Below are 72089 nucleotides of genomic sequence, written 5' to 3' on the forward strand. Positions count from 1 at the left end.
CTTGGTCTTTTTACAGAAGATTACGAGATCAATGTTCACAAACTCATTTCGCTCTGGGTTGCGGAAGGTTTTGTGCAATCAAGGAGAGATGAAAAGATCCAAGATGTCGCAGAGGACTACTTGGAGGACTACATTCAGAGAAGTATGCTCCAGCTAGCTTTAAAGTTGTTTGGATGTTATTTCTAGTTTGTATTAGTGAATCTTGTGTGATTCTATGAGCGTGTGTTTCTCATTTGTTAATGATGAATTACTGCTACTTTAATTATTATGGAGCATTTAGATGTACAATTATTGTAATCTGTTGTTGTTGGCTCATAGTGCTTTTACTTAAAAGTTAAGTGTGTGCAAAGATTTTTGTGATTTGTCCGAGTCATTTTAGTTGCCTTAAAAAATTCAGAAACTTGATTTTCAACTAGGAATCCTAAGAAGAAAAGGTAACGCTTTTGACTCCAACTTAATTGAGTTTATACATTTATACAATTATCCAACAAACAGGGACTTAAAAAAAAAAAAGGACTTAGTTGCGGTTGCACGATCAACAAAGAAAACAAAATCAAAATTTAAACCAACTTTTAATTTAATATGCAAACTCAGATTAGTGTAATTTGTAAGGTAAGTTGAGGTTACACTAAAATAAAAACCCCAAGAAAAATGAAACAAGGAAAACATACCGCATGAAGGAAAAGAACTTAGAAACAAGAATGTACTTCAATTCCCTTACAATGTTTCCACACTTCAACCAACTATCTTCATTTATGTTACATACATCACAAGCACATTCAATATCCAAGTCATCCAGGAATCGGTAGCGGAAGGTTTACTTTCTTGGAGAGAAATACAGGTTTCAAAAGCACCCACCAAGGCCTTGACTTTGCTCTTTGGTCTCAAATTCTCTTCAATAACATTATTGAGCAAGCCTTGGGCATCTTTCTTTCCATTCACATCTTGGTGCCTAAGAACAACTTTTTCAGATTCAAAAGATCGCTTTTTTATCAACTTCTCTCTTTAAAGTTTTTCCTTTTATTATCACCCTCAAGTTTTCTCTCCCAATACTCTTCCCCTTTCATATCTGAAACTACCTTGGGGCTTTTCTCGGACTTTAGTCCTCCCAATTTTGTCAAATAAAACCCTAAAAAAATCGGTGCTTGAAATGAAAACTTTCCTTTACTTACCTTGTTGAGATGAGAAAGAAGGAGAAAGAGCAAAACAAAAAAAAAAAAAAAAAAATGGTTAGAAGGAGAAAGTTGGCTTATTTGGAACTGTCTAGTTTTTTTTTTTCTAAGTGTGTTTAGTGTTGGGATTATTTTAGGCGGAAGTGTTTGTAGGAAGCATATGAACGATGGGCTTTTTTGTGTATCTAAGTAGTTATTTTTAGTAGAGTTGTGGCGTGGACCGAAAACTAAATGAGGTCATTTAAGATGGTGACAGGGTGCAGGAGTATATAACTATTTTGGGAGAATAGTCACAAATAATCTTCAATACACAAATTTTTTAAGAAAAAGGATTTGTGGATTATCACAAAAAGCATTTCAAAACAGTCCACAAAAGCCATTTTCTGCCATTTGTGACCGTTTCGAACAGAACAGTCACAAATAACATTTTAAAACAGTCACAAAAGCCCTTTTTTCTACTAGTGACATGAGTATTATTAACTCCCCACAAAGGGAAGGTTAACTCATGATCCTTGGGATAAAGGATGACAAGTGTAGAATGTAAAAAGAGAGAGAGAGAACAAAAAGAATAAACTATCTATATAAACTCACTTGCATTTAGATTTGTTTTTAACTAGAAGAACACAAGGTTTCCTCCATTAAAACTATTACAAGTTTTTTTTCCAAAAACTAAAACTCAAATAAAATCTAAGACTAAGGAACTAAAATAATAAATGGTAAAGGAAAAGAAGTCAAGGGAGTAAATGGAATGTCCCCTCCTTGTTTTGTTTTCTTCTCCATTTGAGAGAAATCTCATTTCCTCCCACGTGAAACACCAAACTACATTTACTTTCTTCTTAACCACACAATCCATAACAAAGTGACACCTATCTTTTTTCATTATTAACACCTAATCTCATCTAACTTTATTAACTACATGCAAGGTGTCACTTTTGCACCAATTATTTGCAACTTTGTCTTAACTTGTATGATGACTCATCAAATCTTGCGGGCCCACATAGTGGTCCACGTTTATCCAGATGGCGGTTCGGTCTTTTTTTTGCAATTTTACAACTTCTTGTCTATCGTAGAGTTCATAATTTTGATTATCTCGAGCAGCTTCATTTTCGCGTTCGAGTCCCAGGTTCAAGAGGTGGGAGCTTGAAGTTTGATATACAATTTGTTGGGCTTCACATGGGTGATTTGGAAGAATTCATATATACATAGTTCCCCGTGCTTTAACGCAAATTTAACCAATATTTTCATGTTTACTGCGAAGACCTACAAAAGTACGAAAACATACTTATTTCATGATTATTAAACACATAATTAACCAAATTTATATGTCTCAATGGGGTTTAATATTACAGTTTTGGGTGCTTATCAACGTACAAGGGAGTTGAAGTCAATCAAACACATCTACCACTTATTATCATACTAACCTATTCCTAATTGAGCTAGAGGTCTTTATTAGGTATTTCGGGGATTAGGTGATGGTTTTAAGAATGAAGGAAATGGATATTCAAAAGGATAAGTCTGAGATAATAGAGTCTTCAAATTATGTAACTAGAGAAAACCTTGTTCTTACTTTCCTTCTATACTTTGTTTCCATCCTTAGCCATTTTTTTCTTTTTCTTTTGGCTTTTGACTCCTTTGATTATGATTTTTAGAGTTATACCTTTTTATTTATTTATTTTTTCTGTTCTTTGGATGGAAACTTTCTTTTCTTTTCTTATTTGAAGCAACTAACAAATTCTTGGTTTTCTACAGGTCTTTCTCTTTTCTTTTCTTCATTTCATCTCTATTTTCAGACTCATTCAAAAATGGGTAAGCTGATTTTTATTTTTATTTGTTTTTGTAAAAGGGTAAAGAAATTGCAGTTTATGAAAAGGCTAAAGAAAGGCTCAGAGGGGCGACTATCGGAAAATAATTTCATATAGATTTGAATTTCTTGCTATATCGATCCAAAAAGGGCCTAAATTCTCATTTAGGATATGGTATAATGATCAAGCAAGTGGACGTGTGATTTCTCTATTCGGAATTTACTTCTCCCTGCTTGTGTCATTACTCAGATATTTCACTCATATAAGGTTTTAAGGCTATGTTCTCACAGGATTTGTAGAATAAGTACTCTAGCCTAGATTTTAGAAACTTACTGCTTATACAAACATAGATGCTTGTGCAATATATTTATGAAAAGATACAATGACTATTACCTACTTATTAACCTAAATTTCTAAAAACTATTCTAATTTAAGAGCTAACGTGAAACTTCTATATTAATATCATCATGGAGAAAGAAACAATACCAATATTCCTAAATGCATAGTATAAATACTTATTATTTATTTATTTACTAGAAAACAAGTGCATATATATATATATATATATATATATATATATATATATATATATATATATAGGTGCCTTAAATTACGCGTGTTTCTATGCCATCCCCAAACAAAAACATGTTTTGTCCTCAAAATATAGAAATAAAAAGGATAGAAAATACCATGGAAACGCTTGAAAATTTAAGAACACCTGCAAAACAAATTCAGAACATACTAATATAGATAAATAAAAATAGACACAACTCTATATGAGTTTCACCCATTATGGGTATAACAAAAATTAAATTGTTTGGGACATAAGCAGACACTAACAAAAAGTAAAACTTACCTCATATCCCTCATTTAAGCATTGTCCTCCTCTTATATGAAGAAGTGAGGTTCCTTTGCATCCTGCCACGCCATGACAATTTTCCAGGACTTATGCCATTTATCATCTACCTTTGCTAACCTGTTAAGCATCACTTGGTCGGATGGGGTGTAAGGGGCAACCCAATTAGGCTGTAGTCTCCACCCAAGCCAAGTCATTGCACGGAATAAGCGTATAATGCAATTGGTGGGTCTCACAATGTCAACCCCAACCCAGTCCGTGAAACGGGTACAAAACTCAAGAAAGAAACATAGCATTATGCGGCAAACCAAAACAGGCATAAGAAGGTACTTATGCTTCATACTATGGGCTCATGCTAAACTGGACACTAAGGTCTGGGGAAGGTCATAGAGCATACGTCCCTCAACTAGAGCAAGGAAGACGTCACAAGTGGCGTTATTCGCAGAAGAAAAACGACATTCCCCTAAGATATTCAGCATGATAAAGAACATAATAGTGCCCACGTTAAGGGACAAGCTACCAAGGGCAACGTTATATTGCTCTTGGTCCTCTACACGAAAAATCCCTGCCCCATAGGTCTCATGCAAAAACTCATAGTTGTAGATATACATATTATCAACCAAATAGCCCCATTAGTTTTGGATTTCAGCAGGCATAGAAAGTCCAATAGTAAAGGCCAACAAGAACTTGGTTAAGTCCATTGTTTCATCATCAATGGTGACAGAGAACAATTGTTCCCCATCCGATCGATAAAAGAACTTACAATGATCATATAAATAAGCTGTAAGTGCAGAAGAATATAGTTCATCAGAGCTTACCATTAGAGGTTGCCATCCCGCTTGTATAATCAAGTCGCGGGACCAAGACCCATAGGTGTCACTCTCGAACAAATCTTCGAAAGACTGCTCGGTATGATTTGAGGAGATTTCATAGCAAACAACACACTCTTGAACTCTCGGAAGTAACCTCGAAAAACCCTAGAAAAAATAAAAAAAATTGGAGGTCTTGTTAAGGTTAGGGCGCGGGCACGCTCAACTCTGACTCTACGTTCCAGGTCCTTGGGTGCGGGCGCACTCTGTGTATAGACAAAAGAGAGGGTGTGCGCACTCCGAGTACTGTTTGTATAGTAGGTATGAAGTGAATTTGAGAGGTGATGTGTGAAGTTTAGAGCATCCCATGTATTTATAGAGCTCTAGTTTCTTGAACAAAGGTCCTCAAGGTTCCCTAATGGATACGGAAAGCGATGGAATAAGAAAAGGCTTCTAAAACTAAAATAGAAACAGGCTCCAAAATCAAACCTATAGTCTTTAGGCTGGAATTAAAAATAGCAATCATCCAAATTCTAATCATTGAGGTTGCACAACCCAAGAGTAGCTAATTCTAGCTACACCATATTAGCAACATGCTCACACAAACCATATTCTCAAAACCTTATACTATTAAATTCCAAATATAGGTGGATAGGGTAAAATACAATGCTAAACAAATAATACTACCCCTTAACAAGTCGGGAAGGTGGGATTCATGAAAAATAGATAGCATGCTCAGACAAAATTTAAACTAACTTGAAATTCAAATAATAACCAAATACATAATCCAAAATTAACTACTTAACTCAACAACTAGAAGTAAAAAGTTATTCTACTAAAAACAAGAAAATTTCCTAAAACAACAATAATACAATAGAACTAGCCACGACATGAGGAAGGGCCAGAATAGGAAGTTGAGTGATCAAGAATGGAAAGACCAAACACCCCACCCCCAAACAAAATTTTGAAAACAGGGTTTAGAAAATTTGTTTTAAAATGCGAGTCTTTTAAAGTCAGATTCCCGAGACTTACTAGACTAATATTTATAAGGTTTTAATTTTTTTTTTTTTTATGAATAAGGTTTTATATAAAGGAAAACAATAAAGTAATAAAGACATAATTCACTCCATAGATAAACATGACTCAAAAACTGAGAAAATATGCAAGAGTGGAAAGTGTGAATTACGTTAAACGTGGACTTAGGATCTGGTACTTTACAAAACACACACTCTAAGGGAGGGCCCATGTATGCATATATTTTTTAAATAATGATTTTTTTATTTATTTATTAATTAATTTAATTATTTATTTTCAAAATTATCGGGATTGGATTCGGGATCGTGGGCTGGTTTTGGGCCCGAAGTTCTGTTGGGCTTGGGTTTGGGACCCAAGTATATAAACACATTTTTCTAGAAAATAGGGTTTAGAGAATAATAAAATAATGAAAAGGGGAGGCAGAGATAGAAGCTGGATTTCTAGAATAGGAGCCGCCGACGGTTCGACGGACGAGGGATTTGGCGAAATAATTTGTTATATCCGCGACCCGAATTTCGGCCATCAACTTAAAAAACATTATTTGTCCCCTCACTCTTCGATTTCGAGGTGTGGCCGCTCTCCACTCCCAAAACCCATAAACAGTTTTTTAAATATGCGGATAATTAAAACCAATAAAAATTTTAACTTAAACAAATCATCTTCATTACCAAAAGCAATTTACAAATGAAAATGCAAATAACCTTATCTCAACCGAAAATCTATATCACCTCAAGGAAAAACAAAACGCGTATCCGAGATGTAACGCTTAACGCAAACCACAAGCAAAGAACCAATCTTCTTCATCACTAAACCATGTCAAAACTTATCAACTATGTTCATTGAATGAACACACCCGATAAGCAAACATGCAAATCGGGTCGATTATAAAAATGCTGTGTGAGTAGCCCTAAAATACAACATATAATTATACATATACATACACAATCCATACGGTAGTTAGTTCCTCCATCGAGGCGCCTTAACTTTCAACGACTAATACAACATTCTCAAGTACAATAATCTAGGCGGTAGTTCCTCCAAGTTTATTTTAACTTCCCACTAACCACACAACAAACTATACTCATAATAAATAAGGCATGTAGTTCCTCCATCGAGCTTTAGGTTCTAACTAAACTATAACCAGCCAAGCATATACAATCATCTATATAAAGATCGTCATTAACCAACATATTACCATAATTAGATTATTTCAACTTTCTTTGCGTGTCCCTAAAATCACGTCAGATCTATGTCTTACCTAGTTTCCACGGCTACCACAATCGCAACCCAACGCCGAACATGTACATCCATCCACCTCCCTTACATAATGAGCCACTCCGGCGTAATAACCACCAGGCGGGATGCCGCGACACCGTAAATCCTCACACGGAAGCCAAATCTATGTAAGCACCGCCACTATTCGGCATAAAATATTATGCGATCATCGCTCTATTTTTTGAACGGAATATATCAAGCCACTATTAAACTACGATTGCCCAACACATGGGTCAATCACATCTTATATATACACCCAACACATGGGTCAATCATATCACATAAGCCCACACAAGGCAAATCTGAGGTTGTGGTAGTCGTTCTAGGATTTTCGTTCACGTAATTTATTCAGTGTCATCATCGTTTATGACTCATAAGCATTTCTACTATACCGTCGCGGCAGTCAATTACCTTATTGCACTAAGCCACAATACATAGAAATATCTCGTTACCTCATAACCATTTTCATTCTTTCACGTGCCCAATATATTATTGCACTACACCACACCCCGCCTAAATATTCACCAATACTATATTAGCATCTCACATATAAAATAATGGAGTGTATATACATTTCTCCAAGATATTGCATTAATATATATATATATATCCCAACATATTATATCATGTCACAATGCTTCAACGATCACATACATTTTGATAGCATATTAGAATATAATGTCTCCTAACATCTCAATATCGTCGCGTGTCAAAATACACAACATCGAGGTCAAATCTTTCTTAGATAATGACCACCAAATTATATAAGCTTCCACAAAGATTTTATTACTATATGTGTCCATATAATATACACATAAAACGTAGCACAAATAAACAGTCCACAATCTACAATCAAAGCCCAATATATATATGCTTTACACACTACTCACGTCAAATCTAAATTAGATAATGACAAACCCAAATTATATGATATCCGACAACGTTTTATTATTACATTTATCCATATAGTCAAATATGTGAAAAACTGGAAAAGTCAACGGTCAAGGTCAAAGGTCAACACATCATGGTCAAGGTCAAACTCAACATGTCATGGTCAAAGTCAAAGTCAAACTGTCATCGTCAAAGTCAAACTATCGTTTCCATGTTCGACAGGTTCAGGGTCATAGCCATGGTTCATGGCTAAGGTCAAAGGTCAAAGTCAAAGTCAACATGTCATGGTCAAAAGTCAAAGTCAACAGGTCCTGGCCAAAGTCAAACTATCCTGGTCAAAGTCAAAGTCAACAGGTCCTGGCCAAAGTCAAACTATCCTGGTCAAAGTCAAAGTCAACAGGTCCTGGCCAAAGTCAAACTGTCGTTTCCGTGTTCGACAGGTTCATGGTCATAGCCATGGTTCATGGCTAAGGTCAAGGGTGCATGACTCATGGGCTCATGACTAAGAAAATGGTTCGGACCCAACTGGCCGAGCCCAAACCTTAGAACCCGAAAGTCTAAACGTTGGAAGACCCATTTAGATATATTTTAAGTCCAATGGACTGGTCCATGCAATATTAGAAACGGACCCAAAAACTGTTAAGTGATTCGGTCCAAAAATGTTAAATTGAACTGGTCCACAAAACAATCTAAATTCTGGCCCAAAGGCTTAAAAGAACAAAAAGACCAAACCAACTAAAATAGAATCCGGCCCATACAAACAAAAATAGAATCGGGACAACAACAAAACAAAGTCGCCCAAGGAAACCGCCACCCCCGCCCAATCTGTGCCGGTCGTTCTTCTCCAAATTTCTCCTCCACCAGCCACCAAAATCCGGCCACCACCCCTCACTTCCTCATCACATCCGTTCCATTCCTCATCGAAAATCAACAACCTTTAATGAACACACCACACACTTTTATGTACTGCCGAGATCACTCCCCAAAAATCAGATCTCGACCGCCATTAATACACGTTCAAAGCTTCACACAACCCAAATCTCGAGTCCACCATCACCCCACTACCACCATTCATCAAACTCCCAACCCACCATACCAAAACAAACAACCAAACAATCAAAAACATAAAAAAGCGATTTTCTTGTCGGCGCCATTGGTCATTGTTCAAAGCTTTAACGACTCATTCCATCGTCAAAACCGAAACCCCACACTTCCCAATCACCCATCCCGAAACTGTATAACAGTTCATATTTCACGCCTTCATTACCGATGGTATGCGTCGACGCTTTTTGTACTTCAACAATACCCACATATCAAACCCGACGCCCTCACACACTCAAACATAAACAACAACAAAAACAGTTCAACAAGTGGTACTGCCGATATCTTGTCAGAGCCTTGGCCGCCATGGATGCTCTGTCGAAGCTTCGACAGTTCAACATCAAATAGCCCCATAAAGCAAATTTCCAAAGATAACCAAAACAATAACCTACTAACTAACCAGGTTTAATAATTAACGCGATGGCGAAGAATGATGAGCGATGAAACTATTATCTTGTATACGGTGAAGTAGAAACTAACTACTCAATTGTCAAAATGAACCGGCGAATCCTCCTAGCCCGATTCGTCTCAACGCCTCGACAATCCAACTTCTCTCTGCCTCCATTTTTAATATATTATTATTTTTATGAACCCTATTTTCTAGAAAAGTGTTTATATACTTGGGTCGAAACCCAAGCCCAACACCGACTTCGGACCCAAAACCAGGCCCGTATCCCTTAAACCAATCAATTTAATTTTGAAAATAAATAATTTAATTAATTAATAAATATAAAAATACGTATTTAAAAATACGGGCGTTACATGTTACGTCAGGTGAGTAGCTATTTTGCTATTTCACCAAACTTATGGTTTTATGTGTATTGATACTGTTCATTATACTGTTGTATGGGACTTCGTGTCATTTGTATTAGTAAACTTTGTTAAATTCGGATTTGTATTAAACTGTCCAAACTTTGTGAGTTGGGTAAACTGTCGAAACTTCGACAGAGCATCAATGGCAGCCCCTGTCCGTATGCGTGTTACTGGGATACTGTGGGGGGCTAAGTGATTGCTATGGGTTGTTTGAAATCGGTGATTGACTGTTGGGATGGATGGATGGGCGCTGACCGTCGGTTTCTTGGGTTCTTTGAAGCTCAGAAAACTTCGTTAATGGCGGTGGCGAACCGTGGTTATTTGTTTTGTTGGTTGGATTGGTTGTGGGGTTATGTGGTGATGTGGTGAGGTTGGTTAGTGGTGTTTGAGTGGGTGAGGCGGTTGAATAAGAGCCGTCGAAGCTCATTAATGGCGACGCTTCCACATCCTTCCTCGATAATAATTCAACCGTTTGGATGGATTGTGTTGGTGTTTTAGGATTGATGGTTGGGGTATTGGTGGATGATGAGGGCTGTCGAGCCGAGCTCGGAGAAGCCATTAATGGTGGCGAAATTGTAGATCTAGGTTGAGAAGAGTTTTGATTGACTAAGATTTGTGATTTTCGGTTTCATTAAAGTTGTATGGGTTGTTATGGGAGTAAAACCGCGGGGTTATTTTTGGGTGACGATTTGGAATTTGTGGTGGTCGATTTGGGGGTGGTGGTATATAATTGGTAGCTAGAAGATGACACTCGTTCATCTTAGTTGGGCTTGGGCTGAATCTATTTGGTTTGGGCGGTTTCAGTTTTGAGTTTTGGTTGTTTTTGTTTATAATAAACCCCTTATTGTTAGCTTGGGCGAAATCTTTTAGTTTTGTTTGGGCCGATTTTAATTAAGTTGTTGGACCGGTTCTAATATTAGTCTATGGGCCCGCTTCATTTGTTTTGTGGGCGGTTTTCTTTTATTTTGTGGACTGTTTAGTTTAAGGTTTTCAACGAACTTCGGTTCGTTTTTGGCCCGTTTAATATTGTTTGGGGCAATCCATAGGACTTAAAATAGATCTATTTGGGTTTTCCAATGTTTAGACTTCCTCCTCTAAGGTTTGGGCTCGGCTAGTTGGGTCCTAACCATTATCTTGGTCATGAGCTCATGAGCCATGCGACATTGACCTTAGCCATGAACCATGGCTATGACCCTAGACCTGTCAAACACGGAAACAACAGTTTGACTTTGACGATGACAGTTTGACTTTAACCAGGACATGTTGACTTTGACTTTGACCATGACATGTTGAGTTGACTTTGACCATGACATGTTGAGTTTGACCTTGACCATGATGTGTTGACCTTTGACTTTGACTTTGACCATTGACTTTGACTGTGGAATGTTGACTTTTCCAGTTTTTCACATATTTGATTTATATGGACAAATATAGTAATAAAATATTGTCGATATTGTATAACTTGGTTTGTCATTATCTAATTTAGATTTGACGTGAGTAGTGTGTAAAGCATATAAATATTGGGCTTTGATTGTGAACTGTGGACTGTGGATTGTTTAATTGTGCTACGTTTTATGTTGTATATTATATGGGATATATAGTAATAAAATGTTGGAAAAGCTAGTATAAATTTGGTTGTCATTATCTAAGAAAGATTTGACATTGATGTTGTGTATTTTTGACACGTGACGCTATTGAGATGTTAGGAGACATTATATTCCTAATCTGCTTATAAAAAATGTATGTGATACGTTGAAGCATTGTGACATGATATAATATCTTTGGGATATTAATATTAATGCAATATCTTGGAGAAATTTATATAAACGCTCCATTATTATATATGTGAGATGCTACTTATGAGGTAGCATAGTATTGGTGAATATTTGCCCAAAATGGTGAAGTGCAATAATATATTGGCACGAAAGTCGGAAAGTGGTTATGTGAAATAACCGAGATATTTCTATATATTATGGCTTAGTGCAATAAGGTAATTGACCAAGACGTGATATAGTGGAATTTATTATGAGTCATTAATATATGACACCAATAAATTACGAATCGAAAATCCTAGAACCCGACTACCACAACTCATGTGATTGGCCCCTTTCGGCGTTTCAAATCCCAATGGCCTTCGGCGTTCTTCTAGCATTTCAAAATAAGCTGAATGGCCCTCCGGCGTAAATGTAATAGTGGCTTGAATATTCCGTTCGCAAAATAGAACGATGATGCGCGATATTTTATGCCGATAGTGGCATTACTTACATAATTGCTTCCGTGTGAGGATTTACCTCGTGTCGCGACATCCCGCCAAATGGTTACGCATCGAGTGGTTCATTATGTAAGGGAGGCATGTGGATGTACATGTTCGTTGGGTAGCGATTGTGGTAGCTAGGGAAACTAGGTAAGACATAGATAATGACGCGATTTTAGGGACACGCAAAGAAAACCTTAATTAATATAATTATGGTAATATGTTTGTTAATGATGTATATGTAAATAGATGATTATATATGGTTTTGCGTAGGGTGGGTCAAACTAATTACTTGGGCGAGACGCAATCACTCTGTGATTGAGCATGAAATGAGGCACGATATAATATGTTTGTTTGGTTATTTGTTTAGTTGAACCTAAAACAAACAATGGAGGAACTACATGCCTTATTTATTATGTGTATAGTTTGTTGTGTGGTTAGTGGGAAGTTAAAATTATTGGAGGAGGAACTACCGCCTTAATTATTATTCTTAAGGATGTTGTATTTTATTGTCGTTGAAAGTTAAAACCGGTGGAGGAACTAACTGCCTTGTGGATTGTGTTTATATTTGTATAAGTATATGTTGTTTTTTAGGGCTACTCACACCAAAGATTGTTTATAATGCCAACCCGATTTGCATGTTTGCTTATCGGTGTGTTCATTAAATGAACATAGTTGATAAGTCTTGACAGTTTAGTGATGAAGAAGATTGGTTGCTTGCTTGTGGTTTTTGTTAAGCATTGCATCTCGGGATAAGTTTTGTTTTCCTTGAGGTGATATAGATTTTCAGTTGAGATAAGGTTATTTGCATTTTCATTTGTAAATTGTTTTTGGTAATGAAGATGACTGCTGTTTAAGTTAAAATTTTTATTGGTTTTAATTATCCGCATATTTTAAAACTGTTTATGGGTTTTTGGGAGTGGAGAGTGCGTCACACCTCGAAAATCGAAGAGTCGGGGACAAATAATGTTTTTCCCAGTGCACACGAAATTCGGGTGATGTTCTTACATTCTTTAATGGTGCACTCACATAATATAAGATTGGAATAGAGTACACCGAAGAATAAAATGAGTCTTTTATAATCAGATAGTCGTATCGGGTAACTGTTGCATAATTGTGAAAATATTTACCTCAACAGAAAGGTAGCTAAAGGACATGGACATAGAACCATCACGGCAGTTTATGAGCGCGTTGGTAGTTGCTAAGAAAGGACGCCCTAAGATGATAGGAATAGGGTCGTTAGCGACTTCTGTGTCGAGGATAACGAAGTCTGCTGGCTAGTAAAAATATAGAACTTTAACCAGCACGTTTTTAACCACACCCTTAAGGTACTTAATAGAATGATTAGCTAGTTGCAAAGTCATTTTAGTTGGTTGCATCTCTTGTAGACCTATTTGTTTATATAGATAATAAGGGAGTAAGTTAACACTCGCCCCCAGGTCTAATAGCGCAGTCATCGTGTGGATATTCCCTAAGGTACATTGTACAGTAGGACGACCAGGGTCCTTGTACTTAACGATTCCATTATGTTCAGATAGTGTGAGAAACTATTTAGTTAAAAAAGCGTCTCTTGGAATGTTCGTTTTCCACCTAGTAGTGCACAACTCTTTTAGAAACTTAACATGTTGTGGTAGTTTCTTAATAGCATCAAGAAAAGGTAGGTTTATCGTTAGATTTTTAAAAACTTCCCTAATCTCGTCAAAATTTGTATCTTTGTTTAACATGGCTAGTCTCTGGGGAAATGGTGGTTTTTCTCTATATTTAGCATATGGATCAATAGGAGATTTAATCTTGGCCGCTTTCCTCTTGGGTTGTGGTTTAACTGGTACCTCTACAGGAGTAGGATCTTCAATTTCTATATCGGTATCTAGTAATTTTTCATTTTCAACGACCACTGGTGGTGTATTAATGGGCATAGTTACGGCGTTATCAACCACTCTGCCAGAACGGAAAGTGGTTTGGCATTTTAGGATTAGGTATAGATTGACCTGGAAACACACCTTTTGGTTGGGCTTTTGCTTAGGTTAATTGTTGTATGGAATGATTAATGGATTATAAAATATGTTGGTTAGCTTGCATGTAGGCTTCGAAACGATCCGGTTGTGAAGGTGTAGTGGCCACAGGTGGTGTGACTGGAACTATCTCACATTGATTATTAACGGGTGGGTTGTGATAGTTATTATTAACCGGTACGATACCTCAATAGTTATAATATCCTTGTCCTTGTCCTTGTCTTGGTGGAGTTTGGTTGTAATTGTTTGCTGGCCTAATATTTTGATTATTAAACCCTAGAAGTGTAACTTGTCGATTATTTCGCCAACCATAGTTGGGGTTTTGTCTCCAAGGTGCGTTAGGTTCGCTATTTATGGAGCAAACATTACCCAGCTGTGATGGTGGTTGTGAACTTGTGATAGTTGTTCATAGACAAGAGGATAATAGGAGTCGGTATGCTCAAGGCTATAACAGAAATTACATAGAAGAGAGTTGATGTTCATGACAGGAGTAGGCTTATGTTGAATAGAAATGGCTTCTACCTTTTTTGTGAGAGATTTGATTAGAGTTCTAAGCTCGGGATCAGATTTAACCTCAAACATACTAACAGCCTTAACTGTGGAAGAAGAATTAGCGGAGCGGGGAGTTGTTTTGACGCTTAGATTGATCTTCTAAAAACCTATAAGCCTTTGAGGCACCTTTACTAAGGAAAAAAACCCCAGTCATTATATCAAGAACCTCTTTATGGTGATGTAAAAGCCTTTTGAAAAAGGCACTAACAAGCGTGTCTTTCGCAAGGTTATAATGTAGACACTCGATGAGAAGATCAGTGAAACGATTCCAGACCTCTGAAAAAGATTCATGAGGATTCTGGCAGAAGAAATGAATCTTTTGAAGCATTTCATCTGTCTTTAGTGGTGCATAAAACTGTTCCATGAACAATTGAACAAATTTGGCCCATGAGTCCACAGAATTAGGCGTTTGAGCAATTAACCAAGATGTCGCCTTATCGGCTAGGGTGAAAGGAAACACCCTTAGTTTAATTTATTCCGAACCTACAGTAGGATGATGAAATATGGTAAGAACTTGTTCTATCCTACGCATATGCTGATAAGGCTTCTCGTGGTCTAACTCATGAAAAACCGGTAACAAATTAAATATATTTGGAGGAATTCAAAAATTGACCTTGCCTCTTTTTGTGTGTAGATGGTATATGGATGTGGATAGATGATAGTCGTTGAACAAATAGAAGCGTATCAAAACCTAATTATCCCTCAATAAGTAAAGGATGAGTAAGGTATCGTTCCACTTTTAAGTATATATTTATATGAAGGACATGACTGGAAAGGGGGTTTGAGGGATTAAAAACTATTATTGTAGAGGTTTTAGATTCTAATGCTAAACTAAACTAAACTAAACTATTGAGAATTTATAAGAGAGGGAATTTAAGACATTAGAATCCACTAATACTTTTGATTCAATGACCTTTTGCTTTATGGTTGTTCTCATAAGTAGACTACAATTAGGCAATTGAGCGAGTGTCGATGCCCTCTTAGACGAAACATCGTTAACGAATAACTCTACTTAAGGTTGTTACTATGTTCATGTTACTAGAATCTTCTTTCCTTTTATGTGAGCTTAGACAGCTATTCAATGAATCACCGTCTAAGACAAACATAAGGAATACTTCTCTTACTCTAAAACAATACACAACTAGAAGAAAAGCAGAGAATAATAGTATAATATTCAATTACAATAAATAAAAACCCTATTCTAGCATTATATTTAATTGCAATAAATAAAAGCATGTCATTAGCAAATATTCAATTGCAATAAATAAAACCCTAAACTAGCATGATATTCGATTGCAATAAATAAAAACCTTAATCTATACTTCCATCCCCCAGTGCAAATGGGAACTAATAACTAAAAACATAAAGAACTAACCTGATTGGAGAATACCATGAACCATAAGAATCAACAAACCCTAAGCACCGACTTCATCTTCTCCCTTGAAGGAGAAGATTAGCCTTCCATAAAGAAGGAAGAACACGAAGAACGAGAAGAAGAAGAGTTGAAGAACATAAGACTAGAAAGACTAATTTATTAAGACTCAACTAGTTAAAACCAATCTTTTATTATTAATCTCTCTCTGCCTCAAGTTCTGGAGACAAGAGTATAAGTGAATTGGCAAATTACATGAGGCACTTAGGTCCTCTATTTATAGAGGTTACAATGAGCTCTAGAAGCATTCTAAACCGTCATTTGTTTCCTAATATAAATAGACTTCTTTCAGAGTCCAACTTCGTCTCCAAAACTGAGAAGAAATTGGCTACAGTGTCGATCCATGCGTCTGGACTCATGATCCATGCGTCTCAGACTCGAGCAATGCGTCTGGACTCACGATCCATTCGTCCCAGACGCGATCACTGAGTCTGGACTCACGATCCATGAGTCTCAGACGCAGAAGTTTATTTTGTCCCTTCTGCTCTATCCTTCTATCCTCTTTTGCGGGCTTTGGTCCAAGCAATGAATCATTTGGCCTTGAGCTTCCAAATAGGCTTTAAAATAGGTCCAAGTCGCATATTTAATAGCTTCAATTCCTTGGCCTTCTCCATGATTGTCCACGAGCTTCCCATGTGATATTTAATGTTTGAATTGCTCCGTTTTACAGCTTTTTCTCTAATATTCCACAAAACTCACTTTTTCTCCTGTAGAATCATAAAACATAACTTACAAATACTATTAGTCCACTAAGATGGCTAAACAAGAGGCATAATCGAGGGTTAAATTGCACTTTTTGAGCACTTATCACAAATCCCCCACTGGGTTTGCAAGAACGATGCATGATTTAGGGCTATCATTTAGGGCTTTGTAAAAATCAGAGAGAGGAGTCTCTGTTTCGTCAACCATTAATGCAGGTGTAGTGTGTGGTATTCTAGATAGGCGTGTGTGTTGACGTTTACGATAAATAACAAAAGATGGTTTACTCTTACCAGACCTTAATCTCATGCAAGGCTAAGGCCAATATGAAACAAACCACTAATAGCAGTCAAACAACCCTAATATGCTAGAATAAAAAATCCTCTAACAGAAAAGACGATGAGTGAAGGAAAGAGTACATGAATGCCTCCTTGCTTCACGTATGAATATCGTCTTGTATACGCAATCCCAGTGTATTTAAAAAGTTGAAAACATTGAATAGTAAAAATAATTTGAACAAAACGAGAGCCGGTGACTAACCTGCGAAAATAGGGCGATTCTTCAGAGGGGCGCGAGCGCGCTCTATTATGGAGTAAACAAGGGCGCGGGCGCGCTCAAGGTACTATTCGCAAAAAAAATTCCAGTAACAAGAGGACCGGTGCGCTCAAATTTAGAGTACACGAGAGCGCGGGCGCGCTCCGAGTACTATGTCGAGAAAAAAATTTCTGAAGAAAAGAAAAAAAACAAACACAGTTAGAACCAAACAATCAGGTGGGTGGGTGAAATGAGATATTGGTAGAACTTTAAACACAACGGGAAACTAGTCTAACAAAACTAAGATGGCAGCGGCGCCATTTGATAAAACTAAAAACTAATGTTTTACTTATTCTTAACTAATTATGCTAAGAATAAGCAAATGCTTATGGATTTACTATAGATCAAAGTTTCTACTCTTGATTATCTTGCAATATGGTGGAGTAAAGAATTCGTCCACTCCTAGTTTCTTAGACGTAACAGTTTCACTAATTTAAACAATTCTATAATATCAACAAGAGCAATAATTGAATTAAACTAATATGGTGAAAATAGCTAATTACGATATGCTAATTTATACTATGACAAATTCATTATAAGATGTGAATGAGAAGAGAGGTATTAGGGGGATTTGATTCCACCTTGATTAAACCTTAATAAGTTAGCATAGATTTTGTTGTAATCTTAATCTTTATGTTTTCACATGAAGGTTGGGTCTTTTTAATCCCTAATTATTCATGGCAATCTTTACCAACTAATAATTAGCATGTGAGGCAATTTAAACCCATTCTCATGGTGAATTAACTATCTTCTAGAGTGGAATAGATTACTACAACTTATTCTACACTACACATCAAGTCTTCATCAAAGTTTCATCAAACCGCTCTAATGGAGGTTTAGCTGAGATTCATTAGACTATCATCAATAGAAGAATGAGAATAAGAATAAGACATAATTGAAACAATGTAAATAACTTGGCTTTATTAATGGTGATTAGGCTAATAAAATAATAACTAGGGTTTTAACTTAAGAAGAAAACTAATTATTATCTAATTTATTAACTAAGAAGGAATCTATGAATTAAAAACTAAGTTTAACTAATGGAAGGGTTAAATCATAGAGTTTAGCCTTAGACTTCTTTATATAGGAGAGAGCTAGGTTTACAATTTCGTACATGGGCTTCGGAGCTATGTTTTGGGCCATTAAATCAAGCCTAAAACCTAATTACTTAAGTCCAAAAAGGGTTTATCTGTTGGAAATTACTGAAATAGTATTTTTGTCCACATTTACTCCTCTGATTGGATCAAGTTTTGGACCGTTAGAAAGCTCTTTCCAAGCCGGTCGTTTTGACATATAATATGCCCAATTACGAGGTCTGAGTCCAAAGATACGGCCTGCAGAAGTTTTATTGACTTTTATGCTCTATTTCTGCCTGCGTTGACTTTGACTTTTCAACTTTGACTGGGCTTTAAAAATGTTTTTTCTCTTTGAATCTTGGCCTTTAATCATAGAACTTCTTGGCAACCAACCTTTGCTCTTTTCTCTTGCAAAAGTAACATATTTCTTCACATATTTGACTCCAATACCTGAAATACACAAAAACACGTAAATAATACTAATTCTTATTTATTATACACATAATTGGTCTAAATGTAATATTATTAAGGAGTTAAAACTACAGTTTTGGGCTCTTATCAATAGCCCAAAAAAATATGAAACATTCAAATCGCCATTGTCATATCTTCTCTATTGTGAAACATCAAACATCTGAGCACCATACAACATATTAATATAGAAGCACATCCAATTCAAAAAGCGACTAATCAATTCAATTGATTAAAGCATTATTAATTGGTTATTCACAAAAAAAAAAAAAAAAAAAAAAAAAAATAAAATAGCAACATATTTCAAATTTACATCAAAATTTCACGAGAATTTTTTTTTTTGAAGTGGACAAACCAAAAATTATAAAAAATATCAGTAGTGTACTATTATTCTGGTCCTTAAACCAATGTTTCTTGATTAGAAGTGGGGGTATATTATGGCCCTTAGATAGGAGCTCGTCGATGATCTTGTTGTAGTATTGGATCCCCCATCTGTTGACTCCACCACTTAGCTTTCCATCTAAAAAATAGTTGATATCAGTAAAACATAAAATTGTAAAATAAATGAAGGTGTGACACTGACCAACTATTCCAACAACAATTATTGGTTAAGAATAAACACAGATTAGAAACCTTAAACATTTAAGGAAAAAAAATCAGAAAACTAAGAAAACTATGAATCAATTACAACTAACAAATAATTAAAGAAACAATTTTACTTGATCTAACAAACTGAAATAGTTAATTGAAAAAAAAAAATAGTTGTGAGGTTAGCTTGCAGAACAATGAAGGCTAGATGGCAGTAAGCGTACTATAAAAAATGAAGTACATACCATTTAAAGACAAAGCATAGGAACATACCTGAGAATCATAGATATGAGAATCAAAGTTTTTTCGTTCAACACTCATTAAAACGTATGACCATGTTCAAAATCTGAAATCAATATAACTAATAGAAATAATAGTTGCATAAGAGACTTGATAGACCATACCAAGAAGAACTGATAGACTTATACTAATAACCGAAATGAAAAAGAAAGTGGCTGAAGCTTAAAGGTTCAGTCTATCCTAGTATAAATGGTGTGTGTGCTGATTCAGTCATATTTCAAGAGATTAAAAGCAAACCATGAAAACATAAATTAAAACACGTATATTTTACATGACCCTATAAGTAAGAACTAAGTTGTACCACTTAATGACTTAATCTAATACCAAATAATGAAATATAGAAAAAATAATAATAATAATATATATATATATAATAAAATACAAACGAAATTATAATATAGTGTGAGCCCAAGTGCTGAAATTAATTCAACACCATTGTTGTTCTGTCGTGTCTTTTGAGTATGTGTTAGTCAATGTATTTAACACAACGTATCTTAGCACAATCGTTCATCTTAGAACGGTAAGAATTGTATCGAACTACATCCTTATTATCAACTTCATACTCTCTATAAGATTGTATGAATTAGGGCAGGGAATCGGGTCAGGTTGGACCAAAACGGACCCGAATAGTTGTGTTGATTTTCATATCCGTTTTTTAATTCGGGTTGGGAATTGGGATACAAATTTGGGGTTTTTTTAAAAAAAAGTCGTGTTATCATATCCGATTGGGTCTATTGGGTTGAATATTTTGTTTTGGTTCAGGTTCAGATATGGTAAAACTATTCGGGTTCGGGTTTGGCCATATCCAACTTGAACCCAACTTGTTCCCTGCCCTAGTATGAATACGTAATACCGCAATCTGTTTTGATCAGTGGCAGGCAATACATCAGCAACGAATTCCTGAAACAAAACGTACCGAGAAACCATGGGATACCACACACCTACAATATTAATGACAAAAGTAAGCTACCCACTTGAAGATTCATCAGATACATAGGCATAAAAGGTGGAAGAATATGAACATATTGCAAATAAATTACCCACTTGAGACAGACACATCCTGATTGAAAAGTGTATATGCTCCAAAGTAGAAACTTACTAACATAATCGTGGGCTAATCATCTGAAATTAGTATAAATAAGAAATGAAAAATAACTTTTCAGATAAAAACATAAACATGTTTAAAAAAATAAAATAATCGACAAATGTGAAAATACACCAATGAAAATCAAACTTTAGTAAGTAAGGTATTTGAGCATAACCATCTTAGTTTGGTCAATAATCATAGCTGCACCTATCAAATGAATACAAAGTTTGATGAACTCCAAAGTAAAAAGTGGGGTATTCATTTCCCATTAAAAAATGAGCAAAGAGAAGATTGGTAAAAATTTACTTAAGAGAAAGATTTGAGAGAATATTTACTTGATTGATTTCTAGGTCTCATACAATGGTTTATATATAGATTACAAGTTCCTAAGATTGAGGTCAATCCTTACTATATACGTGAACATGAAAATATAAACAAATAACAAAGATCTGTACAAACGGTGCGAGTACAGCTTAGAGATGTCTACTGGAATGCTCTGATTGTACTAGAACAGAGCGCGTGCGTGCTCTGCACTCTGACATGCATGAATCTATTTCTAATACTCCCCCTCAAGTTAGAGAGTGAATGTCAAGAACACCCAACTTGTGAATTAACCTGAGAAAGGTGTCCTTGCCGAGAGGTTTAGTGAAGGTGTCAGCAACTTGAGCTAAGGAAGGAACGAACTTAGGAGAGAGTAACTTGGCTTGTATCTTGTCTCATAAGAAATGACAGTCCAATTTGATGTGCTTCGTTCATTCATGGAAAACTGGATTCTGAGAGATATGGAGGGCAGTTTGATTGTCGCAAAGCATGGTCATCGGAGAGGGGCATGCAAAAGATACTTCAACCATTGAAGTTCACATGCAAGAGTAGCCATGGATCAATATTCGGCTTCAGCAGAAGAACGGGATACAGTGCTCTATTTCTTTGTTTTCCAAGAGATAGGGCTAGAACCAAGAAAAGTGCAATAACCACTAGTAGAACATCGAGTGATAAGGCAGCCAGCCCAATCAGATTCACATAAGCCAGAGATGTGTAAAGAACTAGTAGCGGATAAGAGAATCCCTTTGTTGATTGAACTTTTAAGTTAGCGGAGTATGCGATGAGCAGCATCTAGATATGGAGTTCATGGGGACTGCATTAAACGGCTGAGATAATTAACAAAATAAGTGATATCTGGTCGTGTAACTGTAAGATATAGGAGACGCCCAATCAAGCGATGATAGACAGTAGGATCCTGAAGTAACATGCAATCATCGGTATTGAGATTGATGTTTTGTTCCATAGGGAACTCAGAAATACAACCGCCAGTGGTACCACAATTAGACAGAATGTCCAAAAGACATTTACTGTGTAAGAAATAATCCTTCTTTGGATCGAGCTACCTTAATACCCAAGAAATATTTAAGATGTCCTAAGTCCTTGATATAGAACGTTGCTTCTAAAAATTGCTTCAAGTTCTGAATGAGAGATGGATTGTTGTCTGTGATTAGAATGTCGTCCACATAAACAAGAACAAATGTAGAATTAGAACCACGAATATTAGTGAACAGAGAATAATCAGACTTAGACTGAGTGAAGCTGGCATTGACAAGAGTGGTAGATAGTTTGACAAACTATTGCCGAGAAGCCTGCTTGAGTCCATATAAGGACTTATTGAGGCGACAAATCCTATGTTCCCCCTGTTGGCAAAGCCAGAAGGTAAGGTCATTTAGATAGTTTCATCCAAATTGCCTTGGAGAAAGGCATTGTGGACATCCAGCTGATGAAGGGACCAATGTCTAATAGCAGCAATGGAGAGAAGTAATTGAACAGTCACTAATTTAGCAACTGGTGCAAAAGTGTCATGATAGTCTTGTCCTTTAATCCGATTGTAACCCTTGGCAACAAGATGAGCTTTGTAATGCTCAATAGAGCCATCTACATGATACTTACTCTTGAAAACCCTTTTACAACCATTAGGCTTAAGATGAGGGGATAACGGAACAAGAGTCCATGTGTTATTCTGTTCCAAAGCTGCAATTTCAACAGCCATAACAGCTCTCCATTCTGGAATTTTGACAGCTTGAGAAAAAGATGTAGGAACAACTGAAGAAGACACTTTAGACAAAAAAGTTTTATGACAAGTAGAAAAATTAGTGTTAGAAACATAGAAAGCCATAGGATATGGAGTGAAAAACCGTGTTACCTTAGAGTCCGATTGGATGAGATTGGTCGAACGAGAGACTGTAGGTACCTTGGTGAGAGTAGGGTAGTGATAATCTTTGATGAGAAGTGGTAGGGGGTGGTTTTGCACTCTAGTAGATCGAGGTGAGGTAAGAGGGTTTAGTTGTGGTGGCTGAGGGGGTTCCAAAAGTGTAGGTGACGGAGCTGACTGAGGTGGAAGATTGTCAGGAGGGAGGGTGTGTGCACGCTCGATTTGCACTGGATCAGAGCGCGCACGCGCTTTGACTATTGGAGCTACAAGAGAGGATTGAAAGTCAAAAATTTCATTGTCTGGGATGGGTAAGGGATAAACAGGCAGATGTAATGATGGGGAAGATAAATGTTGATAGGAGAATACATTCTCATGGAAAAATCACATCACGGGAAATAAAAAAAAAATTTAGAAGATAAATCATAAATGCGATAGCCTTTCTGAACATAAGGATAACCAATGAAGATGTCAGGTTTACCTCAGTAATCAAACTTGTTTTTAATGGAAGTGTTGTGAGCAAAAAATAAACAACCAAAAACACGAAGATGGGCAAGAGTGGGAGGTGTTGTAAACAAAAGCTCATAAGGTAATTTGTCATTTAACAAGGGACTAAGAATTTGGTTAATGAGATAGTCTGCGGTGAGAATGTATTCACCCTAGAAGGATAATGGGAGATGAGCTTGAAAACGTAATGCTCGTGCAATGTTGAGTAAGTGATGATGTTTTCTTTCAACAACAACGTTTTGTTGGGGAGTAGCAACGCAACTAGGTTGGTGGATAACCCCATGTTTGGAAAAAAATTGTTGCATGTTATGGGATATAAATTCAGATCCATTGTCGGATCGAAGGACTTGGATTTCATAAAAATGGTCATTAATGTTGTTATGGCCATATATGAGCGAATGTATTGTAGAATTAAATTGAGTATGAACCATGGCAAAAAAAGATTGTAAATGCATGGAAGTTTCAGATTTGACAATCATAAGATAAATCCATGTAGCACGACTAAAATCATCGACAATAGTTAAGAAAAAACGAGCATTGGAATAGGATGGTAAATGAAAAGGACCCCAAATATCACAATAAATCATTTGAAAAGGTCTAATAGTTTTTATTGAACTATGAGAAAAGGATAAACGTGTTTGCTTAGCTTGCGGTTATATATTGCAAGTAGCATTATTGGAATTAGAAATAAAAGGAAACTACTTAACTAAAATCTGCAAAAGAGTGGAAGAGAGATATCCTAAGCGATAATTCCATAAATTATTGGTGGTGGAGTTGTGGGATGAGCAAATGGAAGCTAGTTGGAGATGGTAGAGTCCCCCATTAAGTCATCCCAATCCAATCTTCTTCTTCGATAACTCATCCTGAAAAAGGTAAGAATCATTAGTGAACATGACAGAGATAGGGTAGGACTTGACTAGTTCACTAATGGAAAGTAAGTTAAAATGAAAAGTGGGAACAAACAGACTGTTGTCAAGACGGAATAGAGGAAAGAGAATAACACTACCAACATGACTAATTCAATGGTATGTTCCATCCGAAAGTTTAAGAGTAGAATGTGTTAAACAAGTATGATAATGAGAAAACAGATGTAATGATGAACATACATGATTGGTAGCACCAGAGTCGATGATCCATATGGATTTAGAAAAACATGAGAGAGAAATACATGTCAGGTTTGCTTGTGAAGTGGTGCTACCTAAATCAAGCAAACTGAGAAGTTAGTTGTATTGTTCTGTGGAGAAAACAGGAGAAGTGGAGTCCGTAGCAACTGAATTGGCTTGAGCAGCAAATAACCGTGCAGTTTAAAATATGTACCAATATGATGTCCAACTCTATTACAGTAATTGCAAAACGAACATGAGGAGGAGGCGTGTGCACTCTTTGTTTGCACTGGGTCGGAGGGCGCGCTCGCTCTAGGCTGTTGCGAACCATTGTTGCTCTGCTGAGGTGTGAACGGGTCTGATTTCGAAGAAGAAGCCCAATTGGGCTTTTTAAAGTGGGTACTCAGGGCAGCAGCGTCTGGAGCAGAAGGAAGAGATAGTGCATGAATCTCTTGTTGGCTCTCTTCCTGTCAGATTAAAGAATAAATCTTGGACATACGAGGAAAAGGGTCCATTAAGAGAATTTGACTGCGAATGGATTGAAAGCAAGCATCTAGGCCTTGCATGAATTTCATAGAATGATCATCTTCAATCTCTTTGGCAAAAATAGATACATGACCACAAGTATAAGCAGGCATAGTAGATAAAGAACTTAATTCATCCCATAAAGATTTAAGCAAAGTAAAGTAAACAGATACCGGACAGTTGTCTTGTTTAATTTGAGAAAAGTGACGGAATCCTTCAGTTGAAAAACCTTGGGTGTGTTAGTTTGTGAAAAACGGTCACCTAGATCTTTTCAGATTTCGGATGCAGAGTCGGCATAGAGGATGCTTCCACGGATATCTGGAGTAACAAAATTAAGAATCCATGAAGCAACGAGATCATTACAACGCAACCACTTGGCTTTCTCTTTGGGAGTAGTGGGAGGTGTGACGGAGCCATCAACAAAACCAAATTTATTCTTTGTTCGAAGTCCTCTAGAGACAGACCGCAGCCATGTTAGATAATTGTCACCGGATCATAGAGGAGAGACGAGAACAGCCGTAGGGCAATCGAAATGGTGCATAAAGAAAGGATCATCGGATCCCAGAGGAGAGTCATTGTTGATGGTGTTAGGTTCGGCCATCAATAATGGAGAGAAAGCGGAAGCTTTGAGCGGCTAGAGTTAGGATCGAAGTTAGGCTGATACCATGATAAATTAGAGAGAGAGAGATTTGAGAGAATATTTACTTGATTGATTTCTAGGTCTCATACAATGGTTTATGGTTTATATAGAGATTACAAGTTCCTAAGATTGAGGTCAATCCTTACTATATACGTGAACATAAAAATAGAAACAAATAACAAAGATCTGTACAATCGGTGTGAGTACAGCTTAGAGCTGTCTACTAGAATGCGATCCGTGGGTGCGCTCTGATTGTACTAGAACAGAGCACGTGCGCGCTCTGCACTCTGACATGCACGAATCTATTTCTAATATTAACAAAAAGAACAAATATTTGATCTAAGAAAACAGATAAATAATCCACAGAACTATAGAAACTGAAGCCAACTTTGAAATCAATAAATTGTATGGCTACATAGAATAAGCTGTAAGTCCAGCTATCTGCACAAAACAATCGAAATCTAACAAAACAACTCAAATATAAATCCAACAAAACAAAACTCAACAAACCTCAAATCATAAAATAGGTGAACTGAACCTGTAGCAACACCACTAGAAATATGAATTGAACCTATCCACACTGACGCTATATATATACTTAAGTTATATATTTTATAGTGGAACTTGGTAAAGAAGAGGAGAGGAGAGAGTGGGAGGGAGTGTGGGTGTGGGAGGCAACATATCTAGATTAGAGAAGAAGAATATCTTAGTTTTACCCTAGATTAGAGAAGAATGATATTGTGGAATAGGTCCAACTTAGAGAATGCAACACACCACTTAGATTTGCCATGTCACAACAACTTGTGAAATGCTTTGTGAGCCACCAAATACAGCCCTTCGTGCCTCACACCGTTATGTTTTATTAGATAGAGATGCAACTGAAGAAATATAGACTCTGGGATGCCTAAAGTATATGTACTTAATATTATGTCAATTTGCTACTACTAGCCTCATGCCACATGCCTAGGCATGTGGAATAATTCCAACGTGGGTGAGCCCTGCCACTCTTTTGTGTTTTTATTTTAAAAGTTTACAATTGAAGTGAAATTACTATTTTATCTTCATAAGCAACCATTTTTCCAACATAGGACCCTACCACTCCGTCGTGTTTGACAGAAACCAAATTTTAAAATAACAAAATTATAATTTTACCCCTAAAAAAAAAAAAAAAAAAAAAACTGCAAAATTACAATTTTATCCATGTGACGTACACGAATTCACTGTTCATCAACCCCACATTTTTCTATATATATATATATGGTAAGATAGTAATTAAGATGTTATTTTCAATAAAGAAATAAAGATGTTATCCAAAACACTAATATGCTCAGAGCCTGACATTTTTGCACTGTTTTGGATGCATCACTATGGAACCCATATTAGATTATATGTACAGTCAAAAGTAGGGAAGAAAAAAATATTTAAATAGGTTAACGAGTATTACCCCCACTAGGTGAGTCAATTAGGGCCCCCATGGGAAATTAGGGTCTCCCTCCCAAATACACGCAAACTTTTTTTGTATATATTTGGGAGAAAAACCCTAATTTCTTATCTAGTGGAGGAGGAATCCCAATTGACTCCGTCGTGTTTGATAGAAACCAAATTTTAAAATAACAAAATTACAATTTTACCCCTAAAAACAAAACAAAAATAAAATAAAAAACTGCAAAATTACAATTTTACCCATGTGGCGTACATGAATTCACTGTTCATCAACCCCATATTTTTCTATATATATATGGTAAGATAGTAATTAAGATGTTATTTTCAATAAAGAAATAAAGATGTTATCCAAAACACTAATATGCTCAGAGCCTGACATTTTTGCACTGTTTTGGATGCATTGCTATGGAACCCATATTAGATTATATGTATAGTCAAAAGTAGAGAAGAAAAAAATATTTAAATAGGTTAACGAGTATTATCCCCACTAGGTGAGTCAATTAGGGCCCCCCATGGAAATTAGGGTTTCTCTCCCAAATACACACAAACTTTTCTTGTATGTATTTAGGAGAGAGACCCTAATTTCTCATCTAGTGGAGGTGGAATCCCAATTGACTCATCTAGTGAGGAGATAATACTCGATAATCCTATTTAAATTTGTCCACATTTAACTTAAAAATTTGAGGTTGCAAGTACACAAGTTGAGAAACTAGGGCTATGTTTGATTGGAGCTGTGGCAAAGGCAAATTTTGTCACCATTTGCCACTAGCAAATTTGTAATGTGACAATTACAAATAACTTGTGGCAAATTTAAATTACCACTGTTTGATGATATTGTGGTAAATATCATTTGTCCTGATTTGCAACTATTTACAGCTGTTTGATTGTCCAAATTTGCCGCGGCAAATATTTCATTTTTTTCGTGTTTTTAAAATATTTAAGATTTAAAAATGATAGCTTCTCTTATTTGTAAATTTATTTTATTTGTATATGGTTTTATTTGCATGGTTTTTTCCCACGGCAAGTAGTATTTCAACTTTTAGTTTTTTTTTTTTTTTTCAAACTCAATGAAATATAAGAAAAAGAAAAAAAAAAAATAATATATATATATATATATATATATATATATATATATATATATATATATATATAAACAAGATCACTCTCGGCAAACTTCTCAACAATCTACCAACGATAACATACACAATACTAAATAATTTTTATGTACTATTGTGCAAAATAGTACTAAAAACATATTCAACCATATAATTTTATCCATTAACAACATTGTTACATAATAAAAGACCAATGAATGAAGGATCTTGGTGGATTTGAACCACCACCACCTTGGGATACATGAAGATGCAATCTCCCAAGTGCTCTACCATTTGAGCTAAAGATCCGTTAGGTAGTAATCTACTAGTTGCAACTACTGCAAAGACACCCGACACAACACGCAGCAGCGGACTCCAAAGACTCCAAAGACACAACACGCAAAGAAAGACCCAAAGACACACTCTGCCCTAAACAAACAACAACAACAACAACAAAGAAAAAAGAGCGACAACACCAAAGAAGAACAAGAGTGGCAGAAGACACCCAGGAAAAAAACAATACCCAAAGACACACTCCACCCAAAGAATAAAGAACGCGCAACAAAGCAACAACAAAGAAATTGCGGTAGCACCGACACACTCCACCCAAAGAAGAATAGCACCACGGACACACTTACACACACTCACTATCCACAACCATCGGTTTATTTTTCGATTCAAATGGATAGCCCAAATAAATTCCCAGTTGCAACATCTCATCACAAGTTTAATTGTAAAAAGATCAACACAACATCTCAAAACAATGACTAGTTAAGAAAGTTATAGAAACAAATTCAGAAATGCATCGCCTTGCTAATCGTTACAAGTCCATTATTCAAGGTGCACCAAAATCATCACTCTAAATCCTAGTATAAAACAAGAAATATCTTTACCAATACATGCAATTATCCGAAAATTTTGAGAAAAGCTTGCGAGTGATGGGAAGTTTCCAAAGAAAGTAGGAAAAGAAAATTCATATTACTATAAATTTCATGATTCTACTTCTCTTAACAAATGCAATGTATCCAATTAGTATCATTTTTTTTTCATGATTCTACTTCTCTTAACCAATACACTACCTAGTACCCATCGCACCACCAAATAAGACTGAAGCAAAGAAGCCCGGCCCGAGGCAAGCAACGCGACCGCGAAGCAAACAAACACACATACACAAAGTGAGGCTATAGTGAGGCTATAGCCTAAAGGCAGGTGCTTCAATAACAAGTGTAAGCCTCAAAAAGTAAGCCAAAGCGCAAAAGGCTTATCGCCTTGGGAAAACCTGTGGGGCCCCTCGATACTATTGTCAAAGGGTAAGCCTCAAGTGTTTTTTCTTACCCATTGAGTTTCTAGAATATGCTACTGAAAGGCGTAGTCAAGAGTAGCCTATATATCAAGAATTAGATAATTTAATGGAAAAAAGGAGCGTCAGCAGCTTTGAATATATGGTGAGTTCATACAAAATATCGGCTTCGGATAAAGAAGCTTGGTATTTCTCCACAATTCTAAAGAGAATCTAAACAAACCACATCGTACTTAGCTTTTCAAGCAACTTGCCATTAGCCATGGAGTCCGAAGGTCCTAAACACAAAAAGAGATTTAATAAAGAGTGTTTCTTTTGTTTGTCGTTGTGTAATGTGTTCTTTACAGCCGAAAAGCATAGGAGAAGCTCTTCTAGAAATCTTATGCTTATTTCGCTCGATATTTCAGTTGTGCTCTTCCCTCAAACGCAAGAGATTAAAAATCTAGGCTTTCTATTGTTCGACATGTATTCTTTACAACTCAATCATTAAACATGCTCTTATAGTAACATGACTTGAACAATAATAAATCACTACCAAATGAAATACATTCCCTCTAGGGCATTTTTTTTTTTCGAATAAACTAGGGTTGGGCACTTCACTCACCCTTAAAACCTTATACTCGTTGTACAATTTTCCAAAGAAGATCTTCCTCCACTATAATACTCAAATGAGAATCTAGTGGGGACTTAAAACATACAAAAGTTACAATTCTTTTGACATAAACCCGCAAGATAATCCATTTTGCCTATTACACTCCCTAAAAATATGATGAAAAGCCACATCTTCAAAAAGCGGACATATGTTTTTCAGTATAGCTTTGACAACATCTTCACAATACCGGGTGGCTTCTCCGGCTTGTTGATAATTTGTATTGCTCTCTTGGAATCGATTCAACTTGGACTTGTTTGAGCTGCAATCTAGCGCGTTGAGCCAGCCCCACTTCAATTGCCTTGATCTCCCGATGTATTCGATTCTCGGTCCACCGCTCCCAATATAAGCGAAAACCACATTACCATACGATCTCGAATGATGCCTCCATGTCCACACCCCTTTTGCAGCCACTGATCCATCCGCATTTAGTTTAAACTTTCCTTCTTCTCGGACACTTCCATGAATAAGATTTTTGACTGGCTCTGTAATTTGTACCTCAGATGCCAATACTTGCGATAATCCTCCTTAAGTCAGGAGAACCAATCAGATCTCGAAGGGTGACCTGCAAATAGCTTTTCAAATCTCTGCATAGCTTTCCGAAGACCACTGTCACTGATCTTTTGGAGTTTTGAAAGCGTCTCGCATTCCTCTCCTTCCAAATCGCATCAACCCCAGCACAGATGTATACCTTGTATACTTCAGCCACAGGTCCCGATCTTTGACATATTCTGATAATCGATGACCATTCACGATTTGAATTCCTATCATCAGTTGTGACACCGATCAGCCTTTTGATTCTGCGGAACAGTTCCTTGGAATACTCACATTCAAAAAAGAGGTGCTTCGAGAATTCCCTACTTCGATTGCATAAGCAGCATGATGATTGGGTGAGGATTTTCTTTTGTATCAGCCGATCTTGTGTGGACAAGCTATTCGAAAGGAGTTGCCAGCAAGTGAATGAGTGCTTGGGAATCACCCATTTTCCCCAAACAACTTTGCTCCATTTCACCTTAGGAGAAACTGATCTTAGGGCCATGTACGCGCTATTAGAAGTAAACCGACCTGGCTGGTGTGGCGTCCAAATGACCCTATCCTGATCAAGATTCCTGTTTATGCAGACCCCAAGGATTAGTTCTTTCGGTTATGCATTTCAATGTTGTGCAATTTGCATCCATGAACCTCCATTCTCAATGATATGGCTGACTTTGGTATCAAGTGGAAAGCGCCATTCAAAGAATGCTAAAGGGATTTTCCAAATAGGAGGGAGTTCCCACACCATAAGTCGTGCCACAGCAATGTATTCTCACCATTTGCGATACTGTATGTGATCAATTTTCTGGCATCAGTCCTCGCTTGAAGCACATGTCGCCATGTCCAGGAGCAGTCTTTTGGAACTTTCATAGTCCAAAAGTAATTGTCCTTGATGTGTTGTTGCCAATTCCACTGAACCCACACACTATTATCCCTCGAAGCTATCTTATGTACCAGCCCACAATAAGCTCCTCGATTCCAACATTGTAGGTTCATAATACCTAGTCCTCCTTCATCCTTGAGTTTGCTGATTGTATTGAAGCTAGCTTGATGAATAGTCCTTTTCATAGCCGCACCCCTCCAAAGAAACTGAGCACAAATTCTTTCAACACTCTCTAAACATGTTTTGGGGAGTATGAAAGTTCTTGACCAGTATGTGTGAAAGGCCATCGGCACCGAGTGAATAAGTTGAAGTCTCCCATGTGATGTGACGTAAATCTTGACTTCCAATTAGTGATTCCGGGCCACACCTTTTCTATGAGCGGTTGGCATTCTCTAATACCAGTCTTGCGAAAATGAGAGGTAACCCCAAGTACCTCACCGGGGTTTTGATTAAATTTTACCCCCTGCATTTGAGCTAAAGCTATTCCATCTTGTTGAGTCATTGCTCCGGTTAGCAACGAGGTTTTATTCGAGTTGATCTATAAACCCGATGGCCATACCAAACTCATTCAACCCATCTCTTAAAGCTGCGATGGAATCCATGTCACCCCCAAGAGAAAATCAATACATCATCGGCAAATGCAAGATGTGACAATTGGCTTTTTTCGCATCCGGAGTGATATTTGATCATCTTTGACTCCAATCTCTCCTTCTTGAGAATGCATGTCGATTTCCATCACCATAACAAAGATGTAATGGAGATAGAGGATCTCCTTGTCTCGGACCTCTGTTGCTTTGGAAAAACCTTCGGAGCACCATTAATTAACACAGAGAAAGTTGGAGTAGAAATGCACATCTCTATCCATTTCTCGCATAGAAGGCGGAATGTGGAATGTGTTAAGCATGGCTCTAATCGCATCCCAAATCCACTAATGTCATACGGCTTTTTGATATCAAGCTTTATGGAACATCTCGAGTGCCATATTTCCCCGTCGAACCTCGGAGCAATTCATGAGATAGCAGGATATTATCTTGGATCATTCTACCAGGGATAAAGGCAGATTGGTTAGAAAAGACCAGATAATCTATCACCTTCATGAGCCTGTTTGTAATCACTTTGGATACACATTTATAGATCGTGTTACAGAGGGCAATGGGTCTGAAGTCCTCTACCTTAGAGGGATTCCAAGTCTTGGGGATTAGACAGAGAAAGGTGGAGTTTATTCCTCTAGGCATGTTGCCTGTATGGAAAGCATTTCGAATAGCTTTAATAAAATCCTTACCTACTGTCTCCCAACAACTTTTGAAAAAGAATGAATTAAATCCATCTGGTCCTGGGGCAGAATTATCCTTCATTTCAAACAGGGCAGCTTTGATCTCTTCTTCAGAAATGGTCGCTTCTAGTTCCTCCTTCTGTTCATTATGAATCACTCCTTTAACTTTCAATGAGTTATAGAAGTTACTATCACTGATTGGTCCAGAACAATCTCCAAGAAGAGTCTTGTAATACTGCACTATGATCTCAGAAACCTCATTTTGCCCGGCCTCTTTGCGACACCTTGCTCATTCTCAGATACTCCAAATCCCCCTCCGGCTTTTTCCTTTCTTTGATGGCATTGAAGAAATATCTTTGTACATTTGTCACCCCCCAGCATCCACTCCTCATTGCTTTGTTGCTTTATATCTGCTTCTTCATCTTTGACAAGGTCAGAGTACTTAGCAAGCGCTATATCAACAAATCTGCTTCTTCATCCACTCCAAATCCTCTAGGGCATTTTTAATCCTCTCTAATATGCATTAACTACTAATTAATCAACAAATCTTTAAATATATCACAGTTAATTGTGGTTTCACAATACTTCATTATCATTCCATTTGAAGAAGCACAAAAATCTCAACACTGCCCATAACTAAAAAAAAATTAACTTTTCATGGGAAAAAAAGTAAGGCAAAAGAAAATATACCAGATAGCAACAAAGGTGAAACCGAAACCCCAATTTTGTAAGCGAGAAAGTTTACAACAATTCCCATTACTTCACAAGATAGTTTACTTAACGACAACGCCAATGAGATCGAACGATTACACCTACGACACCAACGCTCGATATCAATTAAAGAGAGATTATTTTTTTTTTATATAGATAAAGAGATTATTGAGAGAGAGATCAAGAACCGGAAGGGGAGAGAGAGAAATATTATCGAGGCTTTTCCCTTTTTCATTTTTGATTGGTGGCAAATCATGACAAATTTGTGTACAAAATTGTCGTGGCAAAATTACTCGGCTCCCCAGATAAATTTTGCCACCAAAATCATGGCAAATGACAATTTGTGGCAAATCCAAAAAAAATTTGCCATGACTCAAAAAACACATTAAACAGTGCCAAACAAGTGAATAGTGCCATTTATTTGCATTTGCCATGACAAATGGGGCTATCAAACACAGCCTACTAGAACAAATGCTAAGCTATATTGCAATCTCGAGCTTAGTCACGTGTTTGGATCATCTTTTGCGCCAGAGAATATATAATTAGAAGCTTTTTCCATGCCGACCATGCTGCAAAGTAAAATCTTTTCACTAGCAGAAATTGGTAATCCAAAAAGGCCCTTGCATCTAGGGGTGTCAAAATGGCCCTCAAACCCTTAGCCCGCCTCCCGACCGCCCGCCCATGGGCCCAAAAGCCCTCAAAATGAGGCCCCTCACATTATTCGGTGGGTTTTGGCCGGCCGACCCTCAAGCCTTTGAGGGAGGTAAAGGGCCTGAACTTTGAAACTTAAGCCCTCCCTTAAGCCCTAGCCCCTCATTAGGCCCTCAACATTTATTACATATATTTTAATAAAAATTTACAATATATTTCATTTTAACATTAATATCTTTAAAAATCACTTAAAAAAACGTTTATCTATTAAGTTTGCCAACCTTATAATTTCATTATAATATTTTATGAAATGAATTTAATTGATCTTAATTGACTAATACAACTTTAACAAGTTTTTTTAGTAGTTTGAAGGTTTAATTGTGAAGTGCATTCGATTTTATCATTTTTAACTAATGTTTCTAAATTTATTTTGTAAATCAAATGTATAACATAAGTATCCCGCCCCTCACGTTTGGCCCTCAAGCCCGGCCCTTCAAGCCCTCTCGAGAGGGTTGAGGGGCGGGTAAAGGCTTCGAGATTTAAGCATTGGCCCGACCCGACCCGGCCCTCGAAGTAAATGAGGGTAGGGCTGGCCCGGCCCTCAAAGCATGAGGGCTTCATTGTTTGAGGATCGGGCCAGCCCGGCCCAGCCCATTTGACACCACTACTTGCATCATATGCCAATACAATCTCACATTTATATCATATGCCATTACAATCTCACATTTATACAATCTCACATTTATATTACGTGCCAATTATATCATTTACACAAATTTAGATCTATTTTGTACAACATTCATCGAAGGTCACATAAGCGAGGCCTGGAGCAGAATTGTCTCCCATTAGCTTTCACTACTGCCATTGCACCAGCTGTTAAACCAGCCCATATTATGGCAGACACAAAATGCTGTGCGTTGCGTCCCACTGTAATATAAACGCAGGGTTGAACATAAGCTATACCAAATGACTTCATCTACGGACATATCGGAAGCAGAGAAAAGAACAAATCACAAGAGACAATTTAAAGAGTATGACCTTGGTTAAAAGTAATAGATGTCAGAGTGATGCCACCAACCACGAAAGCCGATGCCACTGGGAGATACTGATATTTCACAGGGAAGGTTGACAAGAAACCAAAAGTAATCAACAATTGTAGCAAAGACATTATGTATATAAATAGGGTCAAATGGTCCAATGGACCTCACATGCGTCAGAAAAGAATTGCCACTCGGATTATCTTGAATTCCTAACCATCATATGACACGGTCTATTGTCATAAGTAAAGAAAAGGTCTCCCACATTTTCTGTCCGTAACATTTGAAACAATCTACAAGGTCATCGCTTTAGTGGGATCCCCTACTATAATGAACCATGAGAAGTACTCTGATTTCCAACAATTAGATACAGTGTGAAGTACCATACCACTCAAAAATTAAACCATGAACATACTTACCGAGAATGACTCGAATCCATTGAGCTGGAATGGGGAAGGACTATTTCTGTTTACAGTGTAGCGACCACTAATGAGGTCCATTGCATCCTGCAGTGATGGAAATTTAAGAAAAATTAAGGCATGGTCTTAGCTACCCAAGCAACAGTAACAAAGATTGCTACACTTGGCTCGCTCTGACAAACTATTTTATGAAAGAGTGGAAATCGTGCCTGCCGAATCCCATCATGGAAGTTATTGAGATAATATCTTGATAGAGCACTAACTCCATCCTTAATCAGTCCTGGCACAGTCTGTCTCCCGAATCTATGATAATTGGGACAAATCTGATTAGCAGGATATTCTACTATGCTTGCTAGGAATAATCATGAACTATTATCTATAAACGGCTAGAGCGGAGAAATCCAAAATATTGATCTTAAAAAGGGAGCATTCAAATATAAAAACCAGAGGGATAAAAGAGATATCAGAAGCTGATTTCTCTTTATAAGCATTGAAAAATGAAATTACATATAATTTATATGAAAGTATGAAACAATAGTCATTTTTTAAGTAAATCTCTGCAACCTATAACAAAAGAGTACTTATACGGCTATTACCAAGATCCGAGAGTTATTTTCTGACATCATGAAGTTTTAGTATTCCCTATGTACATATTATTTTTTATCTAGGAGAGTTCAAGAATGAAAATAGATAAAACTTCAGAGAAGCTACAAAAGAATTTCCATGAAACTATTATCAACCAAAAGTTGTATACTTAAGTTTGAGACTCATTGCTATTGGAATTTTAAAAAGTATTCGAGATTTCCACAAGTGGGCAAGGTAGTAAGACCATTTGAAGAATACCTGACAAGGTCCCCTTTTAGTGCACTAGTCCCTGCATACTCCAGGCTTATCTCATCCCCTTGCTCAGCCCATACTAATACAGTGAGACAATTAAGCCGTTTTGTTTTAAGTATATTCAAACTAAGCAAGGGTAACACAAACACTGGAATCATCAAAGTTTGCTTACTTGTTCTGAACTTTTCGTAAATATCACTGAACAAGGATATGCATTCCGTGGAAGAAAGTGCTCCTATCCTCTGTAGTTGTGAATTTAATGATTTCTGGGCTAGGTAACTCTGGGAGAACATGGAAGCAAAACAGACTTTGTAATAGCTAACACATGTCAGAAAATGCACTTGGAACAAAATTTTCTAGTTAACAGGATCTAAAGAGATACCTGACCAAGTACCAACTAAGGATCTATACAAACAATGAAGTATAGATCCAGCACATCTAAGAAAAGGTTTTCTACTTTTGTGGTGATAATACCAAACATGAATATAGTTATGTTTAATGGTCAAGAGATGAATGAAAAAAATTCAACTCCTACCTACTTTAAGGAATTATTGGAGCAAATCCAATGCACCAGCTAAAACAGGTGCTAAAGTCATTTTAAAACTTTGGCCCAATCGCACTTCAATGCAGCTGCTATCCCCCATGCCTCTTTAGCATGTAGTATATACATAAGTAGATATGACCATATCAATCATGCTAAAACTAACGAACAGCAGAAACTGTTCCTCCTGTACGTTTGCATGTAACGGACGTCGGACGGCACACATCCATTTGTTTTCTCTTAACAAATATTACACCTGTGACTTATTTGGTAGACCATTATAACATGTTGCATTGCATTGAAACTTGCTTGATAATAGGGCTTGAACCAACAAGCATGCAAAAAAAGACCGATTTGGAATGTTATTTTAGCATGTTGCATTTGACCTACACTTGCTCTTAGGTAGAAACCATGACAGAAATGACTTAATCCAAGCACCGCATGTGTTTCCATGTCACATTATTCCATAATGTAGGTGATTTTCATAAACCACAAGACTCCTTTTCATTCAATGACTTAATCAATTTAGACTGTAAGTACTAAGTACAGAGTCACAACCTTAAATTGTCAGAAAAGACTAAATAATTACAGCAATGTCCCATTAGCTTTAAAACATAAATACGTAAATAAATAAACAAATAAACCGCGTCTGAAAAGAGGATCCCAATTTCTGGCTGTGTTTAGAGAGCGTTCAAGTTCGAGAGTAAATAGGTCTTAAATAGTTTACACAGTCAAACAGAATTGTTTTGTCGACGGTTAATATCATGGATGCCAATCACCTCAATATAGATGCTACTTCTCCACATACATGTAACGTACCACAGAAATACTAGCATTAGTAACCCTCAATATAGATGATGTTCAGCAAGGAGCATTTTTCACAAGCAGCACAAAGGACTGAATCCTAATCAGTTGCTAAGATTTCACAAGTGAATAGGAAAGATCTAGACCATAAAGATTATCAGGATGATATTTATTGCAGCAAACCTGAGTGACATTTGTCCGATCAAGGCAATCAATGCAGTTAGCTCGAACGACACCTTTCTGCTCCATAAGTATTTGTCCACCTGAATCTATGAGGAAGTATCTGCTCAGCTGGAACAGTAACAAATTAAAAAGGTATTACTGGCGACCAGTAAAGCTGGAAGAAAAGGGTGATTTTAAACTTTTTCTGAGACTACCGATTAATTACCCTTGCTTTTCGAAGTCCCCAGAAATTTGATCGAAGAGAGGTTGAAGATGATCAAAATTTGATTTGCTACTAAAGTGGTGGAAGTCGAAAGACACATATCTGTGAAGCAGTTACAACCGATATTCAGGTTGGAAGCATATCAAACAAACGCTGCACTGCTTATGTGCAAAAACAAGACATAGGGCAACACCAAAGGTTGTTTTCCCACACAGGGAACACTCGAAGATAAATTCATAGACAAAGATCAATCGATAACACATTTTCTGAAAAAAGTTAACTCAATAACATGTTAACATATAAAAAGGTCAAAATACCAACAATTTTTGAAAATATAACATCCATGGTCTCTGTAGCCATTTACGCATCATTCTCACTGACCGATACGAGCTTGTCAATCCCTCTTTTAACTAAAAGATCTGTATCACAAAATCAAAAGGAAGGCCTAGTCTACTTTTATAATGTATAGAAAGGTCGAACCATGGAGGACATCACATTAACCAAATCAAAGTAACCCTGTTAGGCTTCACGCATATTGACATACATCTTTGAAATTTTTTCATCATATAAATGTGGAATTCGAAAAAGCTTATTGATGGTGTAATAAGCTACCCGGTGGACAGGATCTCCATTTCCCTTCTATAAATTTGTAACTACAATATCCGTATCGATAAAGCAGAATGAGGGTCAAGTTTAGCGTTACAATGTGTAGAACGGTCAGGTCATGGAGGACATCACATAGACTGAAAGAAAGTAAAATGAAGTACTTAAGATTCACATGCATTTTGTTGATTTCATTTTTCATTGTAAACTGTGAATAATTACAAAGGATAAAAAAGAATCTAATAGATATCCACATTCACCAAGATAGACTTGCTACTCAAATCTGTCCATCTTAAACTAAATTTATGTATTGTGTGTCACATGATAGACTTGCTTCGACTTGTTTAAGGTCAGGTTTCTTCGGTCTGCTTGACTGGCTGATAAGAGCACTTTATTCTTACATACAAACACTTGAAAAAGGAAAAAAGGATATTCGTTCATAGTTCAAAATGGGTATTATTTGAGAGCTTAGTACTGTGACAGCACAAGGACTTAACCTTGAGGAGTTGAGGGTCTAGCTCAAAGGTTCCGCTCGTTGTTTAGTTCCATACTATTTTGTAACCATTTAAGACCGGGCATCATAAATTATTGAGCGATCTCTATGCTAAGAAACTTCACACCACTCATGGGGTGGTGGTTAAGTGGGGACAGAATTGGCAGTAGGGTTGGTTGGGTCATCACAAAGTGGTATCAGACCCAAGGATGGCTTGTACTAAGGTGGGCAGACTGTGATACCCCAAAGTTTTGTCCTCGAGGGTATGCTGAAAAGATGCCTAGACCGAGAAGAGTGAAGGTGGCACCGTTCTAATAGGTGCTTTGTTCCACATCATTTAGGAACTGTCACAAGTGATTGACCAGACTCTTATTCGCACAAGGCCTTTTCAGGAACAACACCTCTAGCCGGAAAGTGATTAAGTGAAGACAGTGCCAACACTAGGGTGTGTTGGGTCATCAATAGTGCACGTACGTGGTTGTAAATAGCAAAATCATTTTAAATATCCTCCTGTCTTACGTAAGTCTTCTTGGCTTCCTATAATTTGCATCTTTTGTTTGATTCTCATTAATTACTAATACTCGTAAAGTAAAAGGAAAAGATGATTTCTAGTATACAGCAACATACTAGATCAGCTTGTAAACAAGAAAATCACCTAATCTGGGGAACCTTTTGCATTTCAGTCGCAAATGCCATGCTTAGTTGACCTTCATCACCATGCTAAAACAAGACATAACAATTACTATAAGTTAAAAACTGAGGAATATACGGAAATAAACCAATCACTTGATGACTACAGGATGAGATGACCTTTTTAAAACACCTGCAGGCTCTATACTGGATACAATAAGTTAATAACAGTGCATACAATGATTTTCAAGTAGGATTGAATTTGAAAGTTGAACAGTTGTCTGTAACATGTCAAAAGTGCAGACACTGTAATCAATGTAGCACAACTCACGTAGGAAGCTTTCGAACTTTCAAGAGCTCAAAACACTTTGTACAAAATTTCAAACCAAATTGCTGCTGCTGATATGAAAAACGTCTCACCACCCCCCTCATCCTTCAAAGGAACCATTTCACATCCAAAAGTGAACAATTCTAAATTTCCAACAGAACCACCGATATCCGACACAGCTATGAACAATGTTCAAAGCCTTCACCATTTAACTATCCCCAAATGATCCCAATATCACCATTCAACGGTGGTCACCTTAAAAGGAATATAACTTCTACCCATTCAATTCTTTCCAGAATTGTATCCTCTACAAAATCATTCCCCATAATTTCTATTTTAGTGTTCCCTCTCTTATCCTAACCAATCAACTAAAAAAACCATTGGAAAGGTAAAATAAAAGTCTGCGAGTGGGTATTTCAGAAAAGGGACAATAGTAGCAGGCAAAATAATCAATTGTTAGACATTGTATCCAGTTCAATTATGATGTTCACTGAAGGCTGATAAAACTTCACCTTCAATCATTTAAATTGATAAAGTTTGAAAGAAGAGGCAAATGACACAATAAAAAAAGAAAATACATGAACACAAAACCTTACTTTCTCAGTCAAATCAACAGCCATGGCCTCTCCGTATCTTTGAATGAGATCATTAAAATGGCGTTGAACGATTTTAGGCTAGAAAGAAAAGATTATTGCATATCATTATAGAAGCACTGAGTTGGAAATACTACAACATAAAAATCATAAAACAAAAAAAATAAATAGTCACATACTGTTTCTTCATGATTGACGATTTTGATCCGTGGCTTGTAGCTCAAATCCACAATTTGCTCCCAAAGAAGTGGAATTGATCCTCGAACCTGGAACACAGATTCTCAGCATCCGTTATGAAGAGAGGAACTTATCTATCCAGGAAAAAACACAATGGAAATCTAGTATATCTTCTGTTGCAAATGACCCGCATATGTAAAGAAAGTTTGGAGCAATTTCTCATGTGTGAGGTATGGACAGCTTTATCCCAAAAACTTTCTGAAGTCACCAACGCTTAAGGTGGAACTGTTAGATACAGTATACATGTAGTTACCGGGAACCATTTCCCAGTCAACTAGCGGCTTCCGGTTTCCCAGAAGATCTCATATTGCAAATCGTTAGGAAACGTATTTCCCTAACCTAGGGAGCTAACAGAAAGTTTTTTCTTCATTAAAATATAAAGATTGCAAGATTTTACACTGTGTGCAAATAACACTAGAGTTTGCGAGAGGTACGAAAAAAGTACCTGCAAAAATGAGTACCTAAAACCTTCAATCTCCAACAATTGCTCTGTCTCAATAAAGTTAGCAGTGTCCCCTTCAAGGTTAGCTCCTCGTCTCCACATTCTTGTTCCTAAAATTCCGCCAACCATGTCAAGATTAACTAAGTTTAGGAGTGTTTCTATATAGCCATAAGACTTTAATGTATATCAACAGGTTTCACTCCTTGTACCTAAACGCCTTGTGCACCTCCTCGAGATTAAAGTAATTTTAGCAGGAGTGTCTTTAAGATTTATCTGTACAGTCTGAAAACCTAAGACTCGGTTAAGTGAAACAACTCTTTCTCGTGTGGCGATAGCTCCACTGGTTTTGACTGCAATCTTAAAGACCAACATTTATAGCAACTACAGAAGTAGAAAAGTGGAAAACAAAATACTTGGAATCATAACCAGTAATACTCTTTAGGATACTTCCTTGTACCAGAGGAATGATGAATGCATCAAGCTGCAAAACAAAACAGAAAAGTACTTTTTTAGTCCTATATAAGAATAAGTGCATTCTTAGCTCACCCATAAGAGAATAATTTATAACTTTATACTAGAGATATGTCTAACCTTACACTCAATTAGCTCTTCCAACAAACTCCTGTTCCAAACAAATCGAGGATCAGCCTGGTATGCATACCAAACGTTAGCTCCTCAAGCAAATCAATAAATGGTGAATTTATCATGTGTCAGAAGTGAGCATGGATTGTCGGGTTGAATGAAAGAAATTGTGACCGACTATGAGACTGTTGCAATAGACTATACCAACAGACCTGTTTCCAAAGTGGTTTCCTTGCCCTTCCTTCTGCTAACTTCCCTGTTCGCTGCAAGCTGGTAGACATCAGAAGCCGCACACCATCAGACTGCAGTTTGACACAATATACAGCACAGAATCTGAACCTAATAAGTGAAAATATTCTCATACTAGTTGCAGTCTACTTTAAAATACTGCTTAAAGGACTCACTTTAATGTAAGGTCTGTTTCATACGAATAATACAACCCGGTGTTGATTCCACTGTCCTTAACAGGCTCATAAAGTAAGCCTCATCTCTTTTCTGCAGAAAAGCAGTGCTCGCTTCTTATTCAAATAATTGTCCAATCAAACTACAGGAACGATTGAATTTAAGTGCACACAGAATACAGATATAAACCTAGACTTTTGTCTCCCCCTCTTCTGAAAGGGAATTAAACCATGAAGTATGAAGTGGAAGTAAGGAGGCCTTTTTCCACAAATACAAAAGTTCTTACTTCTTGACAAGATGAAAGCCTCAAAATCCCGTTGCAGGCCATAAACTTCATAGACATTACTCGGAAAATGGGGAAACCAAGATAAGTGCCAACCTCCTTGCGAGAAGTTATTACAAGTAAATATGTTCCTGTACCAAAAATATGGTTACCAATATGACCAGGCAATCATTAATCTTACTAGCATAATAGCTTAATGAAGAATCTAAAGTAACAATATAGCAGAGAGATTGCATTAATGTAAGACGATAAGAACTATAATAGGCCACTAGTGAGCTACAAGATTAAAAAATGAACTAATAATATAAGGAGTCCATCCAAACTTACCAGCCAGTAGTCTAATTGTTCCAACCACACCATAAATTATAAAAACTTTAGTAGGAGTCCCAGACGAAAAATCACCTGCATGGACTAGTCAGATCATTTGTATTATTATAAGTTTAAACAGAAAAAACAAAATTGTCAAAAGTTTCTCACCTATTAGGCTTTGGATATTTCCATCAGAACGGTCAATTGAGAAAGCAGTAGAAATTTCAGGAGGAGAGTTGTTATTATTGAGAGATTTGATCACCAACTTGTCGGTATATTCTTGTAATTCCATCTGATCAAATAGTTTGAATCCTTGTTTTGAAACTTGTCCTACTTCTTCCATTTAATTTTTTTGTTATTCAGTTTGAGAGTTTGTTTGAAGCTGGTGAGAAATGAAGACGTGCCTTGATTGATCATTATGTTCCTTTTAAGCAAGAGAAGATTATCTGTATTTTTAAAATGACAATACTGCCCCTATTGAATTATGATTTTCTCATAAAGTCTGACAGAGGATGAGTTGAGATACTAACTAACTAATCATGTTTTCAATCATTGCTGATTCTGTCATTCTGTCTTGTTTTACTAAAAGCCTGCCACTATTTTCTTTCAATTTTTTTTCTCAAACACTTGACAAGAACATGTTACACTCAAAATTGGTTTAAACACGCAGATGACATTCTATGATGTTTCTCAGAGCAGAATAATGCATAAAACAAATAGGAATCTAACAGCAGAACATTGATGGCATATTCACACTTGAAGAGCCCTTGAACACCAAACCAAATGCATACACGACAAATCCCACTTCCATCAGCACATTTATGTAAGCAGCCAACTAGTATTCTAGTAATCGATCTGAACTAATACATCCTAACATGCCTCTAACCTTCACTTCTCAAGCACCGCAGCCTTGTTTTAGAGAACAAATTAATAATATATACAAAGATGCAATAGTACGTGCTACCTAATCATATCCTATTTTACTCTTCTACGTTGAAAATATCGTTCTCTGGCTGCAGCCAAATCATATTCATCTTTTCTTTTATGAAGATCCTGTTTCTTTCTATCTGATGATGGTTGTTCAACCATAGTGTATGCTTGCATGAAAGTATGAACTTCTGGTTTGACATCCACCGCTACAATGTTGCTCTCAGAATGCGAGGATGTTTTAGCTATTACTTCTGGTTTCACATCTACCGCTGCATTATTGCTCTCAGAATGCAAGGATGATTCAGCTTTATCTCTCACTTTCGTCTTGCCAGAATTTGAAGTTGAGTTAATCCTTGGAAGGATTTCTTTCCCTAAGGTATCACTCTTAACTCTTCCTTCCACTTTAGCACCCAACACAACATTGATCTTTCCAAGGTTGGAATGAAATTCTCTCATGGCTTTTAAGTAACCAACAATGTCATTCTTCGTAACATCATATTTCTCCTCACGCAAGCGATCTTCTTCCAACCATTTTTCATCCTCCGCGAGTTTCTTCTTATAAGCACTTGTAACAAACTTGGGTTTATCACCGTAAAGATGTTCATCTTTGCTTCTCTCTTTAGCTAGTTTTCTCTCCTTTACTATTCCATATTCACGTTTTCTGGCTTCTGCTATCTTCAATAATCTCTCTACATATTTCGATTTTCTCTCTTTGCGATCTTGCACTATGGGACAAATTACATCCGCTTTCATTTTATCATAAACGCCATCATAATCAAAAACTAATGGATCCTCTTCCAAGGCCTTCTTGTGAATCAAGCCGTATTTCTTCATGTATATATGCAGAAAGCTCTTCTAGCTGTTATTTCTTTTTCGCCCAATGAAAATCCTCTAAATCTTCACAACTGGTTCTAAAGAGACCAAAGGTATAGAAGGGTAGTGATTTATAAGAGTCCTTCTTGTTTGAAACTCTGGATTTGATTAGTTTCCAAATTCAAATTGGAGTAGGACGTCATGACGGTTCAAACTTCAAAATTAAAAATAAATAGTCCAAAAAGTACAATTAGGTTCTGCACCAGCCGGGAATCGAACCCGGGTCTGTACCGTGGCAGGGTACTATTCTACCACTAGACCACTGGTGCTATGCTATGCAACACATTTTCAAACAAATCATATATCGAACACAAAACATATAAAATAAATTAAATATTTTTGGCGGCTTGGTGCTCCGTACTCGATATAGTCTAGATCAAGGATTCAAGAGGTTGCAGTTGGTCTCCTCTTAAAACTTGTGCCAAAGCCCTAAAGCGATAATTCTCAAAGTAAACATTTGATATTCTGGAGTAATACAATTATAGTAATAAAAAATGGCCTCCGGAAGACATTTGCAACTAACCAACGTTTGAGCTTTTGGTTTAACGGAAAAAACAGTTTACTCATCAAAATTTAGATGCAATTTATGCAAATTGGGAAAACCCGAGTAGTCACCACGCACATGGAAAAAAAGATATTACAGAAGCATATTATTCCTGGAAACAGTTCAGAAAAATATTAAATGCAATTGTTCAAACAATCTGTTAAGTAAAGCCATCTTTGAAGCATTATGCACATAATAAAACAAAACATAAGCCGGACATATATTTTACATCGAGTCCGAACTGTTTGCGCAGTACTTTCTACACCATTATCATGTCACAGATAACCAAGAAAAGGGACAAGCCAAGAGAATAAATGTAAGTTTTTACTTTTTTAACAATGTAGAGAGCTCACCCTTCTCATGCATAGAGACTAGGATATCGCAACCTCCTACCAGTTCTCCATTGACAAAAACCTGTGGGAACGTTGGCCAATTGCTATAACTCTTAAGTGTATCCCTCAGCCCACTGTTGTGCTCCTCATCAAGCACATCCACGCTCTCGTAATCTGCTCCTTGGCTTTCTAGTATCCCCACTACTCTTTGTGAGAATCCACAGAGCGGGGCGCTCCTGGATCCTTTAATGAAGGCCACCACCTTATTTTCTTTCACCAGGCGATCAATAAGCTCCTCCAGAGGAATTGTTAACTGTACATTGCGACCAGGGGTCAAACGGAGATCAGACTTCTTCTGCACCCGCTTGACCCATATACCATTACCTGACTCATTGCCGGGTGGAACCTTTCCAGTGGCTGCAATGTGCTCTTCCATCCATGACTTCCAAGCTTCTGTCAGAGTTGTTCGATCTGGTTCATCAACAACTCCTACCTACAGCATGGACCATGTAGTTGGGAAAAATAATAATTAAGAGAGCACTTTTTATGATGCAACAGAAACAAGAGATGGCCCCTATTACGATTGTACAAACTCCGTTCTTTTATTACAAAAGGAATTCATCACATTGATAGGATACCAAGTTTTCGTTCGAGAGGGAAATATATCAACCATAAATGTATCTCAGTGACAAAGGCGATGAACATAAGAATCTATTACAACTCACAATCAGAAAACACCTAAAGCTCAAACAAGTAATAAAACTAATTGAATCTGTCTAAAAAGAATTTTTAACAAAAAAAGAGCAGAACCGGGAATGATTCTTAAAACAAGCACATATACACCAGTATACTTGTTAATTAAATGGTAGTATACTTGTTAATAATACCTTCACAGCAGAACAAAGGTCAGAAACTGATTTCCGGTGAGAAAGAACACTGGCGGCAATATTTCGCGACACACCAATAAACTGCAAATCATTGTTCTGGTCAAAAACGGCATATACACCGGAATCTGCAGGGAAATATCCCGAAATTTCGTTTGATTCTAATGGGACTTTGACATTATCGGTTTCTGAAATTTTCTTGACAGCGGAAACTAGGGTGAGAGAAGAAAGTCTTTTTGAATTGGTAAGTTTTAAGGAGAGAGAAGGAAATGTTTTGAGATGTGAAGAAAATGAAAGGCGAGGGGTAATTTTGGGGAAAATAGATGTTGGGGAAGTTAGTAGGTTGAGTGTTGCAGTAGAAGCCATTGGTCAGGGGTTGATGAATGGAGAACAGAAGAATCTTGACTAAATTCTATCGCGGGTTAGAAATAAGGAAATGGTTACCAAGTATTGTCATGTTCACTTGATAGTTTTACATTTTAACAAATGAAGGGTTAACTATATGCAAAAGTAATTATAAAATGAAGGTTAACTATTATCCCCCTCTCCAAGTACACCAAAAAAAAATCAATTTGTATATTTTTTTTGTAGTGGAAAGAAAGACCTTAATTTCTCATCTAGTTGGGGTAATTCTAATTGGCTCATCTAGTGAGAGTAATACTCGATAACTCTAAAATGAAAAGAGGAATCTTTTTTTAAGTAGGTTTTGGAATGGTTTTGTGTCTACGGGGAGTTTTGATGTTGACACGTGAGTATTTATAGGTCTAAGACTTGATAAACATAGAAATTTGATGTTTGAATTACAAGTAGAAGCATAGGTGAATTTATTATTTAAAAGAGCATCTCTACTTGAACTTTCTAATTCTCATTCTCATTCTTTAATTTGTCAAAGTTGATTTTTGCATTGGGGGAAAACTGTTGGGGACTTTATTCTGGTTTTCTAAACCAAAAAACCACCATCATTTTGAAAACACAGTTAAGGACAATAGTTTACCCTCGTCGTAAAATGATAATAGTACTCTTAGAGCATCTTTAGGAGTGATGTCAACCTAGCATCCATATAAGTTGCATTATAGATGACACCCATCCTTTTTCCTGTAAAACCTCACAGAGGTACTACAAGGAAAGAGAACAGCAAGAAAAATCATTATACACAAACAATAGACTAAACAAACGGATGGTGAACCAGCATGTTCCTTCTCTAGAAACTCATCACTGCAAGCGGAAGAAAAAGATAAATATCTACATACTAGGAAGGAAAAAAAAAATCGTTGCAACCCAAGATGATAATATTGGTAAACTGGTCACAGTCAATCTATTTCATTTATTTAGAAGTCAAAAATTAGGAAATAACCTACTGCATCAAGATATAGACAACTACTAAACCAGGAGACTTGGTAGGTCATAAAAACAATAAAAAGTAAATTGGTACCTCTCAGAGCTCTCACTTACTACACAATTAACATCCTTTAGAAGATGAACACAATCCATCAATCACTTCTTCCTTTTCTTACTCCCTGAGAAATCACCTTTATCGAACCCTTTAAACTCATTTGTTGTGTCAACTGTTTCTGCTTCTTCATACCTGTTAAAGGAGACGAGGAGAGAGAGTGAGGGTTCTTTGTTTGATTTTGTGTTGGAGGTGTTGGTTTGGGCATTTGGAGCAAATTGGGGAGAGAGAAGGAGAGAAAAAACCCTTCGCAAGATTATCGACTTTTATATTGAGTTATTTTGATTTTCTGAACTCTAAAAATATCCGAGGGCTGAAATTTCGTTTATTGGAAACAGATCGGTGGATTAGATCGATCGAATGTGCCTAGAATGTGGCTATCCCCCCCCCACACACACACACACACATATATATATATATATATATATATATATATATATATATATATATATATATATATATAATAAAAATGGAAGATGCCCATATCGACGAGTAAGTTCAATCATTTTCTTAAACAATGGGCTATTAGTATTTCCGTTTACGCGCTAAGCAGTTAAAATCGGTTTTTGAAACTAATCGGTCGAGGAGCGATATGCGATTAATCGGCGATTTAATCGGTTATATCAGAGGTATATATTTGACACTTTCAAAATATATAATAATACAATCATAAGATATTTCTACATAGTTATTCGAGATGCAACAAAAAATATCAGATTTTCATAATCATATCTAATCAACTCAATTTTAGAATACTACAGATATGCCAAATACAACAATTATGTTAAATATTTAAAGAAATAAAGAGAGAGAGAAGAGATAATATATATTAGAGAGATGATACAATAATATTTAACATTCGTTAAGAGAAGAAAATAAGTAAACTCTTAGCTTTGTGTGTTTATTAGGTTCCATTATTATTAATACGGTTTAAAAATCCAATTTATTAATTTTACGTATTTTTTGGGTAAGAAACCGATATTTTCAATAAATTTTTTTTCTCAATTTAGTGAGAAATCGGTTATTTTGGCCATTTTGGCTGATTAATATATCAATTCGGTGTGATAAAATCGGTTTAGTGATTTTTTTTTAAAAAAAGGGTAAAAACTAATCGGTTTAGAATCATAAAAATAAACAACAACTACAAGGGCAATTATGTACAATTGTAAATTAGAGTCCTCAATTTCCGGAAAACGCAAAACAAAGTAGAATCCAAATAGGAAACGAATCTTCTCCTACTTAAACTCTTTCCGTAACTTAACCCGCACACTTTTTCTCTTTTCTTCTTCTTTATACTACAATGGTGCTCCCGATCATAATGCACTACACCAGAAAGAACAAACGCAAACGAAAAGAAACTAAACTTCATGTTAAAGAAAAAGTCGAGGTAATTACCATGCTTCTTTTCTTTTCTCAAAACCCGTTTTCATGCTTTAACATCTGTTTACTAACTTGTATTCTTTGTTTTTTTGTATTCTTGTAGGTAAGAAGAGTAGATGAAAGTACAAAGAAAAAGTCCTGGAATTCTGGAACTATAGTAAAATCTGATGATTTAGTACGTTATGTAAGATATGATAATATTTTTCTTGGTGATGATAGTTGTACAAAGCAAACTGAATCAGTATCTGTTTCTTCAATACTTGATGGAGTTGATAGAGTTGATAGTGCCGATGACATGGATAGTTTAAGCTTAAAGCATTGTCGTGCCACGATAATAAGGCCTATACCACCGTTGTTAAGTGTTAAAGAGTTGTGTTATGGATTGTGTGTAGATGTGTGTATAAATAATGTCTGGTGGGAAGGTGTAATTTTTGATAGTGAAGATGGTTCTGAGGAAAGATTGGTTTTTTTACCTGAGTTATGTGATGAGCAGAAATTTTGTATTGGGCAGTTAAGGATTACGCAAGAGTGGAATGACAGGTCTGGGGAATGGTTGCGTCGTGGGAAATGGTTGTTTCTTGAATGTGTTGAGGAGCGTAAGAAAGGGTTGTCGATTAATTTATCGGTTAGAGAGATTTGGTTTAATTTGAAGGGTAAAGAAGATTTTGAGAAGAGAATTGGGGATTGGATTTGTGGTACGCGGTCAGTATGGGATGTTTTAGTATTGGAGGTTGTTCGTGGAATGTATCCAGAATTAGAGAATGGTCATAATGTTATTAAATTGCAAGATGGAGGGACAAAAGAGGTTGTGTTGAGGGACCAGGAGGAGAAAACACATTATGTTTCGAATTTAGCTGATTTGAAACCTGGAGGAGTTTATTCACAGGTTAAAAGAGGGAAACGCACTACTAAGTTTGTTCGTAAATTGTATCCAGAAATAGATCGTAATGTTATTGAGTTGCAAAATGGAGTGAATATTCCCGAGAGTCCTGATGGAGGGATAAAAGCGGTTGTGTTGTGGGACCAGAGGCAGAAAACACGTTCTGCTTCAAAGTTAGCTGGAGTTGATGTAGTTGTTGTTAAGCCTACACAAGTTTGGACTAATTCACAGATTAAAAGAAGGAAGTGCGGTACTACAAAGTCTGTTGGTAAAACTTATCCAGAAATAGAGAATTCTCATAATCTTATGGAGTTACAAGATGCAGGGACGGAAGAGGTTGTGTTGGGAGGCCAGGATGGTAAAACCAATTCTACTTCAAATTTAGCTGAATTCGAAGAAGATGTTGATTTGAAGCCTGAAGGGGTTTGGACTAATTCAGAGGTTAAAAGAAGGAAACGTCGTTCTTCACAGGTTAAAAGAAGGAAATGTGGTGCTTCAGAGGAGGTTGTATCTGAAGGCCAGGTAGATTATACTTCAGGACCTATATTGCAGAATGAGGAAAAGCCAATTGTCTTGGTGGAGGTTGTATCTGAAGACCAGGTAGATTATACTTCAGGACCTATATTGCAGAATGAGGAAGAGCCAATTGTTTCGGAGAAGGTTGTATTGGAAGACCAAGTAGATTATAATTCAGGACATATATTGAAGAATGAGGAAAAGCCAATTGTTTCGGCTGTAACTTCGGATTCAAGTTCAGATGATCTTACTCAGTGGTTTAAAGATATGTTGATGCAAGATCAGGAGTGCTCAGCTAATATCATATCAGATAACTACCAGGATTCCAATTTAAAGAAACATGTAAATGTTGGCTCCAATGATTTAGCTGCCAGCTTGGCTACTAAGGACCTGGCGGTGGATCCAAAGTCAGTTACAACTGGATCCATTGTTAGTTCTGGTGTTGATGATTCTTTTCTTTGGGTTGGAGACAGCAGATTGGAAGAGTCCCCAAGAATAATAGTTGCGGACTGCGCTGCAAATGATTGTCAGAAAAGAGATGATCAGACCTTCAATGTGCCCCACGCTGAGCATTATGCACAAGCAGGAGATGCAAATTGGCAACCCGCAGGAACTGATGTCCTTCCTGGAGCTGAGCAGTGTCCTGATGCAGTACAAAACTACACGGAAGGTGGGAGTTGCAACAGAAAATCAAAAGATAACAATGACAATGCTACATTTACAGAGGTTAGACAGCATCTAGCAGCTCTGGGATGGAAGATAGAGTGTAGGAAAAATGAACTTGAAACCAAATCCAAGCTTTTCTTTCGTTACATCGCACAGGATGGGAAGACCATATATTCTCTCCGTGATGCCTGCAGACACCACTCCGAAGTTATAAGAAATGTCAGGAATCAGATATCCCAAATTCGTCATCAAAGTTTGGTTACTCTCCCTGATAAGCAGTTAGATTGCAACAACAACGCACTGGACTCTTCGTTAATCCTTGAGAAAAAAAAAGCCGATTTCTACCCTCCTGAAAGCAAGTCACCATCTTTAAATCCTGTTTCTGATGATGAAGACTCCATTGAAGTTGAGTATTGTCCAGAAGCTGTGACAGAATGGAATGACATAGGGTCTGATAAAAGTAAGGTGAAACTGGTCAATGAGAGTCGAAGTACTAGAGATATGACTTTAAGAGCAAAGAAGCACCTCTTGGCTGTTGGGTGGAGATTGTGGTATATCACAAAGATGAAAAATAAGCGTGAGTTGCGCTATACTTCACCAAAGGGCAAAACTTATATATCTCTTGTAAAAGCTTGCGAGGCATGCATTAATTTAGGAATGCTTTATACTAAACAAACGCTGTCTGGTATGAATGGTAGTAAGAAAGTAAAAGATCCATTAAATAATGAGTTCTTTTCGTCGAAGACATGTGTTGAGGCTGAAAAAGGATCAATTCAAATGTCTGATGAGAGTTATTTTGAACCATCTGGTCCATCACAATCAGAAGAACATCTGCAGTTCGGTAATGCACATGAAAGTGAAATAGGAAGATGCCTGGAGTTGCAAAACAGCAGTCCTCGTCCTCTTGTATCTGGATTTGTTCATAATCCAACAAGTGAGCACCATCAAAGTAGCCAAGATGAAACAAAGGTAGCCACTCCACGTGATAGAAGGTCTCGAAAACAAGTGAATCACAGTGGTCTTCCACGGAAACGAAAATTACAGAAATCATCTAAATCTCTAATCAAACGTGAAGCTATTTTGGATGGTAGCTGCGAAACCCATATGCTGCGATCACACAAAAGAGCAAGAAAGATTCTGGAACCAAGCCCTGTGTACTACACCCCTCTTACAGTTCTCTCTCTTTTGATAGACAACAATGTGGTACCACCAAGGACAAAAGTCTATTACACAGGCAGAGAGTGCCCGCGTATGGTTGAAGGGAGGGTTTGTCAGGAAGGGATTAGGTGCAAATGTTGTAAAAAGGTTTTCAGTCTCAGCAAATTTGAAGCTCATGCTGGCAGTAAATCTCACCAACCAGCTGCAAATATTTTCTTGGAAGATGGCAGATCACTTTTGCAGTGCCAGAAGCAAATCATACAAGCTAACAATCTATATTGCTTTGCAGCAGAATCACGAGAGAGGGTCAAGAGAGATCGTAGTTGTGATATTAGTGATAATATATGTTCCCTGTGCCACTATGGAGGCGAACTAGTATTGTGTGATCAATGCCCATCTGCATTTCATTTGAGCTGCCTTGATTTAAATGTGAGTTCCTTGTTTTTCTTCGTCATTTGCGAAATTTAAGAATTCTGTTGTTGGATTTTGTTAGAAGAAATTGTTAAACTGATTAAATTTTTTTTGTGATTGTAGGATTTGCCAGAAGGTCAATGGTTCTGCCCATCATGTCGATGTGGCATATGTAATCAAAGTGAGTTCAATGGAGACATTCAACAGTTCACTGAGAAGACAGTTTTATTATGTGATCAATGCGAGCGAGAATGTAAGCTTCATTCATATTTTTGTGTAGTGTAAGTTCAAATATATTTACCTGCTTTAATATTTGTCTGCCTTTGTTGTTTTGCAGATCATGTCGGGTGCACAAGGCAAAAAAGTCCCGTGACGGCAGAAAGCTTTTCAAAAGGAAATTGGTTTTGCAGCGAAAAGTGTGAAAAGGTACTTAATAATATTGCGTATGTGTTTAGTTACTTTAGTATACATTTGGTGTGTTATATTGCATTCCTCTCCTCAGTGTCTGCTTTTTGTGAAAAAAGACCAATTGAAGTGAAGGAAATCCGTGCGTGAGATTTTTTTTTTATCTTCCCTGCAAACTCCTTCTGAATGTTTTCTGCATGATCTCTGTTTTCCTTAGATGGTAATAGCATAAGCATGGAGCGACAGGAATCGGCTCCACATCATTTGCATTCAAATTATGCATAAACATCTGCATAGGAAGTTGGATTATTATGTGTAAAAATCTGTATAGGAAGTTGACTCTTCTGTTGTATTCTAGAGAACATCATATACTTACAAAATTAAATGCATCAACATTTTTTCATTTTGACATCTGTCGTTCGAAATAGTTTCATATTTTGGACCTTATGGGGTTCGAGTGTTACTCATTTATGTTCAGAATATGTTTTGCATGCTGTGTGCTGCATGCATGTTTTGGGCACATAAAATCTAAAATTCATTTGTAATTGGTAATTGACTCAGATAGGTGTGCAAGTGATATTCAGACTTTATTAAGGGGAATTTTGGATGATCAATTTATTGTATATGTGAATGATTAATCTGCTGTGTGCCTATGTGCAATCGGCTCCTGGGAGATATAAATATTGACAATATAGTCTTAAACTTTATTGTTTAGGTTTTTCTTGTTTTGTTGTGATAATCGATTTTCTTGTTGCAGATTTTTGTTGGCCTCCATCAGTTATTAGGGAAGCCTATTGCAGCGGGTGATAATAGTTTAACGTGGACAATGTTGAAATCCTTCAAAGGTGATTCTCAACTTGCATCTGACAGCGAAACCACCATAGAACATCACTGCAAGCTTAATGTAGCACTTGGTGTGATGCACGAGTGCTTTGAGCCTGTTAAAGATTTGTACACCAAGAAAGATATCGTTGAAGATGTTGTATTCAATAAATGGTAAGACTTGTTTTTTACTTATAAATATCTTTGGAGTCAAAATAAAATCTTTATGATACTTGTTTTTGTCAAATGAGATACTATACAATTGGGATTTACATTGGTAATTCTTGATTGTTATTTCTGAAGTTTCTTGCTAATCCTTAGTTGTCCTAATTATTCCATATCTTGGCATATACATGCATCATGCATGTCAGGTTATACTGTATAGTAGGCATTCACAATGTTCTTGATTTATTTATTAGGCATGTACTTGAACAGTAACTTCAAGTTGTACATGTGCACTAGCTCTAAAGTTGACAGTTGCATCAATAAAGAAATAACCTGATAATGCTTACAGAAATAGAAGTAAAACCATGAATATTACGGTTACAAAGTCCCCAGACTTCAAAAAACAGAACTAGAGAAGATACTTCTCTGTCAAAGTTTGGTTGCTCATCTTCTTGCCTTGAGTTAATTATTGCGGTGCCTAGAGTCCTGTTTACACGTTTCTATGGAACACCGGTCGTCAGTTCGGTGCCAGTGGTCATGTTTGTATTCTTGGATGATATATAATCAACAACGTTTTTGCTTCTTTTCTTATTGTGTCCCGTTTGTGATGGTTAACATGATATATTTCATCACCAAATTTATCCTTGATTTCATATCAGCTTGATCAGATATGGTTTCTTGGTAGTTTTAATCTCTCAAATTCAGATTTTTTTTAGACTTTTCTATTTAATTTTTTTCCTATGATACTGATGCTGATTACCATGAATAGGTCAGAGCTGAAACGGCTGAACTTTTGGGGATTCTACACTGTACTTTTGGAGAAGGACGATGAACTGGTATCAGTAGCCTCAGTTAGGTATGCTTTACCAGTATCACATTACTGTGAAATGATTTCGCTTTTCCTGAATGATAATGACATTATCTGCATTTTTTCCTTTCTTTTCAATAGGATATATGGTGACAAGGTGGCAGAAGTGCCCTTGGTTGGTACGCGTTTCCAGTATCGTCAGAGAGGAATGTGCCGTATATTAATGGACGTGCTTGAAAAGGTAATGTTCTAAATAAAACATCAGTTTTAAATAACGGCAATCGAGGTGGTAGTAAGACAAATAAGTTAATTTGATATTCATGAGTTCATTCTGGCACAAGTTAAGAATAGACATTAGTCTCTTGTTCAGTATTGCAGCATATACGAGGTTGTTAGACATTAATTTGTGTGAGGTCTCTTGTTCATTGTGTCTTAGTTGAGTGGATGATTGTTGATTAAAGGTTTATCTTGAAGTATGCTGGTCAAAACAAGCTGGGATTGTGGCGTAATACATACTCTTTGCCCTCAACACTGGATGTTAGGTTAGATAGCACTGTTAGAAAAGCCAATTTCAGGGAGTTGTATTATTGTTATTATTATATTTTAGTGATGTGTCGAGGGAGATCTTACTCAAATTCCTTTTTTAGGAACTAAACCAGAAGAAAATTCAACACCTAAAATCTTGGAGCTGAGATGCATATTTGAGTGAAATCTTAAGATACATGATTTAAATGAAAAATAAAGATGGTGTCAGACTCATGATAGTTGCAATTCTTTGGTTGTTTGTTCCAAGCACAGCCTAATTGAAACAGTGAATTCTCAAAGTTGGGAGAAGAGGGAAACATACAATTACTCCAGCACAAGGGACTTCACCGTGTGTTAACTCCTTTTGTTCAACCAAATGATCCAATAACCAAAACTGGACGGTTTTTGATCCAACACCTTGTCCAGTTATGGAACAAAATAATCCTGTTGGATACTTAATGATTTATAAGATGTTGCATACTGCTAACAAGGAAATATTTCCCACTTTCCTCTCGTATTTTATATTGCTCTTTCAAAACACAGCAGTAAGGAATACTTATTAGCTAATACTAATGTTGTGTCTTTCTTTGCTGTTCAGAAGCTCGCAGAATTAGGAGTGGAGAAACTAGTTCTGCCTGCTGTTCCGCAAACTCTACATGCATGGACAACATCATTTGGATTTTCTAAGATGACAAGTTCTGAGAGGTTGACGTTCCTGGACTATACTTTCTTGGATTTTCAGGACATGACAATGTGTCAGAAAATCTTGAGGAAGGCACCTGAATCATTGGAGTTAACAGGTGTGTTGAGTTCAACCATTGTTCTGGAAAAGCTGAAACAAAACCTAATATGTGTTTCATTTTGAATTGAATTTGATATTAATCTGTATTGATTTAGTTTCTTCTCGCGTTGAAGAGGAAGAATGCACCAGAGTTGGAGATGAGATCAATTTGACTTGCCAGGACAAACATGTCGTTTCTGAAGGAATTCAAGCAGAACATATCAAACAAAGTAAAGGTGTTGAGAATGCCATTAGCGTACCCCATTCACGTATGTTTTAAATTTTCATTCCTTCCAACCATTTTTTTTCTAACCTATATACCAATGAAGAGTGTTCTTGTCTAGGAACTAATAAAACCCTGCATATCATAACATATACTTGTGTTCGTACTTCTCTTAAGACAGTTAATGTTACATTGATGATACATCTATGATTGGACTGTAAAACTTATTCTGTTGAATGTTTGCTGTGCTCAAATCCAATTATTTTTTATGCTTCTAGCTTCTCCATTTATATTCCCTGTTTTGTGCTTTGTTGACACTACTTTTATGTTATCTCTGATGCATGTTCATTCTTTCCACAGGTGATAATAGAGAGTCTTGATTAGAAGTTTTGGTTAGAATATGTGCTGCAGCTATTTACAGAAGGTTATATTAGCCTCTCTTTCACAATCAACCCCACTGATTTCATGTACAGTAAGCGACGAGATCAATTTTCTTTTGAGGATTTTGACTAAACAAGAAAAAAGGCACCTTAAGGGAAGCAGTTAAAGTACCGTGAGTGTAGGAGACAATTGGTGATAAGAGCTCATCAAACAGGCTATTGAGATCAATTTATCAAAATGGTACTTCAGCGATAACTGTATGATAAAAGACCCAATATGATACCATGCAGACTTGGACAATGGGATAAGACTATGTGAGATGTGAGCAGAGAATGTAGTGGCAGTTATTGCAGTAGTTTTTCCTAAAGGATTATTTGTAGATAGGCTTTTGTAAAGAGAGAGGGTTATAACCGGAGCTTGGTGTCAGTTCCACTTTTTTTGTAAATCTGAAACATTGTATCTTGTACGTAATATATACATAGTTCTTTCGTTTGCACAGAATCTTTAAAGAGAAACGGAGATTTTATATTCCATGTAAGCTGTTGACTTACTTAAGATTATCCAGCAAACCAAACACCAGGCTGTATGGTAGTGTCCAAAGTATATGCAACCTAACAGATCTAAGTGGTGAACTCAGCAAGGTCACATACAATGATCTCATATTCATCCTTTTACAGATGAGATTTGCGTCATATACATGTACAAACAACTTACAAACCCTTGAGGCGTCAGTGAACAGGCACATTAACATTCCTTATGCAAATTGTAGCTTGTACATTTATACAGCTACGACGCAACAACAGTACATACATCGCTATAATCGCAAACTATACCCGAAAAGAGCGAACCATGCCTGTTTTATTTTGATCTTATCAGCTGTATCTTGGATCCTACTTGCAACATTTAACAGGTGCATTATTGGGAATGAGTGGTGCAAATCAAACAGAGCACATCAACAGGGCCCCACTTGTTTAATTTTCAAGTTTAGTAAGCTCTTGTCATGACCCCATTGAGCATTGGATATCTCTTCAAATGAACCAATTTAACAGCAATAGCTAACAAAGTTGAACAACATACATTATTTAAGGAGGCATTTAAAAATCTTATAAGCAGTTGATATTTCAGGAACGACCCAGGTATTGAAACGACAGTTGAAGAGGATTAACGAGTCCAGAAGACCAATTTCATGTAACGCCAGCTGCTTTTTTGGATCAAATATCCTTATCATTACAGCCCATGCTTGTTGTTTTTTCTTAGGAGGACCTCCTAAATCATGTGTCATTTTGTTGCTAAATGTGAGTAAATGTCTAAATCAAAGTAATGTTCACTTATATGCACCTGCCTGCCTTGTCTCCTAATGGTTAGTGCGAATAATAAAAGAAGAATGTATAACTAATACCATAGATCGTCCATAACTCTCCGAGTCTCTGACTATCTGTACAAGGGTACCGTAGTTCGTTGATTAAAGATGAGAGAATGTTCTTGGATTGACGTTCTTCATAATCTTAACGATACCAATTATGACAACAATAATCATGTAATGTCCTTATTCCTCTTCGTTATACATGGGCGGATCTATGAGTTGGCTGACCCGGGCAAACAATGAATACAGTGATAACTGTTCACCCCCAAAAAATTCAAAAAAAATAAAATAATAGTGAAAATTAATCCCCCCCTTTGGAGAATCCTGCATCCGCCCCTGGTTATTTGGGGAGATAAGTGGCACATCATGAAAACAATTCAACATTTAGTGACATCGTCTTATCGCAACAATTACAAATCTTTGTGGCATGTGATTGGGACATGGATTCCATTTGATCAGAATTTGCTAAATTAACTCGAAGCTAGATTCTGTTAATGCTTAAGCCGATTCTCCACTCATTTTCCAGGCATAGTGAGTCAGCTTAAGACGAGTGAGTCACGATCGATGACATATTGACCCATTCCTTTAGATTGCTGTTAATCTGTTGAAAGGAAAACTTCTTTAAAGCCAACTTGCTCAAATTAAAGCCTCAAACTCATTAAGAAATTGAAGAAAACCATCTAGATCACCCCCTTATCTTGAATTCTTGATACACTCATACTAGCCTATTGCCTAAATGGTCCCTGTAACCATGGCGTGGTAAGTTGTTCACTCATTCCTCTATGCCCTAATTGCATGCACCTTATTTTGTACGATCAGACTATAAGTGATCATCCCTGAAATGCACTTATTGTTTAGCCAAAAAAAAAGAAAAGAAACGTTTTTTTGCACATAAGGATTGTACACTTATGCTCTATAGGACAAGATAGATAATGTTCCCAGCATAGTACAAAATATCAGGATATAGGCATTTATCGATATTCAATTTCTGGATATGTATCGTGGATATATCCCTCTCTTTGGGGATATTTGACATTGTTTCACATGCAAATATCGTGGATATATCTAAAATATCGTGGATATTTCTTGATATATCATGATACATTATTTATATTTATTTAAAATATAATAGTAAATATTAAATAAAATTGTTATATACACAAAATATTGTTAAATATCTCCAAATATCGCAAAATATCCCTAAATATTGCAAATATCGTCAAAATATCGCCGATATTTGCAGTTATATATATCTCTTAATATATTGTGATATTTATATATCTTTTTCTAAAATCTGGATAGATATCTCCAAATATCGCGATATATCGAGATATTTTGTACTATGTTCCCAGTGTGCTGTGATGGTCAAGAAAAGCACACAAAATCAATCATTCAAGGGAAGAATTATTTCAACGCAAGAACTATTCACTGACTTTAATAGAAGGATATGATCCGGACTATTTAAGGCGCTTACCAAACAAACACAAGTTTAAAAGACAAAATAAATCACATATTGATCAAGAATATATATATATATATATATATACGGTTTGGTTAACGGTCTATAAATAATTTTAAGTTTGAAATATCAAATTGAGCTAATTTTTTTGTAGAGATATAATCCATAAATAGTAGATTATAAGTGTACAAAAAATTAGCTCAAAAATTAGTGTATGACAGTTAGGATATATATATATATATGTGTGTGTGTGTGTGTGTGTGTGTGTGTGTGTGTGTGTGTGTGTGTGTGTGTGTGTGTGCTTTCGAACTCGTCTTATGAACGGGTGCCGTTATATTAAATTATTCAAAAATATTAACATTGTGCAAAACAATGAGATATGAATATTATATTGATCACTCGTCTAAATTTCTTGCAATGTGAATAAAAACCCCACGGTTTGAGAATGCCCACATAAAGCCAAAAATATATTGAAGCTACTTGAATAGAAAGACATTTTCATTATATGAAAAGAGATATGATAAATACCACTTTAATTGCAAAACTATATTTGTTGAGACATTCTCACTACATATAATACAATTATATTTTGAGACTAGTTCGACGCATTTGCATATAGTTTCAAATTTACCGTTAATTATTATTTAAGTTTAATTCAATGCAGTTGCATCTAGTTTTCGATTTCCGGTTAATTATTCTTTGAGGTTAGTTCAATGTATTTGCATCCAGTTTCCGATTTCCTATTAAATATTCTTTAGGTTATTTCAATGTAATTGCATACAATTTTCGAATTCCCGTAAATTATTATTTGAGGTTAGTTCAATGTATTTGCATACAGTTTCTGATTTCATATTTATTATCCAAAGTGGTGTGTAATACCAACTTTTATTGATCATTATGTAATGTCTTTGCAAATATGACATAAAAGTAATTATATATGATATACATTATATATGGTCATCAAAGATTATCAAGTTTTTTATTTTTCATTAGTTAATTATTCTTTAAGGATAGTTATTCAATGCATTTACATCCAGTTTTTTATTTTTCGTTAATTATTCTTTGAAGTTAGTTTGCTGAATTTGCATCTAGTTTCTAATTTCTCAGTTAATTATTATTTGAGATTAGTTCAATACATTTGCATCCAGTTTCTAATTTTTCATTAATTATTTTATGAGGTTAGTTCAATACAGTTGCATCTGGTTTCCGATTTCTCCCGTTAATTATTTTTTGAGGCTAGTTTGCATCCAGTTTCCCATTTCTCGTTAATTATTCTTTGAGGCTTTCGATTTCTTGTTAATTATTTTTTAATGTTAGTTCCATGCATTTAAATTGCATTCAGTTTCCAATTTCCCATTAACTATTCGTTGAGGTTATTTCTATACAGTTGTGTCTAGTTACCGATTTTTTGTTAACTATTTTTTGAGGTTACTTCAATGCATTTGCATCAAGTTTTTGATTTCCTGTTAATTAGTCTTTGAGTTTAGTTCAATGTATTTGCAGCCAATTTTTTATTTCCCGTTAATTAGTCTTTGAGGATAGCTTAATATTGTTGCATCCAGTTTCTGATTTCTCATTAATTATTCTTTGAAGTTAGTTTCATGCATTTGCATCTAGTGTCTTATTTTCCATTAATTATTTTTTTTGAGCTTAGTTCAATGTAGTTACATCTAGTTTCCGATTTCCTGATAATTATTCTCTGAGGCTAGTTCAATGTTTTTGCATCCCGGTGTCTATTTCCTTTTAATTATTCTTTTACATTAATTCGATGCATTTACATCCAATTTTTGATTTCCTGTTAGTTCTTCTTTGAGGTCAGTTCAATATAGTTGCATTTAGTTTTCGATTTCCCATTAATTATTCGTTCAGATTAGATCAATGCATGGATTTGCATCCAATTTCAAACTTCTCGTTAATTATTCTTTGAGGTTAGTTTAATACATTTGTATCAAGTTTCCGATTTTTCATTCATTATTCTTTGAGTAAGGTTAGTTCAATGCATTTGCATTTGCATCCCATTTCCGATTTTCTGTTAATTACTATTTGAGATTAGTTAAATGTATTTGCCTCTAGTTGCTGATTTCCCGTTAATTATTCTTTGAGGTTAGCTCGATGCATTTGCATCAAGTTTCTGATTCTTTGAGGTTAATTCAACGCATTTGCATCTAATTTCTGATTTTTTATTAATTATTCTATGGGGTTTGCTTCAATGCAATTGCATCCGATTTTCGATTTACCATTAATATTTTTTTAGTTTAGTTCAATGCAGTTGCCTCCAGTTTATAATTTTCCCATCAATAATTCTTTGAGGTTAGTTCGATGCATTTGTATTTAGTTTTTTATTTTTTGTTAATTATTCTCCGAGGTTTCTGATTTCATGTTAATCATTTTTTGCATCTAGTTTATGATTTCTTGTTAATTATTCTTTGAGGTTACTTCCATGAAGTTGCGTCCATTTTTTTTTTTTTTTTTTTTTTTTTTTTTTTTTTTTTTTTTCTTTATTATTTTTTTTAGGTTAGTTCAAAGCATTTGCATTCAGTTTCCGATTTCTTGCTAAATATTTTCTTAGGTTAGTTCAATGCATTAACATCAAGTTTCTAATTTCCCGTTAATTATTCTTTGAGGTTGGTTCGATGCATTTGCGTCCAAATTCTGATTTCCTACTAATTATTCTTTGAGCTTAGTTCCATGCAGTTGCATCTAGTTTCTAATTTCCCGTTAATTATTCTTTGAGGTTGGTTCAATGCATTTGCATCATGTTTCCGGTTTCCTATTAATTATTCTTTGAGGTTGGTTCATTGCATTTGCATCATATTTCTGTTTATAGTTAATTATTCTTTGAGGTTAATTCGATGCAGTTGCATCCGTCTAGTTTTTGATTTCCCGTTAATTATTCTTTGAGGTTAGTTCAATGCAGTTTATTCAAGTTTCCGATTTTTTGCTAATTATTTTTTAGGTTAGTTCGATGTTGCATCCAGTATTTGATTTTCCGTTAATTATTATTTGAGGTTAGTTCAATGAAGTTGCATACACAGCTTCTGATTTTCTGTCAATTATTATTTCGGATTAGTTCAATAATGCAGTTGCAAACTGTTTTCAATTTCCTGTTAATTATTCTTTGAGGGAATTGAGGCTAGTTCAATGCATTTGCATCTAGTTTCCGATTTCCCATTTATTATTCTTTTAGGTTAGTTTAATACATTTACATCCAGTTTCTGATTTCCCGTTAATTATTATTTGAGGTTAGTTCAATGCTGTTGTATCGAGTTTCTGATTTTATGTTAATTATTCTTTGAGGTTAGTTTGATTCATTTGCATCCAGTTTCCAATTTTCTGTTAATTATTATTTGTGGTTAGTTCGATGCAGTTGCATCAAGTTTTCGATTTTCCGTTAATTATTCTTTGAGGTTAATTCAATACATTTGCATCCAGTTTCGAATTTCCAATTTCCAGTTAATTATTCATTGTGGTTAGTTCGATGCATTTGCATCCTGTTTCTGATTTCCCGCTAATTATTTTTTGAGGTTAGTTCGATGCATTTGCATTCAGTTTCCAATTTTACGTTAATTATCCTTTAAGGTTTGCTATATATACATGATTCACTGTGTGGGATCATCAGAGAATTCTAACTGCATTTGTTTTTAAAAAAATTGTAATTGATTGCTATGAATATAACTAAGAATTGACTGCATTAGATATTTTTTATTTAATGGTTAAAAGGGATAATTCTTACAATATACATAGTTACATATTTTCCTCAAAGTAGATAATAAATCTATCAAATAGCAATGGTGAATTTTGAATGCTCTTAGTAAAATCTAGACTAATTGAGACAGAGTACACGGATAATGAGTTTACGTTAGAATGCAACTCAAATATTGGTACGGTAAAATAGTGGAGTCAACTCTAAAGTAAGGGAAATCCCAATTTCATTTTTGGTTTTGAATGAGCAATAGTAACACAGTGCACGTAGATAAAAATTGCTTTGTGTCCCTCCTTCTCAAGCAACTTTGCATTGAGATTTAATTTACTCTGTCGCTAGTCTTAGTAACTGTGACATCCATCTTAATGAATCCTTGTGAACGAAATAAACAGTAATAACTTCTTCTTTGTGTTATCTTGATTTTGCTGGATTTTTCATTCACCTACATCATGTTTAAAAGTTTAATATAAGTATACAACATACATTTTACCCCATACTTAAAACTTGCCTCAAGTCAACTGATTTCCTTTTTCTTTTTGCCTCCTTCTATTTTCTATTGAACAGAACTATACGGAGTCTACACTTTAGATATTGTAGTGCATATGAAAATAGAAATTGAGAATTAGTCTCACCTGTTAGCGTCTAACAGCCCCTACCTGGCCTATACACTTATCCATATCCTATATTTCTTTTGTACTACATCTCATTTGTGGTCTGTGTGTCCCTTGTAGACCAATTTCCTAAAACATAAACCTACATATATGTTTTGAGAGTGTTTACTACCATAATGTTTTCTCTAGTGATTATTTACTGCTAAGTACTGTACAAATTCTACATAATTACAAATTCCAACTATCCATTTAATAAAAGAGTTCAAGAATATGTAACGATCCAAATTGTGATTAAGCGTCAACTCTCTAAGCAAGTTGATTGAAAGTTGCTGGAAAAAAAATGACATTGGGTAAAAATTGAGATTGATGTATAAACTATCAGCCAAAATCATCAAAAATGTTAAAAGTTAGCAACACATTTACAATTTCAGGTTCCACTACCTCTTTTAATAATTTGTAACTTTAAAGCACGTAAGAAGCGGAAGTCACTCTACTGCTCCTAAGCATAGTTTGATTTGAAGCGTCACAACGTCCGAGAAGAAGGTAATTGTGTGATTATTTTCCTAATCTAGAAACACAAATATTTTGTTGATGATCAAAGAACAATGAGAAGTATTGGATCAAGAAGAAGAAGAGATGTAGAATATGATGAGTTGAACCACATTCTTTAATGATTGCCTACATATCCTGTGAATAGGAATCAAACTCAAAGCGTAGTTCAACTATTCTATTTATAAGAATAGATGAGGTTTCCCAATTAATGTTTAAGTAGGAGACTGTCTCTTGTTAAGTCTCATCTTGACTCTTCTAGAAGCCCTATGTTTCCCAAGTCAAATAGGTCTCCTTTATTGACTTAAACAACATAAAAATATGTTTAGGTTCGGAGTAGTAGTTAGAGCTCCGAGCCTAGTAGTTGAGTTCCGGATTTGGAGTTCATAGTTAGGAGTTGGTTATACGAACCTACTACTCCAACTAGTTCCAAAGCCCACGAACCTGATCCGAACCTAGTAGTTGAGTTCCGGATTTGGAGTTCATAGTTAGGAGTTAGTTATACGAACCTACTACTCCAACTAGTTCCAAAGCCCACGAACCTCCTCTTCTTGTCTCACTTCCGAACCTAGGAAGTGTCTTACTTTCGAACCTAGGAAGTAAGAGGATTTGGACTTGAGGTATGTTCTGGTACTTTCTACCCACACCAAGACCATATTCGAGCCTTAAGAAGATGCTGTCACGTGTTATATATCTATTTGCTAAAATATGCACAGACAGATGCCCCCCTTTTTTATTCATGGGTTGTGAATAAAACCTTTAAGGAAAAAGGCCCGGTAAAAATGTACGTGACGTCTTATGCCTCGACTTTCTCTGTGGAATGTATCGGCAAAATTTCGCATTACTTAAATACAAGGAATTGTAAATTCGGACCTGCCATTACTATGTCCCGAACCTTGTATATTAAGCTGAACTTGCTGAAAACCGATCCTGCCATGCCTTGTGATGATCCGGACTTGGACATGAGGAACTTGGTGAAATCCGGACATGCAATATATTGTGATGACCCGGACTTGGTCAGATCAATCTGACCCATGTTTCACAAAGATCCGAACTTCTTGGGATTACATTCCGGAACTAAACTTCGTGAAAGCCGGACTTGTCATCACCATGCCCCGAACCTTGTATATTAGGCCGAACCTAGTATATGAGCAGCTAAGCACAAAGAATCGAAATTTGTCAAGTCAGGATGTCCCAAGTATTATAATGATTCGGACTTAGGTAGGTTTCATCAAATCACCTTGACTTGGAAGTGCAACCTGAAACTGGGCCTGGCGAAACTTGAACTGGGCCTTGCGAAATTGAGCTGTTGAACATAACAAAAAGATACCCTTCGCTAACTTTGTGTCTACTTGCTTGACACCCTTTCTTCTTCCTTCTTCCTTTGAGTTTTGCCCCACGCGAATTCAGATATATCAAAAAGCTCCAAAATTGTTTCAACCATAGTACAAAATATCAGGATATGGATATTTATCGATCTCTGATTTATGGATATGTATCGTGGATATATCTCTCTCTTTGGGGATATTTGACATTGTTTCACATGCAAATATTGTGGATATTGTGGATATTTCTTAATATATCATGATACATTATTTATATTTATTTGAAATATAATAGTAAATATTAAATAAAATTATTACATATACAAAATATCGCCAAATATCTCCAAATATCGCAAAATATCCCCAAATATCGCAAATATCAAAAATATCGTTGAAATATCGCCGATATTTATAGTCGTATATATCTCTGAGCATATCGGGATATTTATATATCTTTTTCTGAAATTTGGATAGATATCGACAAATATCGCGATATATCGAGATATTTTGTACTATGGTTTCAACAGCTCCAACAGCTCGTGTTCCAACTTCCAAAATTCAAGATTCAAAATTGTTTCAACAGCTCCCATAGCTCCAACAGCTCTTGTTAACTTAAAAGATTCAAAATTTGTGATTCCTATTTTCTTTAGTATCAATGAGTGTCGGAACTTTGATCCCCATTGATAAGGTTGAAGAGTTTTGAGATATCAAAAGAAAGTAAATAAACCGTCGGTTCTTTTTATTTTCTTCGATTGAAACCAAAGATTTACTTTCAACTTCTTGCTTAGTTTAAATCCTCTTATCTTATTTTCAGCAATCAATTCCGATTTCCATCAGTTCCGGCGTTGGTTGGTATTGTTGTATCGGGTTTGATAGCGAGCCTACACGTCTAGGTTGATCAAGTCAGTATCACGTGTTGCTACTGCGTATACAATGTCTCATCAATCACTGGCGAGTTCCATAAGTAATGAGGCAGTGTCGGATACAGTACCCACCACTATAGTTCCGGATGTTTCAGTTGTTGAAGCAATAGCAGTGTCGGGTTACAGAGCAGTTATAGATGCTGCACCTCCGGTTGTGCCCAAAGCTAAAATTCCCACAATAGATTGGAACACTATTCCTTTTGGGGATATATCCGACTTAGAAAAGATCTGTAATGCATTTTCAATTCCGGAGGAAATCAACATCGTAAATCCACAAACTACTGACCTTGGGACTGATGAACATCCCTTTGCCTTCGTTTATGGTAGATGCCCTCGAGTATTTCCAAGTCTCAATCAACAGAGTAATGTCGTGGTTTGTTCGTAACATCACGTATATGCACGTATTGGGCCGAAAACACAATATAGCTGTGACTTGTGGGGTTATTGCCCACTTTTTTAAACTATTGAGTTATAATAACAGAGATGCTACTCTTTATGCTAAACCCGGAGGTGAACGTATCATATGTTACGAAGGTAAAAATAATGATGACCACTGGCGTAAATATGCTATCCGCGTAATTGGAGGCGAGTGGAGTAATGTTACCTTTGATGATAGTCAGAAGATAATCCGGTCTGGCTTTTCATTATCAAAAGATAGAGTTGATGTTGAACTGCCGTCTCTAACTACTAAAGAGCTAAATGCCGTGACGGCTCTTATCGCACTCTCAATCTCTATGAAACGTCCTGCTTCCATAGTTCCAGATCTGTTGTTAATCTCTGAGTACCTTACTATGTCCCCAATGGAGTTGCGAGCGTTGGAACCCGGAGTTGGGTATATGGGAGGGAATCCTGGAACTGCTATTACTTTGTACCCAAAGGAGGCCCTTGTGCAAAAGGAGGTCCTTGCTCTTATGTCCAAGCCAGATCCGAACTTGAAGAAAAGAGCTCGAAAAAACAAATAAACCCCCTATCGAAGTTGTCAGGTATGCGAGGGTTAGTAAGCCGAAGGTGACTGAGGCTACGAAAAAGAGTCTCACTGCAAGAGAAAGGGTAAGAGAAGTTCCAGGAACTGGGGGTTCTTCCGATGCCATCATTATTTACAAAGGTGAAGGCCTCAATGGGACTAAAAGTCTAGACGACATTCCATCCTCAAGAACCAAGGTTACGATGGAGACACCCAATTTGCAACTTCCTCTTCATGAGCCGGATGTAGAAACGGGCATTGAGGGAAGAGAATAATGACATTTTTTTCTTGACCGATATTGAGAGTTTGGACCTCGTGCAATCCGATCTGGTTGAAAGTATGATATCTAATGCCAACCAAGGTCCGTCCACGAAGTCAAACAAAAGGAGGGATCATCCACCAATTACTCAAGTTGTGGACGTTCGGGTGGGGAAAAAGAGCAAATCAACATCTTCCAACTCTGGAACAGCTCCAAAGCCATTCGTTCCAGTTCCTAGAGTACTGGGATTATCAGATCATCCATTGATTACTGACCAAGATACTCTTAAGGATCCTAGAGTTGCTATAGGATTGATTGAATCGATGACGCTACCCAAAGAGAAAGCTAAACATAAAAGAGTACTCCACGCAACAACGGGCCTGGAACGAATGTGTCGGCATATGATGAATGTAATTCGCAATAACTCTTCATTGTCTTTTTCTGCGTCTATATGCGAGTTCCGAATACTAACTATAGTATTCTCAACACTGCAGGCTAGCATGGATGTATCTACAACTTTCGCTCTGGTGCGTAAGAACCAAGATGAAATTGATAAATTCACAAAAGAGAAAGCTGACCTGACCAAGGAACTCCTCGTTTCTAAACAAATGATTAAAAGATTGGAGAGTGATAATGACATTATGGAGAGTCAAGCCAATGAAATTGCTCAGGTCAAAGCTTTCGAGAAAAAGCTTAGGAAGACCAGATATAAGAACAAGAGTCTTGAAGAAGACCTCGAATTTACTAAGTTCGAACACCAGGAGGTCCTTAAAGTAAAAAACAATCTGATTGAATGAGCTGCCCATTTCGATGGCCTTCGCGAGGCATGGCAAGCTGACCGAAGTCGTCTGAATGGTGAGATTGCTACATTGAATAATTTAAAGATGCATTATGAGGACAAAGCCACAACCTTGCAAGGAGAAATGAACCCTCTAAAGTTCGAACTATTCGAAGCTTGTAAAAAGGCAGCATTGGCAGAATTGGAGCTAACCCACTCTCGGTTGGTGAATACAGAGTTAGGAGAATCACTAAACAAAGCTAATGCGGAGCTTGAGCTGTTGAGAGCTCGACTTTCCTCATCCTCTAATTCTGTGACTGCCCTAGTGCCGATTCCCGAAGCTTTTGAAGGGAGTGCGAAGGAGATAACCGAATTTTACACCGAACTAGTTGATGTAGTCAATACCGAACCATACAAGAATGGCATCTCTTCCGCCTGTCGCGTGTTTGACATTCCTGAATCAGAATACGATAAGCGGTATGATGAAAAACTCAAAAAAGTTTGGGCATCCGGAACCGTCTCTCCTGATGATGACGTCTTGTATCCCGACCTAGAGGTTGATGTTGACGTACTTCAGGTGAAGATGGAGAATGATCTAGCCTTGCAAAAGTATCAACATGGGTCGGAAGTGGAAGGTTCAAAAGGGGAAGGTCCGGAAGAGGAACATGGTGTTGATGCATATGGAGAGGAGGAATTGGCAGAGGGATCAGGAACTGTAGTGCCAACCTTGGCAACACTCGCATCAACTCCCGAAGGATTAGCTCCTGAAGACACGTGATTAGTTCCCTGTAATTCCTTAAAATGCCATTTGAGTTGTAATCAGCTTATCTATCATTAATAGACCTTTGATTAGCTATACTTGAGTGTTTATTTTTAAGTCAAATTTTGCTAAATTCGTTGAAAAATAATCAATTATCTAATGCCCCAAGTTTATATGGGACAATAAAGAAAGATTATGTAGGAAAGTAGGGTATACCCCCGTATCTATTCCTGTGAAGACCGTAATGTTGGAAAAACTAATGCATAAATCAACACTTATAGACATAAGGCATTAGAACTGCGCTTAGCTAGATAAAATCCAAGCTAAGTGTAAACTTTCTTAAGCACACACATGGAACAACATATGAGATCTTTCACTCATTATCCAAAGAAAGCTTTCTTAAGGTTCTAATACAAGTTTGGCCAACATGTGGGATCTTGCACCCAACATCCAAAAAGTATCTCAGTATAAAAATAATAAAAGAAACAACACTCTGAAAAGAGAAAGATAATTTCTATTAAAAATACTTGCAGAAATTCGCAATGTTCCATGGGTAACACTCTAAAAAAGAGAAAATAACTACTATTGAAAATACTTGCGCAAGTTTGCAGTATTCCAAGGTTTAACAAAAACTTCACCATCCATGGATTTAAGATAGTAACTACCATTGCCAACTATCCTATCGACGATATACGGACCTTCCCAATTAGCTCCTAACTTCTTAGGCGCGGGGTCCATACGGATGACCAAATCCCCTTCCTTGAAAGATCGAGGTCGTACCCTTTTATCAAAAGACATTTTCAGTTGGTGCTGATAAGATGCCAGCCGTAAGGTTGCAGATTCTCTTTTTTCATCCAACAAGTCTAATTCTCGACAAAGAATTTCTTCATTGTCGAGGGTGAGTACTAAATCTAACTTCTGGGTAGTGACCCTCATCTCAGTAGGAAGGACAGCTTCGGTACCATAAGTGAAAGTGAAAGGTGATTCGCCAGTCGAACGTCGAGGAGTTGTTCGGTAAGCCCAAAGTACTTTAGGCAACTCCTTAACCCACAATCTACTTCTCTCCACGAGATTCCATTTCAAATTATCCAAAATAACGCGGTTAGAAGCTTCCGCCTGACCGTTACCTTGAGGATATCCAGGAGAAGAGAAAAGTTGCACAATGCCCCAATCTCGACAAAAAGCTTGTGTTTTGGTGCCCTGGAATTGTGTCCTATTATCCGAAAGGATGACGTTAGGTAATCCGAACCTGCAAATGATATTGTTCCAGATGAATTTCGTGACATCAACTTTCCTGATATTCGCTAAAGGAACTGCCTCTATCCACTTAGTAAAATAATCTATTGCAACTAAAAGGAACTTCATGTTGCCAGGAGCTATAGGTAGAGGACCAACAATGTCCATTCCCTATTGAGCAAATGGCCACAGAGATGCCAGAGGATGGAGCTCTTCGACTGTAACATGGATGTAGTTAGCATGTCTCTGGCAAGCATCACACCTCCGAACATAAGGGTCTACATCTTTAAGCATATAAGGCCAAAAGTACCCCTGTTGGAGTATCTTGAGTACCAAAGATCTGCCCCCAGCATGATTTCCACATTCGCCCGAGTGTATCTCTTCAAGTAGAGTATGAGCCCCGACATGAGTAACACAACGCAGGTGAGGTCCTAAGTAAGACTTCTTGTACAAGTTGTCACCAACAAGTAAATAACATCCCATTTTGGCTAACAACTTCTGTGCTTCTGTCTTCTCTACCGGAAGAGTGCCATCTAATAGATAAGAACGATACGGATCCATCCAGGTCCCCACTGGAGCTTGCAAAATTGGAGCCACAAGACAAACTAATTCTCTTCCAATACTAGGCGCTGACTGATATCCGACGGGAATTGAACAAGCTTCGATATCCCCAAGTAAAGAAGCTAAGTAGGAAAGTGAATCGGCATGCCTGTTGTCTAGCCTAGGCAAATTTATGAAATTTAGATCTTCAAAATGAGAAGTAAGAGATCTAACCAA

The 72089-nt window shown here is 36.6% G+C and overlaps 6 protein-coding genes, 1 long non-coding RNA gene and 1 other non-coding gene across 9 annotated transcripts in view; 2 read left to right on the top strand and 6 right to left on the bottom strand.

Annotated features, from left to right (window-relative positions):
* LOC147489738 (uncharacterized) overlaps nucleotides 1-3261 on the top strand; it is an 11385-nt gene extending 8124 nt beyond the window's left edge. The window contains exon 2 of the long non-coding RNA XR_015200746.1: nucleotides 2922-3261. This is a non-coding gene — a long non-coding RNA (uncharacterized LOC147489738). The remainder of the gene's footprint in view (nucleotides 1-2921) is intronic.
* A 27509-nt stretch (nucleotides 3262-30770) lies between these two features.
* LOC147489739 (uncharacterized) lies at nucleotides 30771-31310 on the bottom strand. The gene has a single exon (XM_086574719.1). The coding sequence runs from the start codon at nucleotides 31308-31310 to the stop codon at nucleotides 30771-30773; it is 540 nt and encodes a 179-aa protein (XP_086430845.1).
* A 3689-nt stretch (nucleotides 31311-34999) lies between these two features.
* Nucleotides 35000-43685, bottom strand: SAC8 (SAC domain-containing protein 8). The gene is given in 21 exon segments (XM_086569933.1): nucleotides 35000-35250; nucleotides 35362-35428; nucleotides 35780-35866; nucleotides 35989-36082; nucleotides 36623-36695; nucleotides 36789-36897; nucleotides 38145-38244; nucleotides 38350-38448; nucleotides 40098-40162; nucleotides 40997-41074; nucleotides 41173-41259; nucleotides 41676-41782; nucleotides 41882-41962; nucleotides 42120-42153; nucleotides 42264-42320; nucleotides 42467-42524; nucleotides 42659-42692; nucleotides 42695-42749; nucleotides 42943-43070; nucleotides 43267-43341; nucleotides 43417-43685. Coding segments are annotated over 21 exon segments (1791 nt in total). The 5' UTR covers nucleotides 43592-43685; the 3' UTR covers nucleotides 35000-35122.
* A 400-nt stretch (nucleotides 43686-44085) lies between these two features.
* Nucleotides 44086-45145, bottom strand: LOC147489741 (nuclear speckle splicing regulatory protein 1 homolog). The gene has a single exon (XM_086569934.1). It carries the CDS (start codon nucleotides 45010-45012, stop codon nucleotides 44224-44226), a length of 789 nt encoding a protein of 262 aa, XP_086426060.1. The 5' UTR covers nucleotides 45013-45145; the 3' UTR covers nucleotides 44086-44223.
* A 104-nt stretch (nucleotides 45146-45249) lies between these two features.
* TRNAG-GCC (transfer RNA glycine (anticodon GCC)) lies at nucleotides 45250-45320 on the bottom strand. The gene has a single exon. It is a non-coding gene; the product is annotated as a tRNA-Gly (tRNA).
* A 435-nt stretch (nucleotides 45321-45755) lies between these two features.
* Nucleotides 45756-47445, bottom strand: CXIP2 (CAX-interacting protein 2). Its single transcript, XM_086572818.1, has 2 exons — nucleotides 46815-47445; nucleotides 45756-46420 (listed from the first exon to the last, which is right to left on the bottom strand). The coding sequence occupies exons 1-2, from the start codon at nucleotides 47175-47177 to the stop codon at nucleotides 45920-45922; spliced, it is 864 nt and encodes a 287-aa protein (XP_086428944.1). The 5' UTR covers nucleotides 47178-47445; the 3' UTR covers nucleotides 45756-45919.
* Nucleotides 47446-49408: 1963 nt separating this feature from the next.
* Nucleotides 49409-57878, top strand: LOC147489744 (uncharacterized). Of its 2 annotated transcripts, none has more exons than XM_086573105.1 (10): nucleotides 49409-49648; nucleotides 49745-53290; nucleotides 53396-53525; nucleotides 53610-53698; nucleotides 54435-54673; nucleotides 55434-55520; nucleotides 55614-55713; nucleotides 56596-56797; nucleotides 56895-57047; nucleotides 57362-57878. In XM_086573105.1, the coding sequence occupies exons 1-10, from the start codon at nucleotides 49562-49564 to the stop codon at nucleotides 57379-57381; spliced, it is 4653 nt and encodes a 1550-aa protein (XP_086429231.1). In that variant the 5' UTR covers nucleotides 49409-49561; the 3' UTR covers nucleotides 57382-57878. The 2 variants fall into 2 exon arrangements, with proteins under 2 accessions (XP_086429231.1, XP_086429232.1); XM_086573106.1 differs by having other exon boundaries at nucleotides 56913-57047.
* Nucleotides 57879-71483: 13605 nt separating this feature from the next.
* LOC147489745 (uncharacterized) overlaps nucleotides 71484-72089 on the bottom strand; it is an 866-nt gene continuing 260 nt past the window's right edge. Inside the window, exon 2 of the mRNA XM_086574721.1 lies at nucleotides 71484-72089. This exon is cut by the window's right edge and continues 51 nt beyond it. Coding sequence (XP_086430847.1) covers nucleotides 71484-72089 — 606 coding nt within the window.

Source organism: Coptis chinensis, chromosome 7, assembly GCF_015680905.1.
Source record: "Coptis chinensis isolate HL-2020 chromosome 7, ASM1568090v1, whole genome shotgun sequence".
In the NCBI taxonomy this organism is placed as follows: domain Eukaryota; kingdom Viridiplantae; phylum Streptophyta; class Magnoliopsida; order Ranunculales; family Ranunculaceae; genus Coptis; species Coptis chinensis.

Excerpts from the sequence above, each read along its gene's own strand:
- LOC147489739 (XM_086574719.1), bottom strand. The coding sequence starts at position 31,310 with ATGGCCCTAAGATCAGTTTCTCCTAAGGTGAAATGGAGCAAAGTTGTT.
- LOC147489741 (XM_086569934.1), bottom strand. The coding sequence starts at position 45,012 with ATGAAGAAATACGGCTTGATTCACAAGAAGGCCTTGGAAGAGGATCCA.
- CXIP2 (XM_086572818.1), bottom strand. The coding sequence starts at position 47,177 with ATGGCTTCTACTGCAACACTCAACCTACTAACTTCCCCAACATCTATT. Across the intron at positions 46,421-46,814 it reads ACCTTTGTTCTGCTGTGAAG|GTAGGAGTTGTTGATGAACC; the intron begins GTATTATTAACA and ends TCCATGCTGTAG.
- LOC147489744 (XM_086573105.1), top strand. The coding sequence starts at position 49,562 with ATGGTGCTCCCGATCATAATGCACTACACCAGAAAGAACAAACGCAAA. Across the intron at positions 53,291-53,395 it reads TGAGCTGCCTTGATTTAAAT|GATTTGCCAGAAGGTCAATG; the intron begins GTGAGTTCCTTG and ends TTGTGATTGTAG. Across the intron at positions 55,521-55,613 it reads GTATCAGTAGCCTCAGTTAG|GATATATGGTGACAAGGTGG; the intron begins GTATGCTTTACC and ends TCTTTTCAATAG.